This window comes from Melospiza georgiana, chromosome 5 (genome assembly GCF_028018845.1).
Source record: "Melospiza georgiana isolate bMelGeo1 chromosome 5, bMelGeo1.pri, whole genome shotgun sequence".
Classification (NCBI taxonomy): Eukaryota; Metazoa; Chordata; class Aves; order Passeriformes; family Passerellidae; genus Melospiza; species Melospiza georgiana.
Window position 1 is genome coordinate 15,911,223 of NC_080434.1, and position 72,089 is coordinate 15,983,311.

At 40.8% G+C, this 72,089-nt stretch overlaps 1 protein-coding gene across 1 annotated transcript; it reads right to left on the reverse strand.

The window, feature by feature from the left end:
* Positions 1 to 2,319: 2,319 nt before the first annotated feature.
* EMCN (endomucin) lies at positions 2,320 to 55,975 on the reverse strand. Its single transcript, XM_058024573.1, has 12 exons — positions 55,792 to 55,975; positions 39,720 to 39,779; positions 37,373 to 37,474; positions 36,862 to 36,972; positions 29,873 to 29,995; positions 23,951 to 23,983; positions 21,202 to 21,273; positions 19,589 to 19,684; positions 17,905 to 17,929; positions 16,863 to 16,924; positions 5,320 to 5,382; positions 2,320 to 4,048 (listed from the first exon to the last, which is right to left on the reverse strand). Exons 1-11 carry the CDS (start codon positions 55,973 to 55,975, stop codon positions 5,324 to 5,326), a joined length of 927 nt encoding a protein of 308 aa, XP_057880556.1. The 3' UTR covers positions 2,320 to 4,048; positions 5,320 to 5,323.
* Positions 55,976 to 72,089: the final 16,114 nt, after the last annotated feature.

The following is a 72,089-nucleotide window of genomic DNA, read 5'->3' on the forward strand; positions in this document are numbered from 1 at the left end:
GGGGCACACCATTGAGGCCGGGGAATGCTCTGCTGAGGGAGCTCCCAGGAGCACTGCAGAAATACAACAGCAAATCAATAGCCAGCACTCTGCCCAAAAATTGAAGAGAAGGCTGTGAAGGCAGTCCTGCCACCGCTGGGCACAGCAGAAAAGCCAAATTCTGGGCTGCTGACAACCAAGGAGTCTCACAGATGCTGCTGATGGCCTCCCTGTCCCGAGCCAGAGAGACTGATGTGCATTATGCCTTTCTCTAAGTCTACTGTGCACTGGTATGCAGTGAAATGATTTGCCCCTCTTCAGTGGGGTGGAGTCATTCCAAACCCACAGATGCCTCTGGGGGTTTTGGAAGGTGAAGTATCCTGACAGTGTTAGTGCTCTGCCCCTTGGAACAGCCTTGCTGGCAGGCTGTACAACTTTCCCACAACAGACAGACCAAGGAATATTTTTCATTTAAACAGCTTTCTAAGCAGTGCCCGTAAAACAATTCTGTCCACAGACAATGGAGTGTCACAGGCCAGAATGATCCCTGTGATCCAATAAGCAAAATAAACCCCCAAAAGACCAGCCCATTCATGAGCAGCCATCATGAGGCCCTCAGCCAAACTTGTGAGGATATGTAAGTACTTAGAAGGCTAATAAGCTGCTTGTGCTTGAAAAGCACTTAATGCCTACCTTTTCAGCATCTACCTTTTAGAAATAATTATTTTCAACTTTTCTATGTTGTTTTTCTCATTTCTAGACCTTTTCACTGTAAATAGTGATGAAAATATTTTTCTTTCTATGAGTCAAATAACTTACTTGATACAGCATCTTAGAGTAGAAAGCCAATTGCCAGTAGACTGTGGCACACCTTTTCCTTGTGCTGCGTTGGCTCTTTTTCTTCAGTGCCCACTTGTCTTGTTTGGGACTGTGTCCAAAATCCCAGCATGCTGCAACTGGTCACTCCCAAAATATTGCAAATCTTTGTACTGAGCAGGGTTTGACTCTGGGAAGAGCTCAGGGAAATTTTCTGTACTTGAAGACAGTGACTCGCCTTCTCAAGTTAAGCCTGAGATGAGCAGTGCTGAAAACACTTTCTCCTGGCAAACCTGGGCCCTGCACACTTTGCTGGCAGTGATTAATGATACCCCAAAGTCTTTGCCAGCCAAATATGTTCTGTAGTCTTGGATTGTAACATGTAGATCAGAATCATACACTCGACCTACAAACTTGTTTAACAAGTAACTCATGAGCTGAACTAATTTGTAAGCAGATCCAGTTTAATTACATTTCTGTGGGCATGTTCATTCCACAGCGAAGTGGATGTCATTCACTTCTTTAGCAAATTAGGACACAGAAGCTGAAGAACATTAAATTTAGATGGGATTGTCCACAGAAGATTTAGTCCAACTTTGGTGAGAAGACTTTTACAAATCTAGATTCATTTTCCTAGTATTCTTATATAGACAAATCTCCCAGTGGAGGATCAACTTAAACTTTTGGGGATTTGTGATATACTAGTGAGGAGAAAAACTCTGCTGTCTCTTTTAGACACATATTAACAGTGGAGCTGTTGAGCCAGACAACCTGAATGGATTTTTCATGTCTTTTTCACCTATTTAAGCCATTGCATGTAACTTCTCTAAATACTGAGTTCTCTCTGCAGACAGTTCAACACCTCCCATTAAAGGCAAATTCCAGTACCTTCAACTCTGCAGAAGAAAAGTGCCCTAAATATTCTTCCAAATCCTTTCTGTGCTTTACAGATATCCTTCAAGCAAATCTGTCTTCTCTCCTTCAGGTAAACATCAATTCCCTTGTGATTCTTAAGAACAGAAGTTCATATTGTCTCCCTTTACCACAAGTTTTGTCATTTTAGGGGTTAAGAGGAGCTCAGGCTCTTATTTCTGCTGTCCACTGAACTCACCTCTTTTACTTCATACACACTCAGCACAAGCCAGTCTGTTTGAGAGGTGTTTCCCAGCCTTCTGACGAGCGCTTGGTTGTCTGCCATGCCCCTTATCACAAAGAGCACAAACACCTTCCCTGTTTTGTTGTTTTTCACTTTTCCAGTATCATGATTTGCAGAGAGGCCTGTCCTCTCCCCATCACTGATTTTAATGAGGAGGAGTTTCCATTTGCCAGCTCCAGCATGCCTTCTGCAAGGTTTCATGGAGCCCCTGCCACCACCATGCCCAGAATATCTAATGTCTGCTCTCCAGGCTTGTCATAAAGGGTCCACCTCATTCTGTGAAACTGAATGTGGAGTAATGGACAATAGCTGTGCTAGACATGTGCAATGGATTGCATTTCTGCAAACAGAAAAGCATAGCTACTTAATAAAGATAATAAATTTTAATAGGCAGTAAATTTTTTTTCTTGACACAACATGGTAGTTTCTGAACAGATTTTGCACAAAGACACAAACAGGTATTTCACAATATTTCTCTGCTTATCTCTACTGTCCTTTCACTATGATACAATATACTACAAAATACCTTGGGTTTTTAATCAACATGAAAATCCACGATGACTACTTTTTTTGGAAGGAAACCTCATCAATCAGGAACCAGAATAGTTGCAGATGCCAACTAGCCTATTTTAGATGGCCTGACCTTTCCAAAGTAGGCATCCGAGACTTCTCTGCTCCCGAGGAACACAAGCTATCCAGGAATACCTGAATGAACCACGTAAGTTCAGCTGCAGCATGGACACTTGTTAGTTTCCCATCTTTTATTGAGCTTCACCAAAAGTCTCTCATGGTGCCACTAAGAAAGATTATCAGACCCACCAAGGCAGAAGTAAGAGCAACAGCCAGGCACAGGGAAATAAACACTTTTCAGATTTGTCTATAGACATGAAGTAATAAATCTGCTCAATCTCTCACCATCGTGCTAAGCAAGTTTTAATATTTCAGAGAAGGAAATTGGAGAGAAAAGTTCCTCAAAAGCATTCTATCAATAGGTATCAAAACTTAGATGATTGTCCCAGATCTCAGCCCTGCACTTAGACCACCAGTTGTCTTCCTTCCATTTCCCAATTTAAAAAAACGTAACGCTTGGAATGCTACAGTCAGTGGATTGAGACTGAGCAGATGCTCACAGTAATACAACTTTCAAACATTTATAGTTCTAGAAAGGTAGGGTACATGCAGGCAGAAGCACTACTTGATATTTTGGAACTGCCGGCTCTGTACAAATTAAGAGTGTCTGTAATTAGCACTTGAAACACTCTTTGAACTTCCAGAGTTATTCAATAACCTGCAGGAATCCCATGCATTACTCAGAACACTGGCAAGAAGGTTCATCTGTGAAATTGCTTACCTTGCTGATTCCCACTGTGTGCCCCAGGCTATATGGGAGTCATATTTGCAGCACACAATGCAATTAGCCAAGGAACAGGTGAAAACCAGCTATTGCCTGCTACATTGCAAGGATTATGTTCAGTAATTTACAGAATTTCAAAGAGCCTCAGTGCAAGGTATATTCCTCCCTTCACAGAAAAGGAGCACACACTTCAGCATCTCTGCCAAGCATCCCACCCTGTAAACATTTATGACAAGCAAAGCATGTGCTACAGTGAGGAGTCTCATGCAAATCACTGAATTAATTTTCATAGTGGCTGTCTGCCCAGTCCTGTTTCAAGGGTCAGGTCCTGTTTGTATTCTGCTACATACAACTAAAATTTCCCTAGCTATCATAAGTCCAACAAAGTATTGCTGACTAATTCCTTCCTGTGTGTGCAGAAAACATTTTTGTAGCTACTATGCAAACATCACCAAATTTTTACATCATCTTCACTCATCTCTTTACATTCTTTTCAACCTTGTTCCCTTGCTTTTACTATATGTGAAAATAATAAATATACATGGTATACCAGTTATTAAGCCATCAAAAAATTACATGTCATTCCAGAAGGGAAAGGAGATGCTTGAAATTTAGAAGTCAAAACCTGGTCATTAACACAAGTGGCCTGCTGGTAAAAAGCTTCAGCTTCTCCACATTTCCCATTGAAACACAACTTTGGTGAGATGTTCTTGCATATTGTGATAAAACAGGCTGCTTCACATCTGAAATGACAAGAGTATCTCAAGATTATTATTCCAGGTAAGGTTGTTCAGGAACATAAGAGTAAGCTAAAATGGAAGACAGAATAAATCCAGTATGGGATAGACAATAAGGATTAAATTTATTGTCCAGGCCCTTGTCCTGGGTCCACACAAAATTGAACCACCTCTGGGTTTTCAGTAATGTAGGCAAAACTCTATTCTGCTGCTCTAATTCAAGGAACAAAGGAGGTCATTTTGTCCTTACTATTGGCATCAGGAAAGCTCAGTCTCTACCTAGGGGAAAGGAGAATAGGTCAAAACCATCAAAGGTGTTCCTCACATTTCTGGCCAACCATGTATTTCTCAATGGAGACTGATGGGACCCATTCTAGCGGGACTTCATTCTTCAGTGCTGGGAGGAGTCTGGGCCTCACCAGAGCCTCTGTGAGGTCCATCCCACACATGCTGTGACACCCAGTTTCTCAGGACATCCTTGTCCCCTGCCTCCTGCTCCACCCTGGTCATACAGGGCCCTTCCACCGCTGCTTCTTTCTCCCACACTCAGCAAAGGACCACAGCTCTCCACAAATGAGAAAAGCAGCTCCATGGGAAGTGGATATTGTGGTGCCTGAGAAAGCTTCACATATGAAGGAAAATTCAGCACCCACATAAAAAACTGTGCTTCAGAGTGCTCTGATGGTCTCTGCCCTCTCACACATAAAATTACCATCCAGCACTTGCTATAATTTAACCACCTAGGATTTCAAGCCATAATAAACCACCTCAATAAAACTCCTGGCTTTTGCATGAAGTGAAAAGATTCAGATTTTTCACAGACAAAAAAAAAAAAAAAAAAAAAGGAGTAAAAAACTTGTGGGTACCAAATTTCTTTTTTTTTTTTTTTTTTTTTTTTTTAATAGGTATCTGCCCTTAAAAATCTGTTATTTCTCACATGAACAGAAAGAAAATTCACCCAGGGGTTTACATCCAGGGAATGCTGAACACTTAAAGTCACATGCTCTTCCCTATGAATATCTGTCTCTACGAGCTGGCAGCTTCTTCAGCCCCTCAGTTTGCCTGTGAATCTGGTCACCGTGGGGTGCTCCAGCTGAGCTTTGTTTAAGCCACTTTTCCTTGAGGCTGCTGCCAATTATAAAGTAATTTCTCTTTTTGGCTTGCATTTTTAACCCCTTTTTTTTTTTGTTACATGGCACAATACTGAGACTAAGAAGTATTAAAAGGATTAACAAACACTAATGTTACAGGATGAAAAACAAAGGCAATAAACTTACACATTTATTGCTGAAATGTGAAGATTTGCCGAGTTTTATTCTTCCCGTGAGATGAGTGCTCTCCTAAGAAACAGAAAATACATTTGCATCAGATAAACATGGCAAGACAGATAAATATGGAAATGAGTCTAGCAGGAACACATCAATGACCAGTGTACAAACTAACCAGTCTCCTTGTCAGATTTACTTCACAGCAAAAACTGTTCACAAAATAGATTTTTACCACTCTTCCTATTTTATAGATTATTTCCCCTGTGATTTGCTCATTAATGCTGGGCTGCTACCACAAAGTATTTTCCACGGCAGTTCTCAAGGGGGTTGAAGAGGAATAAGATTTTAATTAATTTATAGCTATGATTAGAACATTGAATTATAAAAATAAGAAGATAGAACTATACAATTAATTTTTGCCAGTAACATTGACATAAGCTCAGTTCCTCCAAAGCAGAAGGATGAACATTTAAGAACTTGACACAGTTCTCAATATTCCTTCTCTGGAGAAGCCAGAGCCACATGGAACCAGGCATGTGGAAACGGGAAACCCACATATCTCCTTCTGCCTCCCTGCTCACCTGCAGGAGACAATTTAATTTCTCATGCCCACATGAGAGGCAAGGAAATGATGTATTACATTCCAGGAGAAATGAATATGTATTAAAAACCTACAAATGATCAATGGCCTAGGGTTGCAAATTGTAATACAAATTAGGATTATGAAAAAAATCACTGATTAGGCATTTAAATAATTAGCAGACAAATTAAATAGTTGCACTTCTGAAGACAATGGAAAAGACTTATCAATAGTTTTCAGACAGTTTTTCTTCACAGCAAAAAAAGGCTCTTTAATTGAGTGCAGCTTTTCGGGGATGAGTAAAAGACTTAGTATCTGCTGAAAACTGTTAAACAATAGTGTGCTGAAATGGTGTTCACTTCCCAAGTGTTCAATTTTGGAAAAAAAAATTTCAAAATAATTTTGAAGTGTTGTTAAGATGGAGTTTCAGAAGCTCTTATGTTAAATTTCAGGTAGGGCAAACCAAAACACAAATTTTTGTTAGGAAAAAACTGGAATATCTTAACAAGACATATTTATGGTAGGTGAAACGTTTTTGCTAGATAAAAATCTTGTACTGAAAAGTTAAAATAAAATGAACCAGCTCAAATATCGCACAGTTTCATACTAGCAAAGGAGTGAGATTTTCAAGAATTCTCATTTCTTTTTTTATTTTTATTTTTCCTTCTGCATGTTTCTACTTTCCTTTTTTAATATACAGAAATAGAAGATTAAATAGGGGACAGAAGAGAGGAATTGGCAAAACTGTTTAAAAAATAAGGTGTTGGAGAAATTAATTGAGAAATATATTATGATGCAGAAGATGAAATCCAGTAGTAGTAATAAATATCAGTACTTTGTTATCAGTTCCACTCTCAGCTGGTTGTTCTGCAGACAGATTTACACGGAAGCACCCCAGGAAAATTACACGTCTAAGGGCAGGCTCCCGAGTAAGGTAGCTCCCTGGGTAACATCCCATTTGTGCCAATAGACCATGGATTAGAGCATGGAGAGGGGAGCAGCACTGGCTGCAGAAGAGAGTGCTTGAGAGGCACCTGCCAGCAGTGGTGGCCGGGCCAGAGGGCTGACTCTGCCCTTCTGAGAGCCTGAGACAGTGGCACACAGACACTCACACGCCCTATCCCGATGTCCTGGTGCTCTACCCCTTATCCCTGGACCAGGGAACTGCCCCCAGCTATTGCCTGGGGCAATGCCCCCTACAATAGCAGTGTCTGCTGAGGGATGGATGCAGGCAGGGGTGTTCTACGTTGCTTTGCTGCTGCACTTCCAAGAGGGCAAGAGCCTGCAAGCCTTGGGAAACAAAAGGAAGTTAAGGCTACTCCATGGTTGCAAAAGTGCCCGAAGATAATTGCATAGTAATATATGTAATATAGTAACAGGTCTGTAATCATTAGTGCCAGCCAACAATTCAGTGACGAAGAGATAAAGATTATACACCAGGAGTGATCACAGATGCTGTCTGTTCAAGAAATAAAAGGTGGTGGATGGGTTTAGATACAGGGCTGCAGTACACCTGGAGACTGCACAGAGAAGTGCCCAGATCAATTTTGGAGTTCAATGGTTCAGCAGTTTGATATTCTGCTAAATACCCCGTTGCAACTCAAAGGGCACACAAAGAACATTCAGGTTAGCTGCAAGTAAGAAAACATTTATATTGATCTCAAAACAGCCTTAACTGACACAAATAGATTCCAAGACTGGGATTCCAAGACCCAAACTTGTCCCCTAACCATCACCCACCAAAACAAATGGACTGAACCTTGCTTCCCATAAGGGAAATGAAAAACAAATACTTGTGTTTAGTATTTTGTTAGAACAGATGGCATTTTAGTAGATTGAAGAAATAATTTCACACTGAATTTTTTGATGACTGAGAAAATACAGGGTGTGGTGGAAGTGCTCAACCAGTCCAGATATATCACTGAAGGGGTATTGGGAATACTTAAATGTGATATAGACATTTTATTATTAAAAGGTATAAAAAGACACTTTATTATTAGAAATCTACAGTTTTTATAGAAATAATGGTAGACTTAAGACTTGATTCATCTTTAGGAATTTTGGTGAACTATGAATAGCACACTCTGGAGAACTATATTGATAAACAATGGTTACAGAAAGAGAGATAATAATTGTTTGAATTTTTTTCTTTTAAGTTTCCCACAGCTTCTAAACTTCTGGGAGAATTATTTCTCTCTCTGTTCAGAAGATATATAATTACTACCCAGATACATTACAAGGCCTTGAAGGCTGTCACAGGATCATATATCTGTTGAGTTTGCAAAAGGCCTTTAAGATCATCAAGTCCTACTGTCAACCCAGCAACATCTCCATGTTCACCACTAAACCTCGTCCTCAAGTGCCACATCCACACATTTTTCAAACACTTCCAGTAATGATGACTTTACCACTGTCCTAAGCATGCTGTTCCAATGCTTAACAACCTTTTTTGTGAAGAAGTATTCCCTAATATCAATCTAAACTCCCTTGGCACAACCTGAGGCCATCATTGAAAGAGAAAGGCTATAGTTCCACAAAATAAACCCACAAGAGCAAAATTGCTGCACAACGTCATCAGTAAAAAACTGTGATCTTATTTATTCTGGATTATGCATTTAGGGAAGGATGACACACAAACTCTAGTGTTATGCACCAGGAGATGGAAGATATCAGGAGAAACTTGAACCATCAGCTTCTCACGATATAAGTACTCAGTGTCTTGCATAAGGTATTAGTTGATCCAATCTGACAGCTGCTATGGCAATAAATTTCCAAAAGGGAATGAAATCTTGAAATTGGAGGACAGAGTTGAACAAATACTCAAGAAAGGAGATATGGTCAATAAAAAATGAAATTGAAAATCCAGAAAATCTGAAATGGAGTGACTACAACCAATTGTACTGAGATGAAATGTGATGCAGGGAAAAGGACCAAAACTTGCCCAAATTATTCCCTTTGAAATCCTTAAGATCAGGAAAGAAATGAAAACATAGACACAGAAGAGAAACAGAAGAATTGAAATTTCAAAAGAAAAAAAAAAGCGATACCAGGTGAAACCAAGGAAAGCCAATGGGATGACCTGAAGTGCAGGAATTTGGCCTGAATCTTTCCCAATCAATCCTCATTGAAATCACAAGATTTTATTCCCTTTCATGAAAGGGAAAATCAGAAAAAATCAGATTCTGGCATGGAAGTTTTAGGTGACATGAAAAGCCTGCCATTACACCCTATATTCCCTCTCTGATCTTCCAGTGTTGCATCTGTTTGTTGATTTTTGTCTGAAATTGGATTGCAAAAACCAAGGCATAGGCATCATAAAGTCTCTATTACTGTCATATAACAGACAGATCTGTAGTTAAACTGTCAGGTTTATTGCTGCAAGAGGCTGCAGATACCACAGCAAACAAGACAAATTTGTGGAATTAAAGGCCACTGAAAAGTATAAAACACCAAGGATAACTAGCTTGATTAAGGACGTCTCCAGCCACATGCTGCTGGAAGACTATGGTGCAGGACGCATTACTGGACTCCTTTTCTGTTTGTCACACTTCCTTTCACCTCATGTGATCCACCCTCTAAGAAATCCTTTTGGGCTGGATTTGAGCCTACAGAGATCCAGGGTCCCAGCAGGTACCGCTGGCTCAGCTGATGGTTCCTTGGCCTCAGTACTGAAGGAGGTGGGGCACTGACAACTTGCACAATACAGCACTGATCTTTCATACACACAGCCTCCATGTGGCACCCTTTGAACACTTCTGCCACAGCCTCAGTAGCACTGATCCTCCCAAAGAAATTGGCAGTGTGGGCACTGGGTCTGATCCAATATGCCCTGCACACTTCCTCCTCTAAAACATGGTCATGGTTCAAAAGGATAAAGATAAGGAAGACGGACAAGAAAAAAATAATTTTACTCAAAAATCCTCATCATTCAACATATTTGTTTTAAGTGCATGGAAAGTACACTTAGTACCCAGCTACTGATGGCTCTTCCAAGCTGAAAGATAATCAGAAAAGAAAGAATGCTGCAGTGAAAATGTGTTTTCTTCCTAATTAAAATTTTACTTGTGCAGTATTTGTTTTGATTTTTCACTCTCAAATATACTCATTTCCAACCATTACTGTTGCATTCTGATGCCAGTGTATGTGAATAAGTAACGGGTACAATCAGCTGAAATTACAGATTGCAATAAGATCAGTTTTGAAGCTCTGAAACAAACATTACTTTGTCTTACTGTTGTAGAAGGTTATTGTAATAATCTCATTGCAATTTTCCCTCTCCTCTTGCCCCTCCACATTTGATTCAGAATCTGAATATATTATTCAGAATACACATACACTGCAGAACACCATGACATAAAAGAGAGTATAGACTGAGTACTATGAGTACAGAACGTCTTTGACCTTGGTAAAGCCCTCTGACATTATTGGGAAAGCTGCAAGAAAAAGGATGTAAAAACAGTCTTTCATATAAAAAATAGGCTGTGCAGCATCTCAGATTACATTGTCTGAAAGAAGAAATTAGTTGTGCTCTTATTTCACTGTAATATCTGCTGCTGAGAAATTGCTTGTAAGTGGCAATCAGATTTGGAGCAAAGAATTAAAGCAAGCTTTTAAGAAAATCTGATTGCAGAAGCCTATCTTTTATAAAAGTATAAAACTACCTCTGCAGACACAGGAATCAAAATGTCTATTTTTACCAGACTGAAATAAAAGAAAGATGCTGGAGAGCAGCATTGAGTGGGAACCACTGGCTGGGTTTGGTGTGGGCCAGTGGGTCCAGCACCTGCGATGTGCTGCAGCTCCCCTGCCACACACTTCACCATTTTCCTGCAAACTGCTCCTCACCTCTGCCAGCACAACAGAAGGGTCTGAACAATCCACCATGGCAAGAGAGGGTGTGTGGAAACGTTCAGGTGAAGTACAGGAAGGCAATTCCTGCTCAACGGGCAGCAAAGGGCAGGAGATGGCTCCCTCACACAGGAGCATCTCAGAAAGCTGCAGGCTGGAAAGTCAGCAAATGCTTCACAGGGGAAAACATCACCTGACCCTCAGCAGGCTGAATGCAAGAGACTGCTTAAAAGAACCCTTGAAAATATGCACAGCTCACAAACCAAATTAGAAATACAGAGGGAAACATATGCTATTTTGACTACAGTTTGACTGTGTTTTTGACAACATTTTTGTCCAAAAGTTTCAGCTGGAAGTGTGTGCAGTCAGAACTTTGTGGTGTGAGTAAACAAAAACAGAGTCCAACCACAAGCTAAGAAAGTTTATTCTACAGTTCCTGTGAAGAAGAAACAGAACTTCAGGCTATTATACAACACAAGGTTAAAAAAATAGAGTATCAGCAAATGAGGAAGAAAAGGAGAGGGAGTGAGGTACATGGTACCTTTCTCTGTGGCAAGGGGACTGTATGAATGTGCCCCCTGTTGATGGAATGACCAAATTATCCTTTGTCTCCTTAAAAAGGAAAAAGGCCCAGAAGTTTCTCTCCTCAATTTGGTAATAAAACACCTCATAGGACCTTGGGGACTTCACCTCAAACTTAAGGATAGCCAATTGGACAGAAGCCAAAAAGTCTCGACTAGGCAATTTACTAGAAAAAGAGGACAGCAAAAGAATTAATTGCTTTTTTGAGGTGTTTTACTAAGAGCAAGAGCCTCTTGCCCTGGCTCAGTTTTTCTCTGTAAAGAGCTTTGTTATTTTGCCTTTTATTAAAACTTTTCTGTTTCAAACACTGCCACAGAAGCCGTCCTGCTGATTTTATGCCATCTGAGTCGGCTGAGCTATCTCAGGTGTGATATAGATCTCCAAGAACTTATAAGACCTGGCTTGAAGAGACCCTTATATCAGGGGACCCTTTTTTATAAAGCAGCTTCTAGGTGTTCCATGTGCAGGGAAAAAACATAAGACCCTGAAACTACATCTCAGACTAGGAAACAGAAATAATCAATATCATAACCCTATCATAACTTTAGCAGGAGCACCTGCCCTTACCACTCCTAAGCACACAACATGACAGCAGACTGCTCTTCACTGACCTACACTGCTTATCCTGCAAGGAAGTGGAAGAGGCAAAGGGATTTCCATTGACAGAGTGACTCATCTAGGGACTCAGATTCTTCACCTGCTCCTAGAGACATCCATACAGACCCTAGACATAATGAGAAAGAGGTCAAAGTCCCAATGCATGATAAGAAACCTCATGGCTCACCATGGAGTCATGCTCCCTCACAGGGGTAAATTTCCCTGGGTTGGGTCCCTAATGAGGTAAACCCCAAAGATTTCTTACCTACTTAAATGCCATGGCCCATGCCCAGACGTACTCAGCATAACAGGAAACAAGGTCTGCACCAGCTCCTGATTTGTCCCATTGTACCAAAACCACATCTATGGTTTGATGAGTGAGGCAGAACAATTAGTCTCAGCACTTGCAGGGTTGTGGAAAGCAGTGATGAAGACACTGTCATCCCACACTGTTTCAGAACACCACAGGATTTTCCATGTTCAAGCCCTAGCACTGCAGTGGGTTGTCTTGAGGCACATTCAGCTGAAGCAGCAGGTAACAGCTTTAAGGCCATCATTACTGTTGAACAGCCGCAGCTTTTGGAAGAGATGTGGACCACATGGAGAATGCAAGATTTCCTGCTTCCTCAGTTTGTGCTATCTTTGCACTGCACTGCCATCAGAGAGCACCTCTAGGTATTAACTGATCCCTTTCTTCAATGTGATTGCAATAAGTTAAAGGGGTTTCAAATGGAACAGGTTAGGTGTCTCCCAAATACCCATCCTTGCCTGATACATTTTTCCATTTCTGTTTAGTAACAACATTGAATTTTCATTTTTTTGTCCACAGTGGGTATCTCAGGAAGCCCTAATGCAGACATGTGCCACAAATCCTTCTGCAGCTACCTTCCATTTCAGGTGCCTCACCAAGGTCTGAGGTACCTCAGTTCTGACGCATTTAACACCCTTTCAGCAAATTCAGTGCAGAACAGGCAATATCTCTACAAGCCAAGTAAGTCATATCCTACCTTTTCACCTCAAAACAGCTCAGTCTGGTTATAAATCATGCTTTGTTGGATCAGCTTATGCTTAGGTGCCAGGGTTATACCTAACATATCTGAGATATTATGTCACCTGCACATCCCTATGAGACTTTACATTGAATATTGAAATGGTGTGCTTCTACTGAAAAGGCCTTTCACACATTTTACATGCTTTAGAATAGTTATTCCAGGCTAGGGCCATACAAGAAAATTCTCAAGTCAGGTATCAATGCTTCTATGACACATCATACACCTGTATGTAGTAGTCTTACCCAAATTTCTATTCACCAGCCTTTCTGTAACTGAGCAATTTTCATCCCTGAACATTTTTCATGAGTCCTAAAAAGGTGATCAATAATTTGCTGGTTTTCAGTGTAATACACAAGAACCCTTGCAGAAAAAGTTAGGTCTGTTTTCAAGACAGGCAATACTTTCACCTCATGGCTGATGGTATTGATCTCTTAGTCATCAATTAAAGCCCTTCATCTTATATTCTCAGGAAATATAACTATCACTGACAAGCTAAGTGTGCAGTTCTGTGGGCTGTGTTGAATCACAAATAAATATTTTTGCAGGTAGATTTCCTAGAACGCTGTATTGTGAAAGACCATTTATTCTCCCTAGAGGGAGCCACCCTAAATTTGCTTGTACCATCAACATGAAATGGCTGCCCAAAGTCCTGCATTTGTACATTAGTGTGAAACTTTTGAGATTATTTTTATCCTAGCTGAATTCTCAAGTAAGATTCAAGAACAGGCACTTATCTTGCATCAGGTGTTGCAGTTCACTGATAAACATGCATGAAAAATGTTCTGAGTCTAGTTTAGTTTTCTCTGGTTTTATACTTTACATCCATTCTACACCAATTGTGCCTTAGAGCTCAAGACAATTAGCAATTCCATCTTTTTAAGAAGAGTTATAAAAAATGACAATATTAAAGCTCCATTTTACCTAGTTCTCTTGATGATACTACTCCATTAAAAACATTACTTTAGTCCAGGCTTAATTGAAAACCATTCTTCTCCTGCATTTTTTCACATTAATTGTAGGTATTTGAAATAATATTCTTGATTAAATTTAATTCAGCTGTGCCTCTGAAAAAGGAGTCTTTCCTTTTTCTTTCATTTCATATTCACAACTTAATTTTAGAAGTCCTAAAATAGGATCTTTCAGGAGTCAGTGGACTGCCACGGGTCAGCCCATTCCAGCTCAAGATAGATGTCCAAGGCAGATGGGATAAACAGCCCTCTGGACACATACATCTCCTTCAACTATGTGCAGCTAGCATGGTTTTTAGACAGATAAAAGAGGGCAAGATAAAACCATAACCTTTGATCAAGATCTATGCACAACACTGATACAGGGTCTTTCTAGGTTGCTTGCTTGAACAGTTCGTAGGTCCTTAGTTGTCCTGCATATATTTTACAAAATTATACAATCTCAAAGTCTTCTGTTTGGAATGAAAAGCAAAAATGAAGGAAAAAAAATAGAATGTATATTTCTAATAAAGCTTAATTTGAATACATATCAGAGCAGAACTTCATTGTAGCTATGCTTGACCTTAGGGAGGAGCTGCTTATTGATAGTGAGGGGTGATGTAGCCCTGTCTGTGAAGTTAAGGCTACTGCTCTTTAGATCTTTCTAATTTCAGCCTTCCTACTCATTACTTTTTGTAGTTTTGTTGGTACTTACAGAGACAGCCACAACATACACTTTCTAAACAACTGGACCAAGGAAAAAGAAGAATACTTGTAAAGGAGTTTTATGCAGGACAATTGTTGTCAGTAGTTGTGAGAAGGCCCAAGAGTCAGGCAGTTCTTGTGTCTATACCATGAGAAGCATCTGCATTTATGCCTGAGCTTTTAATAAAGCAAGTAAATCTGATTCAAATGGGGAGGCATCCTCACATATTTTAAATTCCTTCATAAGAGACAAATATTTCTGGAAGAAACAGACCCCTCTGCCAGAGTGCTTTTAATTTAAGAAGTGACTCTAAAAACCTAGGCAAAAGCAGGACTTCAATTTCTGTGAAAGCATGTTTAATTTTAAACATATAACCATGTAAGAATTCAAGAGAAAATGGCAGCTAGTTTAAATATGAATTGTATTAATGAGAAGAGGGCAAGAATCTTGTCTTCTAAGTGGTTATGACTTAAACCTTCTAATTATAGCATGCACACATCATAGTTCAGTAAAAAAGAATATCAAGCATTCTCTGGATGGAAGATGTTCAGTTATCTGGTGAACCAGTAGCTGATTAACAGGCAACAGAGCTCACCTTGTGGAAAAAGGAAAAAAAAACCCCAAAACTGACCCTGTGTCTTTTCCCATTTACCCTGCTTTAAACCACAAACAATTCTGCTACTGTCAGTGAAGTCACTTTGTTTTTGAAATGGCATGAGGGCAGAATCAATCAAAAATAGTCTGTTAATTAGTTTCTAACTTCATTCAGCTTTCAAAACAAACAAACAAACAAGTGCAACTTTAAGAAAACATATACACAACTCAATACTCCAAATAAAGTCTGTTTCCAAAGACATTCTCTGTAATAAAAAAATTAAATTTCTCAAACCATGAAGCTCTGAAGTGCAGCCTCTGAAGTGCCAAAGTTTGCCTTTACCCATCAGTAGTGGGACGGAACTGATGTGTCCTGTGATGGAGCAGGCCCTTCCTGTCCCCCTCTAGCCCCCAGCTCTGTGTTAAGAGGCCATGGAGACCTTGCACAACTCTGGTTTGCTGCAAGGGCTGCCAGAGATGCCCTGTGGGTGTTTTGGATTGCACAAAACTTCTGGGAGTTGCAGAGAAGGCTAGAGACACCAAATTGTGCCTCTCCAGCAAGCAGAGGATAGTTCAGATGAAGGGCTGTATTTCAGTGGAGTTCCCAAGGATTTGGACAAAAGGAGATAGCAGCTACTGGTCAGACTAAGAAATGTCAGTAGGAGAAACAGATGGCCAAAAAGCTTAAATACCAAATAAGAGTATTATTAAAAACTAGAAAGTAAGAAGTAAGACACCTTTTCTGGAAGGACTTTTGCAGGTGAGGCGGGACCTACATGACTGAGAGAGCGTTGGGTGAAGGTGTGAAGTTTCACCATGACTACCTCTACCATGAGAGATTTAGGGGTTTTGCTTGTTTAGTCAGAATTCAATTCTGCCTCAGTCTTATTCTGCGCCACTCTGTTTTTTGCAGAACCTATAACTGCATCCATTGCTTTGCTTTAAGATTTTTCTTTCTTTTGTGTGTGTTATCAGTAACCTTTGTTCCTTTAGGCTTTATTACCACAGATTTTGTAAGAACCTTAAGCACAGGACAGAGGGATTTGCAAGGAGAGCAGGATTTTGAATGCAAAGGGTGACTGAGTATGGGGCTGACTGAACCCTGCTGACACCAACTCCAACAGAACCCTGATTACATACAGCACTGGCTCCCAAACCTTTAGATCCCTGGGATATTAGCTCAGCTGCTTGGAGCATGGTAATAATAACACCAGGGTTGTGGGTTTGATCTTCACATGGGCCATTCACTTAAGTTCACCTGAGGGTCCCTTCCAACTCAGAACATGCTGTGATTCTGATATTGCCAGTCTTCAAACTTCCTTGTACAGACAGATCTAGCTGATAAATGCCATGATCACTGTTATTCCTGAAGATCCCTAGCTAGATCACTTACCATCAATGATTTAAATAAAATATCTTCCTAAACCAGTCATACTTCTCGCTCCCAAATACTGACAGCACACACAGTACAGCTGAACAGCAGCTCTACAGGATCACAGTTTGGGGATTTGCTCTGTAGAAGAATTGTTTGCAGTGACTTTTACCTGACAGGAACTGAAGATGGGTTTGCTATTGGAAATGACATCCCAAAAACTGTTTTTCTCTGAACTCAGACAGGGAAACAGACATACAAATGAAACACTCACCAGTCTCAGAAGAAGTTGTCTTCACAGAAAGAAGTTTGACTCCTTCTTTATCTGACTGGGCCCTGTTGAAGTCAGGAAACATTTAAGCAGTCAGCACACATATTGGTCATGTCCAAACAAAACTCTAAGATTTTGGTCCTGGAGGAGGTAGCATCTACTCCAGTCTTAACTGGCTTAAATGGGCTTTGCATGGGGTCAGGTAGCAGAAAATACCATATGCCAACATCTCTGAAAATACCTTTCTCTTAAAATATGTAATAAATTAGGTTTAATTACTCCAGGTTTAATCTAGGACTTCACAGAAGAGGAGGGAAAAGGAGGAATATTTTTTTCTGTCAATGCAAACCTTTTAGCCATGTTGAATTGCAAAGGACCACTTCAGATGTCCAGGGGGTCAGGGCTACCAAGTAAACCAGCAGCCTAAACGTTGCTTTTGGTCATGCAAGCAGCCACTGCCAGGCTCAATGGCCTTTAGTTTGTACCTTCTAATGGATCTTTCTCAGTTTCCCTCTCCTTACACTCCTTAAGCCACTACTATTTCAACTATGCAAATGATCTAGTGGAAACAAGATGGGACAGAAGAACATGACATAATGGGGAACAGTGAAATATATATATAAATAATCCAGAATAAAAAGGAAACGTTAAAAAGAGAGAAAACATGAACAAAAGAAGTGGGGTGGGAAAAGATGTGGGGGTAGAGGCGAGGGATCAATGGGGGGAAAAAGAAAAAAAAAAAAAAAGAAAAAAGACTGGGAAAGTGAGTCCTGTGGCACAGCAGAAGCTGTTTATCCCCTTCAAAAGGATCAATTGCAAAACAGTTAAGAGCCATCACATTTCTATCCATGCTGAAACAGCTGCTTATCATGCATACAGGTCTACAATAACTGCAAGTGCAGCACTTTCAGGATATTTCTCTTTGGGGTGGCAACTGATTATGATATTTAAACAGAGGAAGATCAAAGAAGATCCTATGCAAAATCTGCTACATTTACAAGTGCCTTGTGATAGATCTCAAAGCAATGAAAAGGATTCAACCTACTGTTCAGCGCCATTCTCTTGTCTCTCTGGAAGAAGAAAAAAAGTTAATATCATTTTGATTGCTAGAACTCAAACCCCAAACATTTAGACATGACTATTGCAGTTGCTAGCAGAAGGCTCAGTTGTAATTTTGCAGTATTGCATTAAGTTCATAAACACAATCAACCAGCTTGAATAGTAATTGTTATTTTTCTGGTCATCTGTGGAAGTGAACTGATGTTGCTTGTACCAACACTTCTGGAAACCAGGGAGAATGACATTTGACTTGTCCAAGAGCACAACGGGAGTACATTTTTCCCTGCAGCTCCCAAATCCCTGGGTAGCTGGCACAGAGGATATGAGCATGCCATGGCTGTCAAGTACACAACAACTGAGCTAAAAGATGCAGGGTAAGGGGACTGAGGGAACAAGGGTGTTCCTGAGGCTGTACCCCCTGGGGGCACAGTCTGGCATGATGTCTGGAACAGTTTGTCATCCCCATCAATGAGGAACAGGTTTGTCTCCAAAATGAATCATATGCTAAACGTATCTTATGCTTATGTGCAAGTGTGGGCAGATGGAAGGGGCCAGGGGGTTACATCAGAGACATGGAGCCAACTCCATGGCACCAAGCACAGGGGAAGTGCACTGGATAGACCTGGGCAAATCCTACAGGAAGCATTACAGATTCTATCTATCTATTCCATCATCCAGATGAGTTTGCTAATAGAGTGATGACATTTGTGCATAGGGGAGGCTGGTAAGGAAATGTTCTCCATCTCACATCTTTATCTCCTGACTCTGAATATTCCATCATTTCCTTAGTAAGGATCACACCTTCCTCTGTTTATCTGGGGTCTGTTTTTCCATGTCATTGGCTAAATTGGTTGTGACACACTGTTTGTCTTGGTTTACAGCTTCAACACCCTGTTGTGATTTTGTATTTCCAAGGCCTGGTGATTTCACAGTTCTGCACAGGTCTCCTAACTCATGCCAGCTCACAGGGACAGAAAAACCAGAGTCTGGTTCAGATCTGGGTTTTCACTTAATGGAAATTTACACTTACCTGTGGCCTACTTGGGTGACCCTGAAACATTTGGCAAATGGACTTTGATGGAATTATAACCCATTATCTTAAGTATTTAATGGACAGCAGAGAAACAGATGCTGACTTTAGCTGCTCTGTCAAAATGACTGTTTCTGAAAATACTGTTTTCTCAGGGATTTTGCTCCATGCACATTTTACTGTAACTGGAAAATGTTACTCATGCATCATGTGACTGTGTGTATGTATGTATAAGATATATCCTTTAAAAGCCCACTGATATTTCTTTGCCTGTATCTAGAAGAAAGATAAAATAAATAAAGTGATTTTGTTGGATATCTTCAAATTTAGTTTTCACTGTCCATTTCTATCTGTTTGATTGTGTTAGCAGAAGTGTTTGTTAGCTCTTTGTAGCTGCAAAAGCATGACCAAAAAGATTTACAGCGTGATTTATTCTCAAAAAATCATTTTGGCTCACTCTGGTCTTCCTACTGATTTTGAAAATGAAGTGTTAGTTTCCCACTTCAGGCAAAACAGAAAATACAAAAAGCATTCCCATCAGACTACCACAACAGTGATGGTTAAGATAATCCAAAAGAGACCTTTTATAATAAAAAGGACATTGATTTCCCCCCTCCCGCAGAGAAAGCAAACCAAATACCTGGAGTTTTCTTCTGGCACATTTTGTACAAAGCTACCAGTGAGAAGACAGAGAGGGTAATGACTATCAGGGTGATGACAATTGGCAAGATAACATCTGCAAAAGAGGGAGAACATAATTTTGGCTGCTGCCTCTGACTTACATTGCCTCTGTGTATAGGTACTTGCACACACTAAGGTGAGAGGCACCTCCAGCTCCACTTCACCAAACACTACCCATTTCTCCAGAGAGGATAACCTACTGCTCCTGTTATTCTTCCTGCCACCACTGAGCCTCAGGCTTGGATGCTTTGTGGAGGGAAGACAGGCTTGTTCCTTCTCCCACCCTTACTCCTTCCCTGACACTCATGCTGCCCTGTGGAACTAGTTTCACCCCTTTTTCAGTAAAAGAACAAGGTTTCAGCACCTGCTCCACTGGGCCCACCTTAATTTTGAAAACTCTCATCATTCAGCCCAGTGCTGATGGCCTCCAAAGGTTTTGTGAGAAAGTTGTGTTCTAGAAATAGTTTTCAAACATGCAATTTATTTTTTCCTCTTCTTTTTTTGAAAAAAAAAAAAAAAAAAAAAGAGCAGTCTAAAATTCAGCAACTGAAGCAATTATTTTGCTTTTAACATTGTGCACCCAGAAAGACACCGAGGAATTACACAATTCAGTAACATTCCCCACAGCACTTAAAACCAGGGATAGAAAATGCAAGATCTCCTTTTAAAATGAGGACATTTCTTTCCTTTTATTATTTCCCACCATCTGTCATTTCCTGACAGGTGTTTCCCAGCCAAGAAGCAAAAAAAGGAAAGAATTATGTAATGAAGAGAAGCTTTCCCTGGGAAATATATAAGCCGAGCTTCTCCCTTTTTATCATTTCTCTGGCAGCAACTGGCCACATTCAAATTCAGCAGGCACTCTCTGCCTGCTGGCCTAAGCCCTGTGTCAGGGGGAGGCTGCATTCAATGGCTCTTGATGCAATTAATATTTAATGTTCATATAGATGCATCCTTGCATCTGTGGAACTAGAGGGAGACAGTTTACAGTGGGAAAACATCAAACATACTTTGCTTAGTCAGTACTCTGGCTTGGAAACAGCAAAGCTGCAGCACCACTCTTGCCCCAGAGATGCATAATATTAAAATGAAAGATTAAGTAGCATGCATCATGCAAATATCAAGTCCTTAAAGAGTCTGCAGAAGACTGCCTCCTAGACCTTTTTTTCCTATGACAATATGAATAATACATTCATAACATACATTCATAACAATACATTCATATAATAAGTACAACATGTACATGAGCAATTTTTTGTATGTTCCCTTAGGTCGTCTCTCACAGGGGATAACTATTTTTGGGATTTTTTTTTCAATTTCACCACTTTGAATCAGTCCTTGGGAATAATTGTGCTGCTCCACAGTGAGAGCAGTGTCAGCTGATTGAGCTCTGTTTCTCTCTGAGAGGAGTTTTATAACCAGCATTTAAATTTGGTTTGTAATAGGGCCCAAGTCTGGTAAGGCTAGAAATAAAACTGCCAGTTTCATTTGTCTGCTACTCCAATCACTCATCAAAAGCAAAACTGATCAACTGAAAACTCAAAATCTGGACAATTAAGTAAGAATACTCACTAGAATAGCTGATATTACTCCCTGTATGAGTCTGGTTTCCAGAATTGCTTTTAGGACTTTCAGAAGTTGGCTCTGCAAAAGAAATAGCGCCTTTCAGGTAAAAATGTATTGCCAGAATTCCCCAAACAACTTCCTCTTAAAAATTACCCTCACAAAACAACTTCTGTGTCCCCAGTTCTGGAGCTTCACTCGCTGCTTCACATCTATATTTCTTTTCAATAACACATGGATAACTCAGCAAGAGTGGTGGAAAAGTTTGTCTAGGTGGCTAAAGAAACACACTTTGTATGGGTGCAGATTTCCCTAAGATCCCCTGCTTGTCCACTTACAGGTTATGAGCTACAAACTTCTTCCACTTTAGGAGGTTATGGTACTGTTCAACATTACAAGAGAATTTTTAACAAGTAAATAAACAAGAAAGCAAGTGAAAATTAGACCTGTCTCCAAGAGAAGAAAGACCAAAATATTTCACTGCTAATTTTAAAAAAAGTGCTAATAGTAGATGAAGAAGTCTGAGGTGCAATATTAGTAGATAGCAAGTTTTCTTGAGTGTTGATATAGAGGAGTGTGCCTGCTCTCTGCCCCATTTGGAGACAGTAATGTTGTGAGTCTCTGGGCCATCTTTTAGGGCTAGGTTTAAAGGAATGTATTTCTACCTTCAGGTGCTAATCTGAATTTGAGTCAGGTATCAACAACACAAATTATTTATCACCTTGCTGCATACAGCCTATGAAGAAACAATCACTGAACTTCCAGAGAGAAAATGCAACCATTGGCATTTCCCTAGGTACATTATATAGCACACGGGACTGCATTCCATATTGGATGGAGGCTTGAGTGAACAAGTGCTCACTGCCTCTGAAGGAGCCACTGGCTGGACAGAGGTGATGCAAGGTCAAGCATTTCCATTGCCTGGCCAAATATCAGAAGTGGCTCTCAAACAGAGGCATCTGGGGAAGGTGATCTGTTTAAAAAGGGCCCTAGCAGAGCTTATGGCTCCATATATATGTAGTGAGAACATGGTGGCAACCATGAGGTTTTGTTGGTCAGGTACCTACTCACAATCCACACCTGAAGGATTGCGTGGTTCCTCCTCCCAAGAATGGAAGAGGGCTCAAGTTGTAGGGTGGAAGCTATGAAATTAATTAAGTCATTAAAACCAATATCCTATGGCCATTTTGAGGTCTAGAATACAATTTTGTTCTGCTAAGTCTCTGAAAGACATGTCCCTGTGTTTACAGAAACTCTTAGGTAGGCAGTACTTGTAACTCTAATCCATGGAGTTACAGTAACAAGGTTTGTTTGTCCCAACCACGTAGGAATTCCTCTTCCTTGCAAAACTGATTTTAAACTCATGCCCACTATTAAAAATATTTTGGTGGTTGCTTTCTTTCCCCCTTCCCCACTCCTCCATTTTCATTTGTCTGAACACAGACAGAAGCCTCCTGGGGAAAAATGATCACTTACTAAGTGCTTGTGTGATGCCCAAACAATACAGTCATAGCTGAGACATTCTGATGCTATAGTGCAGGAAACAATCATTGTCCAAGACTTTATCTCTGAAAAATCACTGTTTCTTTAAAGCAGAAGTTCTCTTTCCCTTGGTGCTGTCTGCTGAGGGGTGATAATGTAAGGTTGGAAGCTGAGCCATCACCAAGTGACTAAAATAATTCCTATGCATTCTTAATTCCCTGTGATTGATTCAGATTTCCCAAGGAAATACTCCTGCCTTTTTGTTACCTTATCTGGTATACTACCAATTGCCAGGGCAAGCAGGCAATTATCACAGCAATGAGTTACCCTGGATACTGACTGGAAATGTCAACAGAAACAAACTGCACTGAAAAACAGGAATGTGTGTCCCCACATTTGTGCGGGAGATGTGTGCCTCTCCTCAGGAGAAAAACTGAGGACTGAAATCCACTGTTGCTTTTTATTTTTTTTTACTTGTTTATCTGTTAATTGACCAAGATGTGAGTAATAAAGGAAATAAAAATCCACAAATTAACATTTTAACTACTTGTGACCATCAATAAGAAATATGACAGCTGAAAAGAATCATTACTGAATAAAACCAAGTAAGGAACTAAAACCTTAAGCTCATTTCCCCACTTCTTTCATTAAAGTTTCCCACAAATCAGCCCCTCCTGTCTAGTTTGTCCGGATCTGGAAGGTATTTTCCAGTTATGGAATAATCTGGGATCAGAATAAAAATGAATTGGAAAAATACATCCATCATGGTAACAGAAGGGCCACGATTTTGCAGGCAGCAGCAAGAACTGCAGGGACCAGTACAGAAGAGACTATTTCCTGATAAGCCCAGAGAAAGGAAAATAGGACAATACAGGTTCATTAGCACAGGAAACTTGCCTTACTCTGGGATTTGCTGCTTCTCGCTACAGGACAAGGAATGACAGCCACTGACAAGAACAAGCTCCTTGGTAAACACTCTATTTATAACAGCTTCCCATTGCATCATGTAATATACCAGGCCTGATTTTTTCTGTGGTCCCACTCTGTTTTCTTTCCAGTATCTGCCAGTCCAACATGGCATTCAGTTGAAATCACAGCAAATTACTCAATGCTACAAGCTGAACATCACTCTTCCTCTGGTCTGTGTTTCAGGTACATTATTCCCCTAGATCCCTCTTGCTCCCTGAACATTTCCTTTCCTGAAGCTGTCCTTCTCCCATCCCACACCAGCCTTTTTCATCACTGTGCATAGAGCAACCTCTTCTATTGCTCTTACTTGTTGAATGTGTTGGAGCGCTCACGGGAAGGCCTGCAATAAAACAGAAAGAATAGGTTTGTTAGTGTCTGCTTTAGATGTCCAGAGTCTTCACATCATGCAAACTGGCAGACTCTAGCAACATCCTCAGTAACACCCACAACAAATGCTGCCCCAGGAGTGACAAGCTTACACTGTTCCCAAGCCCAGAAAGTCTGAGCTGCAAAAGTCTCCAGCCATCCCTTACAGATGGGAGCAGAATCCAAAGTCTATGCTAGGTTGTTATTCTGCTCAAGAGAGGAAAATACTGAATTAATTGATATATTCCTTAAAAACTCCTCCTTCCAAAATTGAAAAAGTTCCTGGGAGTGAATAGCTGACATTTAACTGACAAGTAAGTGTTTTAATAAAAGAAACTAATTGAGACACATTTTCAAGAGTCACAAAACCCTTTAAAAAGGAATCTTTGTTTATTATCTTGGTGCTTTTGGCTAGCAGACTGCCAAGCAGCAGAAGCAAGAGGCACTGTTAATGAGGAAAAAATTGACCTTACGGAGCACTGGGCACAATGCTTACTGGCTCTACTGTCAGCTTCCCCCAGCTACTTCAGAAGTTTTGGGTGCACAACATTTTTTGTTGTTGTTGTTGTTGTTAGCACGCTGCTGCTCCTGCATGTCTAGACTGTAGCAGGCTTGGAAATTAGAGTGGCTGTGTCCCCTGTGTCCCAGCTGTGCCCAGGGTGGGGGATCACAGAGGCAACATCATGAAGGCTGCTGTAACTCCAGGCAGGCATTAAGCCTGTCCCCTGCCTGCCCAGGTTCCTCCTCTAAACCAGTTTCCCCTGGAAGCACAAATCCATTCTCATGCCCTCACTACACCTTCTGTGCTGTGCACAAAGACAGCTCCTACCAGCAGAGCTATAACACACATTGTTCTATTGCTGTGAACACGCTCTTTGAAAACCAGAATGCTGCTCTTGTTTTTCCTTCTCTCTACCCACAATTAAAACCATGGATCACTTCAGCCACTGGGGTGCAAATAACCACTTTTGCTAATTGTACATGTGACAAAACTTAAACTGCATTTTAATCACCAATGTTCATGAAAAGTATGTTTAGGTTGAAAAGCTAAGTACTTAAAAGTCAACATTAAGAGCTCTTCTTGAACATACTAAATATTTGTAATGCTAAGTATCCCGAATGTATACAGTTACCTCACCCTGGCTTCCTAGAATGCAGATGAGACTGTTTTCCTAAGCTTGTTGTCGTCTCATCAATCCATCTGCAAACAGCAATATCACTGTGCTCTAAGAGGATCTCTGTGATGAATCATTAGGCAATGTTTATAGCATGTTTGGGCAACATTACCAAGCAAAAGCCTTCAGGAAGTTAATAAATCACTTGTCAAAGGAGCAACACACAGTAGACAATGCAGGAGGACACACACCTGGCATTAAGGAAACATCCAAATATGATACGATTGCTTATTACCAGAATACTGCCTTTCCTTCAGCCTGTAAGGTGTGGGATGCCATGATAAAAACACCATGTGATCACACAGCATCTGGGCAAACTAGCAAACTGTAAGGCCCTGTGCGTGCATATTCTCAAAGAAAGGCAGAAGATTTTGTCAAGTCTTACAAATAGGTCACTTCTCTATGAAGTCACTTTGAACCTTGTCTCTCAAGTCTGTGGAACTTTCCTTTGAAAGAGCTCCAACATTATAGCATAATTGCACATTTTCCCTCACATTCACTCTTACAAACAAGATGAAGCATCTTGGCTCAAATTGAAACAAATAAATAAATAGTAAAAGCATACTAAGCCCAAGACTGATATCCAAGTTCACTTCAAAGAGTTAACAGCTTTTCAAACCTGAATGCTGGTGACATAAGCACAGGTGACAAGTCTATGCAAACAGGAAGGGCTGGGGGACATGTGCTTCAGTACCCACTGGCACAACCAAAAGCCATGTAGCTGTCCTGGCCAAACCTTGCCTCTTTGATAAACCCAGAGAGCAGAAATTATTCCAGGGGGGAAACATTGCAGCAGCTGCCTGCCCTCTCTTTCTAGGCCTCTATTATTTTTTAACAACTGCACACACCTACACACAATAATACTAGTAGTATCTTTCCGGAAGGTATCTCACCCAGGTTGTGCTAGAGCATGAAAAATTAAATTGGAAAAATCTCACGCCTTCCTCTCTCTCCCTGTCTCCAGCATGCAAGCAAGGCACCAGTTCACCCTCTGTTCAGAGACAGCTCAGTCCTGCCATGCAAACAAAGCTGTGCTTATCCGAGTGATTCAGCAGGTGCTTTCAGTTTGCATTTTCCAAATAACCATCCAGTGCCCTTCTTGGTGTGGGCCTCACATACTGCTGTTTCCAGAAAGAGAAGGACAGAAGGAAAAGCAGCATTTTACTTGGTAACAGTTACTGTAGCTGCTCTAGCTGCCTGTACAGAGCTTGCTACCCCCTTTGGGGCTGCAAGCAAGATGCTCTGCATAAATAATCTGGGAAGATTTCCAGATTCATCATGAAAAGTGAGGTGTGCAACACTGGCTGTGCTGGGTTCCTCCTTGTGCAGTAAGGAGGACAAGGATAAAAAATTTGGCATATGACCATGGTTTGTTTTGAAATTACCTGCCTGAGTCAGTTCAGCACTGGTGAGGAGCTCGACAGATGGAGGAAGAGACCAATAACTAAACTCTCCCCACTCTGTTCTCCAACAGCCGCTACCTAAGCAGCCTGGATACCCTGCAGTTTGCTACTTCTGTGTTTTGGAGTGCAGCCACATCCAACTGTGCTCACTGGCAAAACAAACGAATACATTTGGCTGATTACTCAGAGGGGATATACCACAAAATAAATCAAAGCAAAATTAAAAACTTGAAAAAGCCTTTCTTGCCTTGACCACACCATAGATCTGTAATAGTGTTAACTGAGGCTTTGCTATGTTTTCCATCTCCCAGAAACTTCTCGTTTTGTGTCTCTCTCTTTGTGAAGGAGCTGAAGATACAGTGGGTAATTTTTATCTAATATCACTATCCAGAGTTCCTGCAGTTTGTGTACAGATAGAGTCAAACCCTACTAGTCTTACTCATAAAAATTTTTCTTAGGGAGATGCCTCCTGTGAATCAAGTGAGTAGGATTTATAATTGGAGGAGAGCAAAAAAGATATCAATAGATGAAGCAGGTTGATTCATCTGACAGTTTATTATAATAGATCATTTAATCTTACCACCCTGCTGGGTGAACTTAGGCTCATATTGCTTTATGGATTTTTTCGTTGTTTAGATCACAGAATAAAAAGCCACAATACTTGCAGTTTCTCAGATGTATTTAGATTCTAATAACCAATTTTTAATTAATTAAACAAAAGGAGAAAATGAAATATTAGCAAGCAATCCTCTGTGGAGGTGGAGGAGGAGTGGGAGGTATATTCTGCATGACAGCCAAAGTTAAAGAAGTGCAGCATGTGTCAATGGCACGCATTTAGGTGGCTCTCTTTGCTAAAAACAGCCCTTATTGCCTCCCCTAGCCTGGGTGAGCACTACGCAGCACCTCCTCTGTGGCTGGTGCTTTCAATCTCCTTTAATACAGCAATTCTGTTCTCTGATGTTCCTACACGTTCTTTCCCAGGCTCCCCCACTCTTCTCAGTCGCTCTCCAGCTCTCTGTAGCACTCCTCCCACACCCTGATCTTTTGATATGGCTGATTGGAAATTTCTCTGCAAAATGTGCTTTCTTCTTTTTCTGCATCAAGAAAGGAAACTTTCACCAAAATGGCATTTTTTTTAAAAATGGAAAATGGTCTCAAAACTAAACATATTTAGCCAGCTGGATAATTTTGGTTGGGCATACCAAATAGAAATGTCCTGGTTTGGATCCATTTCACATTAATTTGTCTTCTCCTGAGCTCCCACGCAGAAGATGTGGCTCAGACACCTCCAGCTTGCAAGCTATTCTATCCCCCAAGGGCTGCAGCCTTGGCACACACAGCCCCCTGCTTTGGTGAACAAAAGGCACCCAGCCCCTGAATGTGAAATTCTGGAGACCCAGAAATAAATAATCTAATGGCAGTGAGAGAGGTGGCATTTCCTGTAGTCTCAGCACAGGATGAAACAACTGGCTTCACACTTGCATTGCCTTAAAGTCATTAGGGTGCAGCATATGGCTTTCCCTGGGCCTGAGCAGAGAGGAGAAGAAATCTGTTTAGAAGGAACCAAGACATTTTTCTTTAAGCTTTTAACACATACAGAGAATAAGGGAATAAGGGAGCAAGGGTGGTCTAAGGCTTAACCATTTGGAATAAGCTACCTAACACATCAGGATGAGAAATGATGATTTCTTGCATATACAACCTTCAAGAAAGAAGCCAGAGGCTGGTGCTGTGAGGAGACAGGAAAGGTGATAGTGTGGAAATCCTGGTGTGGGCAGAAGTGATTTTGAAATGGCATTTTTATGGGAACTTGGAGCATTGGCTATGCCAATGATACCTAGACTGACTGACTGCCCCTGGATAGATGGGTTCTTTCTGTCTCAGCCAGGCAATTATAGTTCCGGCATCTTGGGTAGTCTCTGAGCTCAAGAAGATTTATTGGTTTTACAGCAGAGTAAGCTGAGTAAGATGATGACTTTTGCAAACAGACCCCAGGAAGGTTGTAAAACTTCCTTGACAAATTTTAAGTGTAAAATGTAATTATATACACAGCATAGTAGGTAATTCAATACACATGATGCACAGTCAGATATGCATTACAATTTAATATTAACCTGGGGAATTTACCTGAGTGAGAGACCTTTCAATTAAAAATGTTATAATTTAATGTTTTATGGCAGTATAGCAATGATGAGGTTTCTGTACTATGCCTACATTTGCCAAAAGACATGAAACCCAACAGGAAAGTCAAGTAACCACAGGTCGCAGTATATGCATTATGGGGAATGGGCTTATTGAAATAATTGCAAGGACTTCTCTCTGAATCAGTGGCCTTGGGTTTACTTTAACTTCCTTAAAATGCTTATAATCTTTTTGCATGCTTCCAGGCATTTCAGTGCATAGTGAGCATATTGCTCCACTTTTGTATCCAATCCTCTCCTTTATGAGGAAAAATCACAGTACACACACATGCTTATCTCCCACAGACACAATCCAGAGGTTGCAAAAAGAGTCTTGTATCCTTTGGGGGATGTTAAGCACTACCATTAATAATAGGGATATGTAAACAAAGAGACTGTCCTTGTTGGATTTACACACATGTAGTTAAGAGTAAGTACTAAAGGAAGGGAAGGCCCAAGAGACCTTAAGCAAACCTGAACAGGTGGTTCTTCAAAACCTAGGGAAGTTAAGCCAGCTAGAAGTATAATAAATGATCATTCATATGACCTGGCGTCTGCATTCACCACAGCATTTCTTAGTGAATACATACACCAAAAGACACTCAGAAAAACAGTAGGACCAGACTTGAGCTGAGAAGAATTGATACATTTTTGACCTTGCATGCAACCATGCTGTACTTTGAACATCATTTAATTGGTGATACTCATAGAATTTCTCTCCAGATTTTATAACAACTGCAAAAATTATAGCTGCTTTCTCCTTTGTCTCCTCTGCCTTGCAGCCAGAGAATTTATCTTGATGACCTCCTCTGACAGCCAATGCTACACAATGACCTCACACAGCATATATGAAGATTACTATTATCATTTGTAATTTATATCCTCCTGTAATAACACCATGTATCTCAACTGAGTGTTTGGAAGTTCACCCATCACTCAACACAACTTCAAGGCTAGGTGACATGGACACAGTGTACCCTGCATGAATAAGGAGATGTGGCCCTCATTCCATTACAAAGCACAGCAAATGAAGAAAACACTCAGAATTATTTGCATCTTTTAACTGCTTGTACAGAGAAAGAAAGTGCATGTTTTCAAGACTTACCTGAGGTTCCAGAAGCAGAAGCGTTTGTTATAGGAGAGACTGTAGAAATAAAAGACTGTCCCGTAGTAGGTGCAGCACCCAAACTCTCATTTTGTGGCAATTGTGTTCCACTTGCTTGTGTAGCTGAAAATGAGAGAGATGTTCAGGGAAGAGGCACCTACACAAGCATTGTCTTAGATCCTGGAACATCCCTCAGACAAAAGCTCTGGCCATCATAGAAAAGACTAAATGTAAGAAAGCACTGCATGTTCTGGTAACTGTCTCCCAAGGAACAAACCATTCCTATGGAATTGTTACTACTGGCATAGCTGAGGCACCTTCAAAGCACATTGTAGCAAGACAAACAGCCTCATATCTGTGCCAGAAAACAACCCTTGGGACCCTAGAATAGTTATACAGTGTTGTACCAAGAGCAACATGAGCAGGAGAAGCTCAATTTACTGCCCTCTATGATTTTCCTTCATTTTAAAATCAATCCATCAATCAATCTATCAAGCTTCAGTTACAACTGCCACATAATGTGATACAGTATAAATTTTAGGGATTGCAATTAAGCATAGAATTAATTATTTCATTCTGTGCCGTTAAGCCCTAGGAAATAACATATCCCTGAATATTAATGTATGAAAAAGAAATTGTCTTTTTTCTCCTCTCACTCAGCCAACAGGAGATCAAGGCTATTGTGCCACAAGATTTGCAGCCTAAGGTGAGGCCAAGACAATGGTGCTGGACATGACCTGAGCCTGTGGAACTGAAGGTCACAGAATGACCAGAAAAAAATTGAGATATTCCAGCACTGCCCATAATTCCTACGTCTGTACTCAAACCTCAGAATAACAATAGGCAAGAGAGTGCCTACTGAATAAAACATAGAGGTGTTCAAGAGTAACTTTCTAGTTCCTGTCTGATATAAATCAGAGAGGCTACTGAGTTGTAAACTGTTTTCAGTGCTTCTTCATATGAATTTTAAACACTGGAACTAAAACAACCAAGACATGTTTCAGTCAGTGAGCAACAACACACACTTGCAATATGAAAATCTTGAAGAATGCTTTATCACACACTTTATCTAGAAACTGATTACCTATTTGGTAATCAAAGAACCCAAAGCATCTTATTCTACAACTACACACCTTTAACTTGGCCTTTCCCTTCCCCTCTTGTTCAGTTAAGTGCAGTACCTTAGAAAGGCAAGCTTCAAAAATCAGTAAGATAAGAGAGAGTGAGCCAAAGCCATTGGAGTTGGGGGATTCATACAATGTTGGAAACTGAGAAAAGCTAGGCAGCCAGGCATGGTGTCTTTTGAGGTCGAGGCATGAAAATGATGAAAAACAACTTGATCCCCCCTTTCACTGGGATTCTAGTGAGGAGAAGCAGAATTTCATGTTGGCTTCCTTCAGGAACTTCAGCATTGTACCCCTGTTAATACACAGGTCTGCCTGCAGTAGAAAGGAGTGTAAAAAGCCCCTCTACCTCATTTTATACTATGGTAGAGTGCAAGGATCTGATAATGTTAACAATTCCTACATTCTCTTCATGGAAGATTTGAATCAATCTTTAGAAGCAAACTTTTTCCATATTTGATTTTTACTGTCATGGCCTCAGACTCAAATTTTATATGTTGAATTTTATTCTGAGATCGATTTTTCAAAAAGGAAAAAAACCTCAAACTGAGGTACCTCCCTCTCCCTATAAGATGCACAGGCTTGCAGCAGTAACGGCAACCATCTTGTGGCTCCCTTGTCATAGGTTAGAAAAGGATTGCATGGGAAAATGAAAAGTAACTCAGAATAACAGTGCAGAGATACTAAAACATAAATATACTTTGTGAACACTGCAAAACAATCAGGTGTGTGGGAGAGAGGAAGAGGGAGGCAGCCAGTTACCCTGTAACCCCACAGAGGGCTGTTTTCCCATGGGGATCACTCGTTCCACGCATCCTATCAGTCCTGGCAGCAACCCAGCCTCGGGTGCTCCTCTTGTGTTTGGGAGCTGTGAGAACAGATTGTTCTCAGGAACATGGGCTGTGCGCTGGATATGCCTTGGCAGGGGATCGGGAGAGGAGGGATGATGGCATTTCCATTTTATTTTATTTTTTTAATTTAGCCTGGATATGATTCTCCCAGTGACCCAAGTAGCACCAGGTATGACTTGCACCTTTACCTAGGGCTTGGCACAAAGGTTGTTGCATTTATTTTGCCAGATTGCAGAACAGCCCCAGTCAAGGGGTAAAGTAGAGGTGCTACAGGGCAAAAATCCGTGTGCCAGTTTTCACCACTTCCAAGAGGGAAAACACGACCTGGCGGGTAAGGCTCCCTTAATTCCACTGCAAGATTAAATCCTAGCAACCCAATTCTCTGCTGACTTGTGGCTTTGAAGCAGCATCCAAACCTCACGCCCAACGCACAGCACAGGCTCTACCACCAACACATTTAGCAGATGAGACAGCTTCTGCACCAAAGCCCGTGGGAACAGGAGCATCCATACCCAGCCGCTGCTCATGTACTCAACAAAGATGAGCCTTTTCGCTAAATCCCGTAACTCGCGTCGCTGCGAGCTTTAACTGGGTCCCGGCGGCAGGAGCCAGCGGCAGCCCAGGCTGCGGTGCCCGTGCTCGGGCGGGCACAGGCGGGGGCCGGGCGGGCGCGGTGACTCAGTGCCGCCATCGCCGCTGACACATCGCTGCAGTCATGCCGCACGCCTCGCCTCCGCCAGCTGCAGCACCGATCCCTGCTGCTCCAGGGGGAGGCCTGGCCTTGCAGGAAAGCGGCACAGCGCACAAGGGCGGCGGCTGCTGCTGCTGCACAGCTCGCATCATCGGCTCATGGGTCTGCTGTTAACAGCTGATTAGGAATAAAAATGGTAAAGCTGCACAGAGTGGAAAATAGCTGTCCAAATGGGGATGATGGCTGGGCGGCAGAACTCTGGTGGTGATGCAGCTCTCCCTGCTGATATTTTGATAAGATAAATGACAGTGTGTTAACACGTATTTGGCAAAGGGATAATCAACAACAGGGAACCTGAAGCTGCCTTGCAAAGCTGCTGTCTGAGCTTCAGGAATTTCCTTACTCTCTATGCTTTGAAAACCCTTAATTTTCTTTAACTAGCTGAAATTCGACACATATCCTCACTTGATCCTAGCACGGTTTTCTGCTTAACCTACGTATAATCCACATACATTTTGGCATTTCCAGACAGTACTTTGAATTTTCTTTACAGTAAGCTGCTACCTAATTAGTTTTGACATTTTAAGATGCTTCAAGTAACCCACAAACACCCTGCATATATTCTGTGCTCTGCAAAGAATATGGACATCCTTATGTGTGTTGAAACCTTCCTTGACCAATAAATCAATCAAGGAAACATTTGAAGGGGCAAAATGAACTCCACCTAAACCATGTTAAAATACCAGCACAAAAGCTCCTTTAAATGGAAGACTAAAGCTTTTCCTTTGAGCTTGCATTTTTAGCATTAACACACATGCAGGCCTTGCCCCCATAATCAGTAGCCTGAAAAGCCATTTGCATGAATGAGTGCACAAAAGCTTTGAAAAATCCATTGTAGCAAATCCAATGACGTTTTTGCCCATTCAGAGGAATGAAAACTGGCTAGGGAGGAAACCAAACAGATCTCAGTTTTAATGTTTACATCCATAGTTGATTGCAGGTGCTTCGTGTTTTCTGGTAAGCAAAATCCCAAAGTATTTCAAAATACATACTTTAAAACTTCTCTCTGCATGAAATGTCTCGGCAGCCAGTGTTTACCTATAGCATGTGCTAACAAACCGAGGAGAATTGAGCAATGCCTGTTACAAGAACGCTTTTCTGGTAGTGTTCCTGAGGTAAAACTTACTTTTTAATTACCAATAGTTTGATTTAAAAAAAAAAAATCCTCCACTGTTTCCCTTTGTCACTTTTTAATATTTAATATACCACTGCACCATAATGTATCGTCATCCAGGAGAGTGGTGTAACTCAGAAACACAACAGTCAAAAATCCAGTCTTATTTATCACATAACACCTTGAATACTGATCTTACATAAGATGCTTGCTCCATATCCAAGGGAGGAAGAACAGAAATTTTCATTGCATTTCATTTCTTATTCTATTTGATAACTTCAGGTGTCCCAGGATATGAAATCCTGATTGCAGATGGAATTTTCTGTGGTGTGACACACTACAAATTCTTGGTTTAAGGGCCTGAACCGCACAAGTGAAGTCACTGACTAAATGTGAACTCTTGGATTTGACAACTCATATTGAAAATAAGAAGGCTAAGGAGACCAGTCTGATGTTGGCTTCTAACACAATAAACAGGGTAGGAAAGCAAGCAGGAGAGATTGTACTTGTTGCCTGCAGAGGAAAAGAACACTGAAGTCTTATAAAAAAAATAAAGGACAAAGATGTTTGCATGATTTCAGTGTATGAAGCACTGGGGGCTTTTCCTGAATCTATAATAAAAGGTGACAGCAGCCACAGAAATTGCAGCAGTGACAGAAAGCCCTGTCAAATCTCAGTTGTGTGAATGCAATCGTTTGCTGGAGCTTTTAGCAGGGATTGAAGCAGAGAAAGGGATGGTTTCCATTACAAAACTACAAAGGTGCCTGCTTTTTATTAAAAATCAGGCGTAGCAAAAGTAAATTTTGACGTGTCATAAAGGCACCACCAATTTCTGCCTCACACAACCAGTGCAGAAACAGGGAGAAATGAGTGCTAGTGAAAAAGAAAGAGAGACAGCAGCCAGCTTTTCCCTCCTGTCCATTCTGAGAGCAGGAGTGTTGCTGTGCCTGCGCTGGCTCCAGGGAGCACAGCTCTCAGGGTGTGGCAGGGAAGATGCAGGGAATGGAGCCAGGGCCACCCCCACTGCTGTGCCCGTGCTGGGCTGGGAATGCAGGGTGGCTGCAGCCAGCAGCAGGATGGTGGCCAGGGGCTCTGAGGGTTTTCTGCAAGGCTGATCACAGACACAGAGCCCCGGGGCCATGCCCTGTCCCAGCACCAACACCTTGTGCCCCATCCCGCTCCTTTCTGCTGATGCCAAGGCTAGGATTTTCTTGACATGTAGAAATGTAGACCACAATTTTATCTTAAAAAAACCCACTAAAATTGGCTTTCACATACAGACATTCCCAAGTACTACTTTTACATTAAAAGATGATACAATTTTTTTTTTTTTTTTTTTTTTTTTTTTTTTTTTTTTTTTTTTTTTAATGCAGAGCATTTCTAATGCCCTGGACATGCTGTGCCAGTTTTCTTTCTTACAAAGGGGACTGAGAGGCAGGAAAGCCCTGTTTTTAGATTAATTTACCAAGCATTTTTTTACCACAAGTCTGGGGGGGGGGGCAGGAAGGCTTAGCTAAAATGAGAGGTTTTAAAACCAAACCACAACACAAGCAGCTAGGGACTGAACTCTACCTGGTGGGAAGAGAATTCAAGAGGAATGGAAAGGAAGCTAGAAAGCTCCCTGCCCAGGCCCATCACACCTGCAGCAGCAGTTTTTCAGCACAGAGCAGTGGCTGGAGCTAAGCTGCACTGGCAGGCATGCCTTTCCTCATTAGCTTTCCTTCCCCTGCCGGGAGCTCTACCTGTCACCAAGGTTTAGTTCCAGGTGGCTGTGCTGCTCTGGTAGCCACGAGCCAGGAACCTCTGCCAAATTGAAAGGAGCAGGAATTACATCCATAATGCAATGTGCCATCCCGTGGCTTCTGACAGGCCTGCAGTGCCACAATTGCAAGTTTTAAGAGATTTTTGGGGGCTTTGGTATCACTTTGAGCAGCTTGTGCATTGGCCAGGCTGTGTGTATTCTGTGACTCATTGACAGTGGCATTTAAATGCCAAGCCAAAACCCCAAAGATTTTGGGCTGACAATCAGGCCACTCCTTACACAACACACAGCGGGAAAGCTGCATCAGTAGAAAATGAAACCATGGAGTGAAAGGGGAATAGCTCTCCAGGAAGCTTGGCAGGCTTGGGCCCATGAGGGGTGGCTTTAAAGGAAAATTTGCACAAAAAAAAAAATGCAGACTGCTTCACAGGAGTACCTTTCCAGACAAATAAACCAAGGGAAGAGAAGTCATATTCTAATAATTTGTAACAGTTCAGTATGCTGTAAACATCAATTCTGAGTACATTGGTGTACCACTGACTGCTGAGGTAATTATCTGGTGTATTTCATTTTTTTTAGCCAATTAAAAATAAAAAAAATGGAGCATTCCAAAGCTCTGGTTCATCAGAAGACTGGAGCAAACACTTACAGTGCCTATCATAGACAAGGGAGATTGAATTTTATCTTAAGCTTACTCGATTCCTTTGGGATGTTATTATACTATTTAAAATTAACCCAACTACTTGCTGGATATGTGGGCTTAATTTTTTTGTTTGGGGTTTTGTTTGGGGGTTTTGTGGGTTTTTGTTTGTGTTTGTCTGTTTTGTTTTTTTTTTTTCCTAAAATCCAATCTGATATTCCAGGCCAACACACATGCTATTCCAAAGACTTATGGGAAATAAAAGTATCTCTCTAGATTGATGCAGAGTAATTAGTACCACCTCTCTTTCAGTACTATGGCTACCAATAATATGAAACATAATAAGCATAGTGTTCTAACACATACAAAAATAAGAAACAAAGGAGTATTGTTCTGCCAGCTTTCTGATCACATAAAATTATTTTTTATTTCATACTTATTGAAAAAAAAAAAACAGAGAAGAAAGTAAAAAATTAAAACCCTTCCAAATACATCTCTCTGTTACAGGGAGATGAACACCCTGTGTAATGGCTTCAGATCACCTCCATTAAAAACTACAGATATATTATTCTTTGTGGAGGATTCCAGGACAAGTTTCATTTAAGATATATAATATGCTAGGATGAATAGCTCTGATTCCCTAAACCATCAAACAACTCTTTTTGACCTCCTTTTATTGTTTTGCAGAGTTTTACAGAAATGTAGCATAGAATGACTCAGAAATGGCTCAGTGAAATCATCACTTACTGTTTGTTGTGCTGAGACTTGTACTTGCTGTTGAAGTCACAGTTGATGGTTTTTCTGTTGTGCCTTGTGCTGCTTGTGATGTAGCATTATTAGGTGAAGAAGACGTGGGGCCTTAACACAGGAAAGACATTCCATTTATTTCCTTGAATTGGTAAACACTCATAAAATACACCTACTGCCCTGCTTGCAGACTAACTTTAAATTATTAAAAGGATATTTAATTGAAATTCAAGGTCAACAGGGGCAGGGCCCCATTGACAGCAGGGAAAGCCACTCCCTGGCCCATAGCTGGGTCATCCCACTGCAGACAAGCCTGTGACAATGCAGCTGGAAGGTGCAGCTTGGAGCAGCTTTTAAGCCTGACCAGAAGGGAGCTCCTGCACACACCTGCAAGGTTTCACCAAAGAGTACACTCCCTGTAAAACAAATTCCCAAGCCAAGAAGTACTACCTAATTAATTTCCTCAGTGACCACTAGAGCAGCATCAATTAACTCAGAGATTTTCACTTACTGCTTGTGGTGATTTCATTTGTAGTGTTGACTGCAGTTGTTGTCAGCACTGGTGCTGCTGATGTTGTTGCTTGTGAAGTTCTTGTAGTCACAGATTCCCCTTCTGCAAGAAAGGCATTCACATCATTATGGATTTATTTAATCACGCCTAAATAAACATCACATTGTTTTATCTGTGTTCTCTTACCAAGACAGTGAATTTCTGTTTAAAGCTGGCCCTCACAGAGCTTTGTAACCCACACATTTTGAAAGAGGATTCAAAGTACATGCAGTTGGTTTCAGAGGGGAGGTTTGGCCTGTGAACAACCTGCAAGTGCCTACTGAAAGGGAGCAATTGTACCTTCCAGCCAGCCCCACAGGAGAGGCACGTGATCTTTGGGGGTTATACAGAGGTGCTTGGCTTCACTTCCAAGGGAAGAAGTGAGGGGAACAGAGCCTGGAGTGGATGGATGGGTTTAGTGTGCTGCTGGACTACCCCTCTGAGCAGCACTTTGCTGCATACCTGCTGAGCAGGAGGAGGGATGTAAAATCTCCATAAAGAAGTGTGAGTGGCACACAGGAGCACAGTTTATAGATCACGGGTAGATAGCTGAAGGGGAACAAACTCCCCTTGTCTTTTGGCAATTTTTCCCTGTGTTTGAGACATGTTTGAGTCTTCTTCATTGGCCAGCTTTCCCAGACCTTCTTGCTCTGCACCCAGATTTCTGGGGAAAAAGGAGCCCCCAGCAGGCCCTCCTCTTTGGAGTTAGGACATTGTGGATGATATGAATAGTATTCTCTAGTAAATTATATTTCTTGGGGTGAACTCAGTGCCCTTTGTAAGGTGACTCCTAGTTCTGTCCTCAAGAGGAGTGAGACTTGGAGGCTAAGGGGAGGGGAAAGGGCTCCTGCAGGCAGCAGGGATCCCTTCCCAGCCACTGCTGCTATGAAGAGATGGGAGCAGAGTTGCCCAAACATCACTAATAGCAAGTTTTAAATCACCTTGTCTTGCTGTGCATGGATGGCCTACTGCAGGTCCCATGAACCTCCAGCACTGGCTCAAAGGAATGGACTTACCAAATTACAGCCAGGGAATCTGGACTAAAAAACCCTATAACCAATCAATTTATGAGTTCAGCTTTAAATTCTGTCATCTAATGCAAACAGGAAGTGCTACTGCCAGCTAAATAGGCTCAACTAGACACCTGACTACTACCTCTACCTACATACTACCTCTTCTAGCATTTTCAATGGATGATATATGTGAAAGAATAGGAATAAATCATTGCACCCCATGTAATTTTCTCTCATAAGACTCTAAGTACTCATTAGTACTTCTAAATGCAATGTTCACACTGGAACTTCTGAAATATAACTTATACATCCTTTCTCTGCTCTCAGTTTTATGGCTGTTCACCTAGAATAGCAATGCCTCAAGGAATGGGCCTCCTTGTTCCACACTCACAAATTGTTTTAATCTCATACTTGCTTTTTAATGCTTTTCTCATAGTGGCATAAATACCAACACTGCTTTCCTTTCCATGAAAAAAAACTGCAAGAAAAATTTCAGTGAAGCATTCAAAGAGTTAATTCACAGTGAGGTACATTTATGAAGTGTCTTTTAAACTGACATAAACATCAGGATTTTTGAGAACTGCATGAAAGAGCTGCAACACAATTTGAACAGGTCAAAACCTTTGCTGTAACAAACATAATATACACATATTTCACCTGGTTGCAACTTATCCACCTCCATTACTAGCACTTCAAGTGTATACTTCATCATCTCAGTGCTTTCAGCTCCACAGCAGACTCATTAGTAACCCCAGTTATCAAAAAATAGAACAATCTCTCCATGTTTTCTTCTCTCATATGTATAACTTATTAAATGCAACAGTCTTCAATATTCAGACTAATAAGGTTCACATGATTGAAATATGGTAAGTATTGATTTTTCATACATTTTCATAACAAAGCTGCAAAATAAAGAGAACTGAATGTGACAGAATCACAGACTTTTAACATGTGAAGCATGTATTTTCTCTGTTAAGTCCTCTTGAACTGGGAGTCTTGGTAATTTATGAATCTCTGATCTCACTTGAATCACTCCTTGAGAGCACAGGAACTCGGAGAACCTTTTTCACCGCAAACAAAAAGTGCAGCCTGCTCAAATTAAGTGTCTCCATACTAAGATACTTCAATCCTTTCTTTGCAACAGTGTTTCATAAGAGATTTGGGGAAATACATTGCTCTATGATTACCCTTCATGAAATAATTCACCTGGTTTCTCCCAGAAGCTGGAAAAGCTGAAAGCTAGAAAGACAACAGGATCTTCAGAACACCAGATAACAGCAAATTGGAAGTCTTACCAGCTTTTGATGCTACTGAAGAAGCGGCTGTCTTGACAGTAGGGGTTTGAATGCCATCTTCTGAAAGAAACACAGAAAGAATCATATCACTTCTGTACCTCCCAGATCTATTCGGCACTACACAGTCATAATAACAGAGAGCAGCGTGGACCTTCCTGGAAAATCCAGTTCAGATGCTTATCAGCAGAAGCAACCAAATAATATAACTCTGCTACCAACATTTTCAAGCTATAGCCTAAATCTCTTCATTTTGCCCTGACTGCTGTAATGGGAAGCATCTGCTGCTGCCTCCCACCTTGGACTGCATGCTCTTTTCCCAGACCAGTTGGGAGGAGGAAAATGGAGACAATTAAAGTGGTTTTTGCTATCTCCTCCTCTCCTTGAATACAACCACAGCTGCTCTGAGTCTTCAGGGTGGAGGATTAACTAAAATAACTGGCCACAGGGGTAAGCAGCCCTTCTCCTGCCTTGCAGTAACAAAATTGTACCGGCTCCCTGGCTAGTACAAGCACTTCAGGAGGGCTTTTCAGCATCACCCTGATGCCTAAATGTGAGAGGAAGAGGAGAATTCCCAGAACATGGCTCAAGAAGCACCACATTGGAAGACTGACTTTCCCCATTGCCCTCAACACAATGATCCAGCTGTTGGGGTTTTACTGCCATAAACGATGCCAGTCTTAAAACATTGTTAGTAGGTGGCACTTCAATATAAACAAATAAATAATCCAAAAAAGAAACTTCAACAAGAAAAATAATTTCTGTCTCTTCTTACTGTGCTGCAAGGTTGTAACATCATAACTCAAAAAGTGTTTTGGCTTCAAGCAAGATTTTCATTCTTATTGCTGTGGTGTTCATATTTTTTTTACTAAAAGAAGTTAGGGGGTGTTGAAAGGGGTGAAAAAGCTGCACTGACTCAGAAACAGGCATTTCTCCACCATTTTAGACTGCTGTGAGACAAGTATGGGTACATTTGTGGAGGAATAGATCAAGTCTGTAACTGAATGGGAGAGGAAAATGGCACAGGCTAATCCCTATGTTCTGTCAGGTTTGAAGCATCCTGTCAGGCTGCATTAGCATGCTGTAATACAGACATGCTAAACTGAGTCAGGACAGCATGTCAGTGTTCTTGTGTGACTCCATTCATGGTAATATCTGCTGGCATTCTCTCTTTTTTTGGCTACAGGGCAGAACAGTCAGTTTTGTTCCCTTTTTTCAGTGTACTGAGCTCTGATTAAAATTTCACGAGCAGCACCGGAAGCCTGCAAGAGCCACAGACCTAACCTGGAAAAAACCCCCACACAACATAATACAACTGCAGGGGCTCTGCAGAAATGTATTAAGGTCTAACCAGATGAGCCCTTACAACTCCTCTCCAAGCAGAGTGTTATCAGTGCTCTTGGCACCTGCAGGTTTCTAACGGGTCTCAGCCCCTTCCCAGTGAGCCCCACTTTCTTGGGCACCTTTTCTAGCTGTGCTGCTGCCTCCATAATGCCTTTTCAGAGCACATGCTGGCCCAGTTTGATATGGGCATATCCTATATAAAATTAAATGAGTCCCCTGTGGGCCTGCTGCTGCCCCAGCTCTACTCCCCAGAACACGTGGACACAGTCACACCTTGCACAGACTCGTGCACACTGCATTTAAAACACAGGTTTTCTTGCCACGTGGTTACCCAGTCAGAGTGATGCTTCATAGCCCACACTTGAAAAACTTGGAAAACAAATTTTATCCAGAGAGACCTAAAGGCAATCTTGTTTCCCTAAACAGCAAGCATTTTCCCATCTCTTCAATCTCATTATGTGCTGCTGACAAAGCTCCTGTAATCCCCCACACCACAAGGCCACAGCACTAGAACAGAATGTTTTTTCAACAGTGCCTACATTTCAGCTGGTTTTGTTTTAACAGATCTCAGTAGCTACCATGTCTGTAATGCCAGCTAAATGTACTAGCTGTCCAATCAGCTCGTTCCCAAACTAACTCTTTCCAAAACTCTCTCTCTAATTCAGCATGACTTTGTAGGAGGCTCATTGCAATACTTAGATTATTCATCCTTTAAAGGTGTTCCATTTAATAACCGTGTTGATAGGCCAAGGTTTCCTCAAAACTAAAAAAAAAGTGAATATAAGTCACAGTTCTATTATGATTCAGTATTTGTTGATTTTATCACAGGTTAGAGATAAACTAAGATAAATTCAATTAACAGAGTACAATAGAGTTTTATGAATTAATTGTTTTCTTAAAATGTTGAATAATTAACTATACTTTAAAATTAAGTTGAACACATCATGCAGAAATGTTTAAACCTTGACAGGATTGTGGGGGGAACTGTTTGATTAAAAGATATGATAGAACTGGTGGTTTATCATGCTCTTATTTGCAATGTTAAATTGTAACTACTGAGAATCCTATGGGGGATAAAAGCAAGCGATCAAAAAAATTATAGAGAAAATAATTTTCACCATTAGAGATGGCTGATAGACAAAGAGAGGGACAGAAATCTTCATTCTTCTGCTCATGTCAGGTTGGCTGCAGGCTCAGATGATGGACAACTAAGTAAAGTTACAATTGCCTGTTTTTTTTAGCAGATTTGAATGCAGTGATCCCTCTGATATGAGATCACATGGATGTACTCTGACATAGGAGTAGCCAAATCTACTCAGCCACTGTTTCCACACAGAAACCACTGCCGTTTGCTGGCAATAAACCCAGCTAAAGGAGGATGGGCAACCCACGACACAGCACCCTTGTGTCCAGAGAACACACGTGGAGCTAAAAGGCTCTCAGACACAACACTGTGCTGAGTGAAGGGGGGATGCTGGGGGTGGTAAGATCCAAAAAGTAAAAAAACCAAAACCCACTATGTTTTAAAGCAGATAATAAGGCAAAAAGAAATCCAGACTGGGAGAAACATAGCAAGAGAGGAAGAAGAGAAGGGCAGAAAGGTCTAGAGACAGTAAGACAGGGTCACAGGGAAAAATATGAAGGAATTAAGATCCAAGAACATGTGACACATGGCCACAAGACCAAACTGAAAAGAGAGTAACTGTTGTGTCTTGTTTGGGTTTTTTTTTCAGGTTCATAGAATTTCCATTTATTGTCTTTCCTAGGTTGGATTTAAATGACATATTTGTTCTAAAATGAAAGCATTGGTCTTCAGATTTTGAAATGGATGAACCAGAACACTGAACTTACTTTCTCCTTTTAAATTCAGAAGGAGTCCTTGAATTTAGACAGGACTGACTGATGGCCACAGTTGTCCTCAGAATGCAGCTTTTGATGTAGGCTTCAGTCTCTAAAATCTGAGTGTGGAGTACTCATAACCTTTTCTCTCTCTCTTTTTCTTATTATTGTTACCTTTACACTGGAAAGACAGACAGGTTCTGACCTCTTATTAATTGGGTGCCTGTTAGTGCTATAATCAAAACATTTAAAAAAGGGAACAATTGCATGTTGTTATATCAGTACTTCTGTTTACACCCTACAGGATACCACAGGTTATGAACCACAAAGTTTGAAACATCACATGAACGAGATAATACAAAACCAAATGCCAAAGCAAAAACATTTTTAAAGATTAATAGATAGTTCAAAATATATATTGATTATATTCATAACATGAGTTACTGAATTTAAGTGCTGTCTGGTTTGGCGTCAGTACCTAACTTTGAAAAGAAATTATTTTTATGGAAAAGTCACTCTTGTTACAGATAACATGTGGAATGGCCTGTTTGATATTTCTCTCACTCGACAGTGCACTAGATAGCCAAAACCACCTGGCTAAATCCTTTCATTCAGATGAAGTACTTGTTCCAGCTTCAGAAGCATGTGAAAAAGGATGTGGATTTCTGGAGGTGGGGGGTTAGCAGAGAATCATAAAAAACATCAGGAGTCTAGAAAAAAAAGACATCTCAGGAAGGATTGCAAAAATTACATTTGCTCAGCCTAGAGAGGGAAGGGTTAGCAGAAGGCAAAACAACAGCAGTCAGTAGGTGCAGGAGGAGCTGCAACCAAGGCAAAGGAATAAACTTATGTCCACTGCAGTTTGAATGAGAGGTAATGGACAAGGGATTTGGACTATAAACCCTGCAGGTATTTCAGTGCCTGTGTCAAACTGTTGGCATAACAGCCAGCAGCTGGTGCTTTCACCACTTTGCTGATGAGGATGTGATCTATTCCCACTCAAAACCTGACCAATGCTCTACAGGCTCCACCTGGGAGCAATTACCAAAGAGGTGTCCTGGGGAAAGCTGCACATGATAATTCCTTGCTTTAAGGTTATAAAGCAGAACCTACAGGTGTTTATATTATGTTTGTGTATTATGTATTATCATAGAATCACAGAATGGTTTGGGTTGGAAGGGATCTTAAAGATGATCTAAGTCCAGTCTCCCTGCTGTTGGCAGGGACATTTTCCACTAGACCAGTTTGCTCAGAGCTTATCCAGTCTGGTCTTGAACACTTCCAGGGAAAAAGCATCCACAGCTTCCCCAGGCAACCTGTTCCAGTACCTCACCACCCTAACTAATTCTACTCTAATTCTAGTAAAAAATGTCTTCCTAATAGCTGATCTAAACCTACTCTCTTTCAGGATGTTATGTTATGAGGTTTGTTGTGTGACCTTGGGCCTTTGCAACTACACAAAAGTTATGGAGAAGTCAAAGTTGCTTTTTTCATTTCTGTTTTTCCACACCATCAGGAATAAACAGTGATCTCTTTCTAGTCCATGATAATTCTGCCAGCCCTCGTGACCATGAAAGAGCCTCCTGTAACCACAGTTCCAGTAAAAAGAAAAAAAAACATCCTTTTTCAAGAAAGTGATAGCTGTCCTTGTAGACACTCTGGGACTGATCTGGGAACTCAGAGGTCCCAAGAAATAGCTGCTGCCTGACACCAAGTAAACAACTTGTTTACTCTTACTTTGGAGCTCTGTTGTCTGTTACCTTTTCTCTTTCATTTAATGCTGCTTCATCTCTACATTCTCTTATCTCACCTTTCCCCAGGCCCAGTATAGTCCTTGCACTTCTCCTGTTTCTGTTTTCACTACTCATTTGTCTTTCTTTCCAGTGCATGACCATTTACCCTAACTCTTGAGATAAATTTATTTTTTCTTTTGTAGTGCATTTTGTATAAAGGTTCATACATTATCCAAAGAACAAAAATACAGATACACTAATAGAAGAGGTTTAAGTGCAATTTTAACAGTGCTGTTTGGAAACATCAACTCCTTTCTTGCTATTCAAAGATCACAAATAAAAAAAAACATTGAATACTCCAGAAATAAATTTTTAGGAAAAAGGGAATAATCCCCCCCTCCAGATATTTTTTTCTGAAAAATTAATCTTATAGAAGTAGTACTGATTTTAGTATTTAATAGTTTCTAGTGTTTCATCCTTAAGGACTTGTACTTTAGATTTTCCTTCTATAGTCACATAAACTAGATTTTAAAGGGGAACCAAGGTTCTGATGTAATCCTGTGAATGGCTGAATCTGATAACAGCTGACACAGCAGATAAGTGTCTGGAAGGATATTAAATTAAACAAAGCCATTTGCAAACTTCATGAATTTGAAGCAAACTCAAAAAACCCCACAAAGTTTGTGTTTCCACATGTCTTTAGTACACTAAGCAATACCCAAAGTGTGGCATGCCTCACACACACATTCAGCTGTGCCTGTAACAGGACCTGCACACAACCACTCAGGCTGTGACAGCCCCTGGTGAAAGGAAAGCTGTGTCCCCAGTAACAGCCCCATGCTGGTCACTGCCACTTCACTATCACCAAAAGCCAGAATTGCACAGTGTTTTTCCAGCCTGGTCTCACAATGGTTTTGCACTGCTGCAAAAGGTCTTAACACAGCCTCCTGCAACATAAGGCATTTTCCACCTCAGGATTTTCTCTGCTGTGAAATTCTCACATTGGCAGCTGGAAGGACAATGCAGATCCTGAGCAGAGTTACACTGGCCATGTTTGAGGTGAATCCCTGTGAGGTGTATTTAGATACTGCAGGCAATGCTAAAACCACGAGGCAGGGAGAAAGGCCACATCCTTTTGCTGCCTGATGCCAACCAGCTGGAAGCCTGAGATTCCCGCTGCCTAGGGAGGTGGGAAACCACCTCCGGTTTGCCAAGCTGTCACCTTCCTTCCAGTCACGTCTCTCTTCAGCAACAAACTAAAAACAAACTATACAAATCCTACATGGGGAGATTTTACACTCAAGGTCAACTTTCTACTTCTTCTCTGTAGCTGCTGGTCCTGGTTTGCAGGCTGGTGTCACACGACAGTCTGCTGCACAAGAGTGGGGAAAACATACAGGCGTGAGCATGGGGAGGACACAAGGGCAGGGAGAAATTCCTGGGCCAGAGACACATAACATTCTCCCCACAAAGGGCAAAAGCACCTGAAAACAGCCAAAAGGGATGGATATTAAGGAAGGGAGAGCATAAATGTGAAGCCCCATAGCCGGAAAAGGAGACAGGGCCAGGGCTCCTCCTGCATTGCATGGGAATGGGCAGCAGCAAATGGGGCAATGTGGGATTTGGTTTCTGCAGAGGAAACATAAACTGGGTGGGCTGGAGGCAGCCAGCAGTAAGAACTGAGGGGAGGAAGGAAAGGGAGGTAGCTGCCACAATTTTTCCAGCAGGGAACAGAGAGAAGGCAGGAAATTCAGCTTTTGTGCCAGCACTGCCCCAGAGCTCCTCCTGCTCAGCCAGGCATGGGGCTAGCATCCCAACACTAAGCACTGGCAGAGAGTTCCTGGGAATCACCAACCCCCAGGCAAAAGGCTCCCACAAAGCCTGCTGACAGACCCCAGCAAACAGCTCCTGCTTAGGGACCTGCTGCACAGAGAAATATTGACGAGGCAGATGCCAAGGACCAGCCTCAGCCAGCGTGGCTGTAGGTTGGTGAGGCTCCCCTCCTCAAAACATTAATGTGAAATGTTGGATGAATGCCCTGTGTTCCTGAGTATTTGAAACAACCCAAGCACAGCATGATTTGCCTCTCTGCATGTGTGGACATGGAAATCTGGGCACTTAAATAACCAGTTTTAAGGGGCCTTTTTATTGCCTTAGAAGAAAAGCAAACTCCCTATGAAAGGCTTTTAACCACAAGTTTTCTCAGTGTGCCTTCTGCTCATGTGAAGGTTGGTGGATATCTCTATTGCTGTGTACTACAGAGGGATGAGTACATTGTTTGCACTCCATAGAATGATAAATGTGCTCAGCATGCTCATCAGCACTCCAGCCCTCCTTGAATGAAGGCTCCAAGCTCTGCTCTTCTTTTTATTTAAACATGTTAAAAGTATTTAATAGGTTTTAATTAAACCCCTTAAAGCTATTTAAATCACCCGATTGTCACCCTTTGATTATGATATATTTGTTTGTCCACATGTAAGATAAAAACTAGGAGTTTCTAAGGACTATATTATAGTACAGAAAATGAACTGCCATCCCCTCCCCTTGTGTTAGTCAAGCTAAATAAATTTGAAAAATGTCCTTAGAGGGTGCAATTTTATATAGAAAGCTTTATACATATTGTGCATTGCTGAGCAGAAGGAGAAAAATAAATAAAGGAGAGCCCTTTTCCTTGCAACAGGAAGGGATAAGTGTTGATGCAATTCACCCCCACCCAGAAGGCAGAGAGAAAATTGTAATTCTTTCAATGCTTATGCCTTAACGTGCTATTGGCAAGCCTATTTTTGTTTCCCATGAAAGAGCACGTTTGGGTAGGGCAGATACAGAACAGCCAGAGCGGAAGCTGAGCCCCGGTCAATCAGCAGCTCTCCTTTTCCATGTGCTGCAGAAGTTAGGAAAGTCATATAGCTCTGTGCTATGTTTGTGACCCAAGTGCATCTCCAGCAGCATGACTAATTGTATAATTCAGGAAAGGGTCACTGCAGTGTCTGCTATGATGTATTTATTTTTAGAACATCCGGGATCGGCCCAGACACCCATTTTAGCCACACCCGCCCATGCCATTCTGTTCCTGACAAAGCTCTGAAAGCCTCTGGAACATCAAAAAGCAGTTCCTGTCAGAAAACTCTGTGGAAACACTGTAAATTTCTTCTATAATTAATGTAATTCCATGCTCACTGGTCCATTGAGACTCTCTTCATCTTTTCCACACTGCCTGGAACAAAGGTTAAATGGTACAGAATATCCCAAAGGGAAGGCCCCAAATGGGCTTTTGCAAGCCCTGCGTGCAGCACAGTCTCACTGGAGTTACTTCATATGCAAGGATGAAGGGAACACTTTGAAAATCTCATTTCTCTAATTGGCACATACAGCTGATGAAGACCTTCTCTTGCCTGTCTCTATCTTGCCAAGCTGATTATAACTCACGTTGTTCTGAATTTCCACCAATCTTATACAACTGCTAAGGTCAGATGCAAAACTGAAAATCTTCTCACATGCTTTATGTAACGAAGTATTCCCATTTAAAAACAAAGTTACTACAAGGAGCACTTGAAACAGAGTGTCAGCACTGAGGACTCATCCTACCAAAGAGCAGTGGGAACTGCTGCATTAGCCACGCTGGCTCCCACTCAGAAAAACAGCTTCCAGGGGGAACAGAGAGGCCCACATTCAGGATTCCCAGGCCTGTCAAAATCCCAGCTCCCAGTCGGTGCACTGGGAAGCCATGGTGAGCTGGGAGCTGATCCCACCACACTGGTGAACAGCCATAGACACCCCTTGTACTTTCATTGGCAATTAGAGCAATTGTATTCCCAGGACAATTATGACTATTACATTACAATTGTAAATAAGCTGTTCCCTTCCTACACAAACCTTTCTGCTCTTCTTCAACCTTTCCTCCCATGAATGATCAATCCCCACTTTCCATTTTGCATCTGGAAACAGCAGTTCCTGCCAGCTCTTGGAAATGCAAGGCGAAAGCAAATAGGGAGGAAGAAGCAGACTGTGCACTACAAGAAAGCATCTCTAAGTCAGTAAGATAAATTGTGCACTAGTTCACCTAAATTAAAGAGCATTAAGATATGCCAGCCACATGACTCCATTAGCACTGGGGATGGCTTGCAAAAGTAGTGGAATCCTCTGGAGCCATTTGAACTAGACAGGATAAAATGTGCAGAAAACCAAAAAACCACTGTGCACTGGAAGGATTTTTTTGCCTCTAGTACATGCGCTGTGTCCTTCCCTTGCACATCTCAAGGACTGGGTTATTTGGCATAGATCTTAAGTAATTTTTTTTGTTGTTGCTGGCATGTTAGAAACTAGTGAGTTGTTGCAAGCCCAACACTTTTTAAAATACATTTGCTATCTTCTGAATAACAGCAAATATATTTATAAACTACTCTTATAAGAAAAAAAACTTCCTAAAGAGAACCTAAAATTGCTCTGCTGGAAGAGCCTTTCTGGGCAGCCTGCCCTTGGTGTAGCTACAACTTCCATGGGTTATGTGATCTGAGTCAAAACAGAGGATGTCCAGACTCCATCTGGACTCTACAGGACGTCCAGAAAGCTCCATAACTCAAAGAATTCAGTAGTTTTCACAAAGAGGTTTTAACAGTCCTTTGCAAGAATGAGTAACAACAGTGGAATTGCACACTGGTCCCAAACATTTCCTTCAACACACCACACATTTCTGACTTTATGAGCATCTGTAGGAGTTAGGGGTAGATGAGGTTCGACAACTTGGCAGGAGTTTCAGAGTGTCTAGAATTCCTGGGTAAAGAAAACCCCCAAATTATTGCTTTTGTGGACTTTGAATGGCGATGGAAGCATCAGCCATGTATCATGTCAAAAGCTGCCCCTCTCTACTGGACATGAGACCTGGAATTTGGGTGGAAAGGATTTGAATTACACATTTCTTTGCAGAGTAATCATCACCTATTTTTGTCATTTTGTATAGAAATATTGGTGATATCTTTGCTTCTATAACCTTTGAATGCTTCTATAGTCCATGCTGACATGAAGAGGAGTAATTCATCTGTCTAGGAAAGATTATTCCAGGCTATCCTCCCAATGGGATAGATAGCACCCATATTGTAATGTTTAGAAAGTTATCAACACTGTATTTAAAACAAAACCTTAGACTCAATTTTGTGCATGAGAAAAAGTAGGAAAAGTAGCAAAAAATTAAGGAATATATGGGGTTCTGATCACTTCAGGTAATTAATATGAAGTGGAAAGATGCCTCAACAAATAAGTATTTTGTAGAGGAAAGTAATGCAAATTGGCCAAGAAGGTTAGAAAATCTCCTGGCACTGTTTTCCTCAAAACAACTAAAATCCAAAGGTTTTGCCATTCTTATCAGTTGTTGCTTCAATAGCTGAATTTCTCAAGCCCAAAACCAATATTAATCTCCTGCTAAAGATTATGAAAGAAGAAATCTGCAGGAAGAACAAACATCTCATTAATATCATAATGTTAATTGATTTAACCCTAAAGTTACACTGACACTCCTCACACCAAGTAAATCACACCATCAATCACACTGAGAAATCACACCATTAAGACAAATTGAATGTGCTTTTTAGAATGATTACTTATCTTGTAGAAATCTTCAGACAGAAAGGCTAGTGTAGTGCTCCCATCCCAGCAAAAGACATAATTTTGTCAGAGTGATAAGGCAGAATGATTACAGCAGAAAATTGTGATGCAAAATTATGTGCCACTTGCTCTGTGGTTTCAGAAACCTGAGATGCATTGCTATCTACAACATGCAGGTAACACCCAGAAGCACATTACTGCCATTGCAAAAAAAAAAAAAAAAAAAAAAAAAAAAAAAAAAAAAAAAAAAAAAAAAAAGAAAGGATTCAAAATTGTTGTAAAACTACTCTACCGATCTACTGATAAACAGTATGGAATTTGCACTTGCACCAAAGGCAAGTATCCATTTTCCACATGAAAGCAGCCAGAAAATCCTTGTCCTGTTCCTAGTTTGAAACATAACCTTTGGAGCACCAGCTAGTTAGTCTGGTCTGAAAGGGGTCGTTGGCCACTCTGACTGCTGAGAAAAACAGTATATTGAAATTAATTTGGATCCTTCCAGACCAGCCTCTAGTACATGTGTGGGTGGCAGCAGAGAGCTTTCTACCCCTTCCTACAACACCCCAGCAGATGACACTTGCTGAATTTTATTCCAAGTCATCATATCAGCAAGAGATCATCAGCTCAGTCTTCTCTCATGGGGAGGTAGGACCAGAAGGCACAGTGTGGAGAGAACATCATATTAAATTCTGTCAAGCCCCTTTTCCTGTGGCAGGTAGGTCTGGCTGATACCACATGCCACTGTTAGGGCATCCAAGGATCCACTTTCACAAGAGGAGTGCCAAGGTATTGCTACATGATATGTCAGCTGCTGGAACAATGACAGTGACTTGCAGGGCTGCAAATCAGAGTTTTGACCTTTCTGTTTTAAAGGGAGACCTATTTTAATAGACAAACCCATTTTTAGAGTGCTAGTTGAAACCAAAAGTAGTTGTTTGTCTTCCAAAGGAGCCAGGCATTTAATTCTTCACTTGTATTTGGAAATAACACCTGCTACACACAAATCAAACTTTGTCTCTCTGTTTATAGAATTGCACAATAAACCCATTAATGAGTCTTCCTTGAGCTGCTGCAGCAAAAATTACAAACAACATCACCTTCTCCCCCCACCCCCTTTCATAAGGGCCATAAATAAAAATTATGGTTTTCCATGAGATTTTACTAATTTTACATGTTGAAGTTAGTCTGGCTATCAAATAGTATCAGTTAAATGTACTCCCATCTCAAGGTTAAGAGATTCTTAAAGATTATTTTCAATTTTTACTTTTGCAGTACAAATTATAGTACCAAAAACCAAAAAAATGTTCAAGTACTTCAGCAGGTTTTTCCACACAGGACTCAGATGTATAAACAATTTGAGTCCAAATTTGAGGTACTTTCCTAATTAGGAAAAAAAACCCCACAAAACCAAACCAAACCAAACCTCAGCAGATCTTTTTTTCCTAATTTATAAACTAGTGAAGATTAATAAGAACTCTAGTTTTGAACACAGATAAAAAGAGTCAGCTCAAGAAAAGATAAAACATTCTGGTAAATTTTCAGAAAAGACAATAAATTTTTGGGCATGTTATACAGCATTATGTTTTCCCAGGTTTGGAACTGAATGCTGTAGGCAACTTGCCCTTCATACTCAATCTCCATTTATTTTGGCTGTAAATCATAACCAAGCAGGTATCAAGCCATCTGCTTCTATCCTCAGTAAATGCACTAAACTTGCTTTCAGGTTTGGGAATACAACATGCAGTTTCCTTCTGTCCAGGAAGGAAACTCCATTAGTCAAAAGCTGCCCCAAAATGCAAAGGATCTAATGAATGAAAGGAATGTGGCAGCAGGGGAAAAAAAAGAACAAAAAAATCTGCACAGGGATAAAAATTCAATATTCCATTAAAGGCTATCATAAGTTCCAGCGCTATAATTTGATTTTTCACAAAACTAATCTTGACAAACTGCTGGAAACAGTGAAAGCACCAAATACATTTTTTTTTCCCACAACAGGCAAATTCTCAAGACATCCAAACTTTTGGTTCCAGCAAGTTAAAGATGTAAGAAAGTAATATCTAAACCCCATTCACATTTCTCAAATTTTCAGAAATGAGAAAATGATCCAACTTTGGCTGTCTGTGCCTTGCTAGTTTTCCAGAGAACAAACATGAATAATAACCCAGAGTGAGGTGAGACCATTTTCAAAAGCTTTCACTGCTCAAAACAGTTTAGTTAGTATTAATTTTAAAAATTAATTTTTAAAATACTTGAGGGCTTGTGAGCAGAGAGCACAGAAGCTGGAAAAGGAAAAGGCTATCTATCTCCTCTAATTTACATCAACAAGAGCAACATTCAGACGGCTGCAAATGTGTGTAGTAACTACAGGAGCCCTGGCTCAGTGGAACTTTTCTCAAGCTATCAGCTTGGGAGTCAGGATTAATCACCTGTGCTATAGGTTTGGGATGCTACACAGCATCCCCATAGTGAGGAAAGGGGCTGGGAAACTCATATTTTAGGGCTGATCCACACTGAAACAGAGCAGCTCCAAATTACTTCAGGGGCATTTGGACCAAACTCTCAATGCCAAGATTTGCTCCTCCCTTTCAAAAAAAGAACTCCCTTGTTTCTTTGTGATGCCATCAACACTGACACAGCACTTGGATAATGCTACTTCTGGCTGTCAACAGGGGTCAACAATCTGGTGTTAACACCCCAGCCCTGGACATGTCCAACACAGGGTGATTCATTCCAGCCCCTCTGCTCGGATGCACTACCTGGACACGTCCAGCCCGATGCCAGGAGGAGCACAGCCCTCTGTCCTCTGCCACCACTTCTGCAGGACACCAGCCTGGGTGCCTGGGTGAGAGGGATGCAGTGCTGTGCTACCAGCACTGTGGGGAGGATGTTTGCTTTGCTGTGCTGTGCAGCCACGCCACGCTGTATTCCAAGACCAAGGCACAAGAAAATGCAACATCTAAACACTTACATTATAAGCACATGCTAAGGCTTCTCCTCTCATCTTTTAGAAGGAAACAAGTTCACCTTTACGCATTTTTAAAGTAATTACATCCTACAGCAGATTCAAGAGCATTCATATTTGATTACTATAATTTGACATTGTTTTTTTGACACATTCCAGTGCTGCCTGTTTAAAGCTGAAAATGCTATGAACCAACCTAGAAAAATGCTAGAAAGCATTTTTATTTGAGCTACATTTTGGAACAGGTAAGAATAAAGAGCAATATGCCAGGAGAACTGAACATCTTGAGATGAGCATGCTCCTATTTTAAGCATGCCATTTAACTCCCAGAGGGTTGAGAAAAGTCTAGGTAGGAAGAACAAGTTGTCAGGAGGCTATCAGCCTCCACATCTGTACTTAACTGAGCCTGTAGTAATGTGCTGACAGAAGGCAGACTCCGCTGAAACATTATGGGCATTTGAGGATGAAAGATCCCAGGACAAGTTAGAAAACTGCAAAGAAAAGCACTATGAGCATACAGCTGAAGAAAAAGCATGAAATTTGGAAGCCCCACAGAAGATCAGGTATATTCTTTACTAACCACAGTGGAAATGTCCTATGTATGATATACAAAAAGTACACAGACAAACACCTTGTGTGCAGCAAATGAAAAAGTTGGAAGCCCGCACATTTGTCTTGGTGAGCTTTGAAAGCAAACTACTCCAAAACCTGGGGAAGGGAGTATTAAAACACTGGGATGAGATTTGGCCTTCTCTAAAAATCATATTATATATAAAAACTATATTATTTTTTATCATTTAATAATACTAAACAGCTGGAGAAAAGTCTTGTTGCTGTCTCCAATGCTCAAAAAAGGGAGACTGGCATGAGTCTCCTCACCATCACTTCCCAGCTTCAGATTACAAGATTCTGCTGTTATAGCCCAGATGACCAGAGCACTTTGGAGATCACAAAAAGTGGAAATCCAAATAATCTGGTCCAGCTTTGCACAACAGACAATAAAACCACTTCTGTCTTAACAGGTTGGTGCATGTGGCTGCCAGAAGCAAGCTTGACCAGAGCGTCTAACTTTATTTCACAAGGTAGAAAAAAACATACTCCAAATTTCCCCATAAATTTTCTTAATTTTCTAGCATGAATTTACCAATAGAATTTCACTACCATATCTACCCTGCAATTAAGTGTTAAAAATACTTTTTTTCCTGTTTTACAGAACCAAAATTGTTCAGAACAAATGTATCATATATAAAATCTGCTTATTCATTGTCATAATTTTTGCCATGTTCATATCATGCAGAGGAGGAAAAATCCTTTTTTAAGAAAGGACTGTACAAAATTAGCAGGATTCCTCCCACCTTTGCATGTTGCTTTCTGGTAAGCTTTATGGACTGTTGTGTTAAACATGCTCTTTTTGATGCAACTCCACTTTACTTTTCAGAAATTGTGAAATTAAAGCTTTGACAATGACAGGAAGACTATTTTTACAAGGAGTAGCAGACAGAGAATAAATAGCACCTCAAGACAGACTTTTGGGGCTTGTACTTAACATAACTTTAAAAGCAGTTCTTTCTGTGGCACAGGTTTATTTTTAATCTCCTTTATTGATCTGTTTTCCTAACAGCAATGAGCCCAAGCAATAGAATAAGATACACCACAAAATACTAGATTTCAACATATAACCTGAACAAAAGTTGATTAACTTCATTTAGATCAGGTAATCTAGTGTTATCAAATTTTAATTCTGGTTAATAGATCCTTTTCAGGAAATGTATAGGCATTTGTGGAAGCTGTAGCCCAGAGAGATGGGAAATGAAAGTACAGATAAAAGGCAGATTTTACTTCAAATGTATCTATCTTTTGGCAAAGGTGATGATAGACTCTGGCCCTTGTTGCAGGTTCTTTCACCCTTTCAGGTTTTACTAGTTAATTCCATTTTAAAAGCAAGATCTTTTAAGCTGAAGAATAATGAAAACATCAGTTCAGTGACCACCTGAACACCAAAGTTGTATTAAATCTGTGCATTTAAGAATCATATCTAAAAGATACTGTGCCCTGTAACCAATGTGACCCCTAGGCTTGCACCCCTCATTATCCGACACTTGACAGATGTTTTAAGTCCCTATATCTTTGGGGCCAAAACTAAAATAATTTCTTAAAGACATTCTTGGCCAAACCTATGGCTGGTATAGTGCAAGGGAAATCTATCAGGATGGATCTAACTTGCAAGCGCAAAAATTGCAACATCTTTCAGGCATTTCAATTGTCCCCTTAAAGCCATCTTTGCAAAAAATGCTTTAACATGTAGAAGAAAAACAGAACTGCAAACTTTTGTAAATACACCTCTGCTTTTGACTCCTCTCAGATTTAGGAGCTCCATGACACCTAGAAAGAAAACTGTCACAAAAATACAATGGCAGGAAAGTTTTTCACAGAGCACATATAACTCAGCTGCCAGTTAGTACCTTCTCCTCCAACACACAGTCTTTCAATCACTGCAGTAGAAATGAAGAAAAAGCACACACCGACTGACAGCTCAGCTTTTGTTCACAAACCACTTGAGAGATGTGACAAGTCTATCCAAAAAAGCCAAAGAACTTACCTCCCACAGTGCAAACACAGAGTACAGCAAGGAAAAAGAAGGCAGTCCCCAGGAGCTTCATGCTTGCTGGTAGCGCTGTCAGCTCTCCCTTGTGCAGCTGGGCAGGGAGTGCTCTCACTCTGAGGCAGGCCTTAATTACTCCATGGAAAAAGGTGTGTGGTGACTGTGCCTGGTCACTGCCCATTCCTGCTTATTTTGGGGACTTTGATAAAGAACAGGAGGAAACACAACATACTCCCTCTGGGAGTTCAGTACAGAGGAGATTTATTGTTTCAGTCCTTACAGGAACTCCTTTTCTTTGGCAGTGAACCATGTTTTTGTTAATACATTATTTTGTTCTTCTTCAGTCATGAGGTCAGGAAGGTTTCTGAACAGAGGCAAATCTTTCCTTAGGATATATTATACATCACCAGCTTTCATACTGGAGCTTGGGACACTTTTAAAGCACATGTTTGCGAGCAGTGAGTGAGCCCAGGTAGAGGGGGATAACACAGCCAGGAACAGAGGAGCAAAACAAGCAACAAGAGCCACCCTCAGGTGTCTCTTTTCTGGGCTGTTAAAGTGGCCCTGCTGAAAATCACAGCTGCTTCATGTTAAAGGCAGAGAGTCTCCCTGAGAGAGCTGCCATCCTGCAACCAACAGGATGCAAGGGCCACCAGAATAGGGAGAGGAAGTGGCCCCAACAAGGTGCCCCAGCAGTGAGAGGCTTTGGGCTGTGCAGAGTTAGAGCTGGGGTGGGAGGTTTTCTTTACATGAAAATGGGTACTTTTTTTTTTTTTTTTTTTTTTTTTTTTTTTTTTTTTTTACTTTGAGAAGTTGCATCTAGCCTTGACTGTATCTGCTCCATTAGTAATGGAAAGGATTTTTTAATTCTTCTGTTTAGGTACTTGGTGTGCCATGGGATGGGAGTACAGACCCCCAAAGCAAGCCTCTTACCTGAGCTGTCTAATCAACCAGCACAGATTCTCTCTCTTCTCCTCCTCAGGACTGAGTGCAAAATTTTGGTATCCCCCCTTCTTACAGCAATTTCTTCAATGTCTGTGGAAGAAATCTTAGCAAAACTTTAGAGCTGAAGGCTATCAAAACATGATCTTGTAATAGTTCTGTGCTCTGCCCCTTAGAGATTCAATGCAGCTGAAGGCAATTAATCATAAACCTTCAACTACAATGAGAATAAAGTGCAGTATGTTTGCTCTTCTCCCTCTTTGTCAGCTCTCAGGAAAAACTGGAAAAATTGACCTCATAAACAGCCTGACTGATTAAATATCCAACTCTACTTATTTCAGTAATTAACAACTTTTTTCTTTGTGACAGGTTCTAGCTATAAGGGGAAATTTTGGAATGGCTTCACATGCAGGAACTTCCAATAGCTAACCCACAGTGCTTCCGGCCACAGTGCTGCTTTATCCATGGGATGAGGAAAATGGTAGCAGCTCGGCATTATGTGTGGAATCACAGAATTGTTTAGGCTGGAAAAGACCTTTGAGATCATTGCACTCAACCGCTGACCCAACACTGTCAAGGCCACCACTAAACCCTGTCCCAAGGTGCCACATCTACACATCTTTTAAATATCTCCAGGAATGATGAATCAACTGCTTTCCTGGGCACCCTTTTCCAATGGCTGACAACCCTTTCTGTGATGAAATCTTTCTTATATCCAGCCTGAACCTCCCCTGGTGCAACTTGAGGCCACTTCCTCTTGTCCTACTGCTTGTTAACTGGGAGAAGACTGACACAACTTTTGTTTAAATAAATTACATTGCTACATCTTAAGACTCTGACACATCCTCTGCAGGTGACAGAAGCTGGTGCTCAACAGAAATCTGATGGCAGGCAATGAATTTCTGGCACTTCATTTGGACAAACTTGGGTATTTGCACCCATGAGAGATGCAAACATGTAAGTTCTCCATAGCTGGACTGTGTTCTCAGCATTATTGAAAAGGATCCCACAGAAATAAAAACTTGACTCACAAAGTGGTGGGCCACACAATGACTTTTGCCAGGTTCATCAGAGCTTATGCAAGGGAGTTGCACCAGTGCTCTGTTTTTATGCTCATTTTCTGCTGACGTAGGACTAAAAGTTAGAATGGCCTAGGAAAGCAATAACTGCTGCAGCAGAGAGCCTTCAATAAAGATGACAAATCTGAACACAGAGAGTGAATTCACCCCAGGTTAGTACTGTTCCTAATGTAATAAGAGTGACTCGAACCTTTTATTGCTACCACCTGAAATGTTAATGCAGAAGAAGGATACAGAAAGGGATATTATTTTATTGACTGAAATGAAATCTCTGCAAGATCTAGGAGGCATGAAGGTATGAGGACAGAATCCTTTCCTTGGGTTTTGAGACCCAGAGAAACTGTCTGAATGCCTAAATGAGTAATGGTTTGCTGTTTATCTGAATAACAGCTCCCCAAGGAGTTGCTGCAGCTTAAGATGGGGATGGTGGTGGTTCCTTGCAACTCATTGAAGGCAGGCATATTGTAGGTACAAGTGTGGAAAAGCCTCCTCAGCCTCACACAGGGGATTGAGAGGGAAAGAAAGAGAAAGAGCCAAGTGTCTTTGCCTTACACCACACCATGCACCTCAGGTTCTATGTCAGAAAGCCCTAACACAAATTTCTGCTCCCCGGAACATCATGAGAACAATGTCCCTCTCAGATGCTCATGTCAATTTCAAAGGCAGCACCTTCTGCTAGATCAAACTTGGGCAGCAGCAGGAGCATGCATGTAAGAAATAATAGGAACAGAAGAGGGATGGCTCAAATAACTCACTGAAAGAAAAATTCTGGCTAAATCTGAGTTGCAGCTTCTGGCTTGGATTGTCTGAGCTGCAGAAGAGATTCTCACAACTCTTGTCAATGGAAACAGTTTTTTTTCTTTAAGAAGAAATAATTTAAGGTTTCAAAAGCTTCTAGAGATCTTTGCAGCAAAAGAGTATTCTTCTATGTGTTCACTGAAAAGAATTCTTTTTTCCCTTCCTATCAGCAAATAAGTTTTCTTCTATTGAATAAATGTTTTTCTTTCTTTCCTCAAACTGCGAAACTTAGCTTCAGCGCCAACGTGTTCTTTGTTTCACAGAGAAATTTGGTCATTGGTACTCCTGCCAACTGTGGTGTTCCTGCCAGTGCTGGGATATCTGGAGTTTCACTTCAGGCCCCAGAACAAGTGATTGTGTGACTCAGTTTCTACATCTTTTCATGTAAGATTTTAGCCCTCCTAGTTGCAGAAGAAAACTTGAAACATGACCAAAGAGCACTCTAGAGAATGAAAGGACTCTCTGTTTTAAAATACCATTATTTTGTAGTCCAATTAGGGTTGGGGTAGCATGAGTTATACATTCATTTTTGCCAGTGTGGTATTTCATTATTAAAGGGAAATCATTTACAGCCACAGTGGATTTGCAGTTACAGCTTTATTGGTCTCTGGCTGTATTTATATATCCTTTCTTAGTTCACATTGCTTGGAGCATAACACTGCCTTTTCATGCACAGTTTTCCTATGAGGTTCAAATAATCCCCTTCAGATTTAGAGAATGTAAAAATTTTACATATTGTTCAATATCCTTGAAGCACCACTGCATAAAACAGGTAATAACGTGGACAGCAAAGTGCTACCTTGCTGTGGGCTGCTGACAATTTCCAGTGTGGGTGTGAAGAGTCAATTTGTCAAAGTCTTTACAAAAGCAAAAGTAAAAAGGTACAAAAAATACAGCCTTTGGTGTTTTACTAAAGTGAAGAAACAACCACACTAAGTTTTTCAGCCTTTCCCACTGATGGTTGCTATCCTTTCCATTGATGGTTATTTTAACTCTTATAGCAGAATGATATAAAAACAGCAAACTAACCTCAAACTCTATTGTTTTGATCCATCTGTATTTTAGCAAACACACCCAAAGCAATATTGGGCGTGTTTGCTAAAATACAGATATTTGCTAAAACCAGAAATTACCTATGACTTACCTTATATATTTCATTATACTTACTTCTATAAACAGGGTAAATTTGCATTGAAAAATGCAGTTGTAACAGTGCAGGAATATTTTGTTTCATTATGCTTTCTCTTCTTTTAAAAATTGTTTTTAAAAGTACTTGGGTTTTGCCTATTACATATAGTAAAATTTTTACATGAAAGTAGAACTTCAAAGAAGTTGAATTTAGCAGTAGAAAACCAAGATATTTTAATGCTATGTATAGAAGTTTCTCTAAAAATTCATGCTATTGGGCCATATTAAAATGTAGATATTTTGTTCTGAACTTATTAATGGAAACACTGGAATATTTAATGTACTAGAAATGTCAGTATCCAAATCCTGCTGCATAAAATAATATTAAAAATATTAAATACTAGGCTCATAAATGTATTCAGGTGCTTTAAAACCCAAGCTAGCCACCTTTTCTTTGTAGGATGGAACTGCTTCAATCTCAGTGACTTGATTTAGAGACAGCTGCTAATGTAAAAATTCCGCTAAATCTCTAAGTGCCTTTATGTAGGCAACTAAAGACATAAACACATTTAGCCTGTTGGCTTTTTTTTTGTTTTTTACAGAACATGTTTTCAAGGCCAATAGAACTACTGCATCTCTGACTCTCAGAGGATTGTTTATTTGCTCTACCAACAGACTCCGTAACAATATCCATTACCAGAGAACGTGTTTTTCCTGCTCTTTCCTACTCCATGTCTTTCCCACTCTTACACACCTGGAACCCTACTGATTCACCATGGGGACTCAAGACATGCTTGAAGGATCTGGATGAATGGTTATTCACTTTCAGCAGGTATAACTCAGGCCCATATTTGTAGAAATGGAGTTGCAATGTGCAGCTTAACAGCCAAGGTCTTTCCAAGGGCACCATCCAAGGTCCATTCTTTCACTGTTGGTGAGCTACTGGTGGGTAGATATTTGATTTTGTTAGTCAGAGGGAAGCTTAAGCAGAACTACTGTGGCTGAGAGAAGGAAGTTATGAAGGGAAACGTTACTGCAGTCCTAAGTCATATTTCATGCTTAGATATGGGCAGTCAGAAGAGCTGGAAGAGAGAGACCATAAAAAGTTGTTCTAGGGATATGAAAAACAGTGGGTTTGCAAAATTAGAGCAAGGAACTCCATGCCATGTAAAGCCTCACACGGAATGTGTTTATAGGATCTGCATCCTGTCCTGAGCTAATGAAATGGGAAACAGTGAGTCAGTCTCAGTTTCTCATGTTATTCGAAGCACATGGAGTGATTATTATGGCTGGCTGTCTCAGAAGAAACAAAACACAAATCTGTGTTTGAACCATGCCTTAATTTTCCAAAAGGATGGACAAAACCAACTGCTATCTATCCAGAGAGATATCTCATCTTTATTGTGATAAACTGCAATGAGCTCATTCTTCTTGAGCCTGGTAAAAAAACAGGAGGTAGCATGAGACTGCAGTGGACCCCAGAAATGAAAAACAAGATGTGTTTTCTGTTCCAATAGTACTTGTCATTTTTACTGTGTAAGATGTTGTTAGACATTAAGCTGCTGAGCTGAGTTTCTGTGGTTTCTCCTTTCCATTTGGTTTCCTCTACACAAGCAATGGAAAAATGTATCAGATTTCTTGGCAGTCTTATGAGGGGATACTCTGTGCATTGGTCTCTCTAAGCTACAGTTTCTAACAGTGTCAGCTTTGTTTTTAGGCCACTAACATCAGAAACATCTTAGAACATTATAAAATATCTGATTATAAAGAGCCTATTGTACTTAAATACAAGCATTTATAGCTTTCCTAGCAGCCAACACTGTTATTGTGCTAGTATCCCAGCATGTATTATAAACCTAAATTTTCATCCACTCATTAAAGGAGTCACTGATAAAAATGTGTCCAGATTCCTCATTGCTCAGTTTTGTTCCTGTTCATAAACGTTGTGGGATATGGAGGGCTTGGGCTGCTTAGAAGACCCTGGGAGCTTCTGAGCTGCAGGTCATGGGGCTGTAAAAGGGAGAGTTACAGGAGATTTGGCAGCTGCACAGAATTTAATGTTGGGCAGATAGAGAGTATGCAGGAACAGCTGGGCCAGAACGCTCATTTCCTGCATCTCTTATTCCATCAAAAAAGTGAGGTAAAGGGATGTTTCATAATGAACAGCTTCTTCTGGAGCTTACAGCAAGAAGCCAGAATTCACATATCATGAATCTGAGACTAAGTTATACTCCAAAGCAATATCTATCAGACATTTTTTTGAACAGAGCCTCTCAAACTAAGACAGCTCTTCTCTGCTTGGCATTTTTCCTTGTGCAATTTTTTTGGTTTGTTTGCAGCTACCTACAATCTCCTGCAATCCAACTGACAGCATTGATGGGCTTGAACTCTTTGTGGCTTAACCTCCTTATCCAGAACAGCTATTACTGCTGCTCCTCTGTGTCTGGCTTCCCAAGCCTTCATTCCTTTGGTGTATTTCAGACTTCCTGTTGTCGCTATCAGAATGAGTCCTGCTGGCAAGCACTTTTTGACACATGCAAAATACAATGCGTGCCTGGTCTGATAAGGAAACAACGTTGCCAAGAAAAGTAGGTAAAATCCCTGTGCCAAAATATACCCCCAGCATTCCAGCTTCCTAGAAGACTGCCTATCTGCCCCTTCACAGATAGCAAACATTTTCCTGTTCTCTGCATTTCTAGTTTCCAATTTATTCAGCAATCCATTTGGGAATAAATGCTTTCCACAGCATTTAAGAGTTAGGCAGTAAGTAGCCAACTGAAAATAAAAGCATCTTGGGCACCTGCTAGAAGCAGGTCTTTTAAATCATCTACAAATAGCTGGAAAACACACAAAAATATTTCACACTTCCATGCTTTTGGAAATTTCTTATATTGCTGGGCGGTTTGTCATCAGGAATGCACTGACTGACATTCATCTGTGCTTACACTCATCTAAACTTTTGTTCCAGACAGCTGGGATAAAATTATTACTTTTTTAAGGGAAAAAACCCTACACCAAACAATAGAAAAAATGAACTACCAGCATTTTGTGCTTGCACATACTACACTTCAGGCTGACCAGTAGCAATGAAAACTGCCTGTAGTACTAAAAGCTGTTAATAAACCACTATATATTATGCCAATCACTTTTTAAAATTAACTTTATGGTATACACTGGCAGATATTTGGAGTTATAAAACTATGCTCAGCGACATTAACACCATGGAGTCTTTGCAGCAGCAGCACCCTCAATTTGACATTCAAAAGTGCTGATTTACAGTCAAGACCTATACAAATTAGTTTGGGGTACCACGAGAAGATGGCTAGGCAAAGAATAGTTTTTAGAAATTGCTTCTCTCCTGCATCTCTCCATGAAGAACAGGACCACATACAACCTACAAGTTACACTCCAGCAGATTAAGATAATTTATTTTTCTTCACAGCTGGATTAGATTAGGAGACTGTTAATTCCTATGGCCCATCTAGAATGCAAAACCCCAGTGACTTCTGGTAAAACAGGAGTTACATACACAAGTTCAGCACTTAGGACACTGAAGTTAATCCTTAACTTTCATTTTTGTTCAGTGCTGGGAGTAGCAAGTGGACAGTAATTACTTCTGCAGACAGTTATTTTTGTTCCTTGAGGGATGGGCAAAGAAAGGAGGAACAATGTCAAGGCTGTGACAGTGCTATTCACACAGCCATCATTCCAGGCTGAGTACCCTCATCACGTTAATGAAGGAAGTAAGCACTCAATAAAAGCACAGCATATTGTTTTTATCTGACTTTCTACTGTCTGAATAGTTTGGCTGAAGATGGAGAACTGCCATCACTGGGAGCATGTAAAAGCAGCTTAAGTGTCTATCTGAGATAAAGGACCATGGTTTCAAGCAGAAATCTGACCTGTATTTCTGTAGAGCCCTTGCTATTCTCAGAGTCTTGAGGTAGAATCTCAGTCTGGAAAATGTATCATTTATCAATTTAGTAATCCACTACTCATTTAACTTCTGTCATCACCCACAGATAGACAGAGCCATTTTCAACCTGCATGTGCAGACCATAGCTGGGGATCCTGGGGGTGAGTCCATCAGAGTAACAAGACGAAGTGCAAAGTCTACCTTTGGCCGCTCTAGGTGTCAATTCTTCAACACAGACTGTCAAACCCATGTGTTAGCAAAAGATGGGTAGAAATAGCCCAGACCTGTGACATGACATCCTGTATTGTCCCATTTACTGAAGTGGACATAATGACTGCACAAAACTCCTCCTCTGCAGAAGCATTACTGTACTGACAGAAAGTTCACTTTTGCAGAGTACCTTCATCTGCATTAGGAGAACTGTAAAGTATTGGCACTTGTTCAGTATTCCTTGAAGAAACCTATGATTTTTATTTCATTTAATTGGTATAACCATTTTCTGTCATCCTCACTGCACAACAGAGCTTTATGAGAAGCGACTGTTTCAACCTAGCTTAGAGCTGCTGGAAATCACTATATAATCACTATATAACCTGATACTTGGATCAGCTTGCAGCTAGGGCTGTATCAGCTCAGTACCTGAAAGCAAAAAAAGCATTGGAAAGTACATATGTTATAGAAGTAATATCTAGACATTAGAACTGCTCCAGCAGAACACCAATGAGCAAGGGGCAAGAGGAGCAACGCCTCAGTGCAGGCACAGCCATCCCCTGCTCTGTGGTTTCTCTACTTTGATTGAGTACATCTTTATAGCAATCATACCTTCCTTTTGTTTGTTGGGGGGTTTTTGGTTTGGTTTTTTTTTTTTTGGTTTTTTTTTTTTGGGGGGGGGGTGGGTGAGTTGGTTTTGTTTTTTTGTTTTTTTCTTTTGTTTGTTTTGTTTTGTTTTTTTTTTATGGGGAAGGGGAAAGGAGAGCTCCTGCACTTCAGTCTCTTGGTAGCAACTGGTGTTTTAGAGGTAGTTTCATTTCCCTGGGCTCCTGTTGTTTGGCTGGGAGGCCCTGGGCTGAGTCACTGAGCCATCCACCACAAAACAACAGAAGAGTGACAAAATTCTTCAAGAACAGCAGTGTCTGGGAGGTGTCTCCATCCAGGCTAGACTGCTGGTTGCTGACAACTCTTGCAACTGCATTAGAATTATGCTTCTTTCAGACCATATTTTTATTTTATTCCTTCTTGCAAAATTGAATGTTTTCACAAATCTTTCAAACAGTAGAGCTGACGGAATACTATTTATCAAGCTTAAAATTTAGTGAGTTTTTCTACATTTTGCTAAAAGATCTGTTTGATAAAGAATTGCTTAAATATTTGATCATCTTCACAGCTGGTGAAGATATGTGCTTTCAGTGCATGTTTTGGGGTGTAAATAGCAGTAGTTGCTGAGGAATTTAACTGAAAATAATGTTTCCTGGTGCCCAGCCATACCAGATCTGTGCTCAAGCCAGGCCAGATCTGCTCTCCAAATAAAGTTAATGGAAATTCAACAGATTCTTCCAGACCAGTCTAACTGTACTCCTAGTGAAGTCAATGAAAAAAATCCAGAACCATCCTTTCAACAATGTTGGTGAGCAGCAATAGGACTGATTACTTTGGAAAAATTTTCTCATACCTATTCAATATTTACTTCAATGACAGGTTAACAAATCCATATTCTGAGTGCCCTAATCATTACTCCTATTAAATTAATCTGGACATCTTAATACTGAAAGTTACACATTCAAGTGTTCATAGAAACAGGCCCTGGAAAAGGAACAGTGCCATGCAAACAGCAGTCCTGCATTTCTATTCTCTGCAAATCTCCAGAATCCTACTCCAGTCTCATATTGCTTTCCCATACATGTTACTAGGTTGGCCTCACTCAGGGTGGGGATTATATGGAATAGGGATAATCTTTATTTCCATTGGGCATTAGCCCAGTTTATGTGACAGAAGGGAACCTGCAAGTTAGAAACAATACCAACAACAAGGAATTTTCTATCACATCAGATCTAAGGCTGAGGTTTTTGTGAACTCCATGAACCACTAGCCTGTGACATTCACTGAGCATGAAAACAAGCAAGCATATGCAATTCTAAGTATTAGGGCATGGAACGAGAAGCATACATCCCATTCCCTTGGAAAGGTGAGGCAGATGTGATCTATACCTCAATAAAGCACCTGATAGTGCCCTTCTGCAGCTCAGCTGCTCCTTGTGCAGGAATCAGCTCTCTCTCATAACCACATGTGACCTTGCTAACGTGACCTGCAGATACCTGAGTGCCCAGCTGTAACCAAACATACCCCCTTGCACACAGACTTGCCATGGTAATAAAGAAAGCCCTCTAAGGTGGCCAGTTCTCCTGGTTTCTATACCTCCCATAACAACATGGAGCTAAAAGCTTGGCTGAACACCTCTTTTTCCTTGCTTTGACTTTTGCAGGACTTCTAACATTTTGTTTCACAGTTTTCAACAGTTTTGACATGCTTTCCATTTCCCTGTAACAAATGTTACTTCTGTTGGCCTTTACCCGCTGTTGCACCCCTATACATTCTTCTCCCCTTTGCACCTGCATTGAAAATAAGCAATATTTTTCCATGTTTATACAACAGGCAATACAGTTCATACTTAGCTGGAGTGGGTTCTGGCCATATGGCTGACCAACACAACTAAGGTCTCCCTAGCCAAATTATCCTCTTGGACATCATGAAAATATGATAAATAATTGGCAAGGATAGAAAAAATGAAGATAGAGCTCATACTTCTGCAGCTGGCTGATATTCCTGCTTAAGTTACTAAGGAGAATTATATCAGATGTGCAAAAGCTGGGGCTACTTTACTGCTAGCATCCTTCTTCAGTTAATGCAGTTTTCACTTTTTGCCAAATGCATTTCCTTGGTCTGTAAAGCAGGGAGAACTGCTGGCAGACTCCAGTCAGTAATTCTGAAATCCTGTAATAGTTAGTGATGGTCTTTGGGATAGCTTTGGACAAATGTATTGCCAACACTATCTATTAATACAAGACATTAAGAGAAGTTTCTTATATTTGGAAAAAAACTTCATAGAAATAAAAATGCATAAATCAGGAATGAGCTAAAACTCAGTGTCAGCATGCTCCAAAAATGAGGGTCTAATGTTAGGCTCCTAAATCCTTCTTAGCCACCAGGATTAGTAGCTTGATCTTTGCTACTGGTAATTGCCCAGCAGGTTCTGAGAAAGTTGCTCATTTAGGCACCTAAATGTCAGCTTTAGGAACCTAATTTCAGCTTCTAAAATAAGAGCATCAGGATTTTCAGTTACTATCAGAGTTTTGCTTTCAGGTCAAACACAAAATCAGAAGGGCTATAATCTTCTACTTCCACTTCAGACACAACTCCAAATGTCACCACTGCCATAATACCCTGTAGGTGCATGAGAGGAATGATGGCAGAGCCCATGGAGGATCACTGAGCTCCAGAATAACTCTGGTGGCCACAGCCTTGCTTCCCTTCCTCCTGGCTTCTTGTGAATGCTCTCTTGCTGCATTTGCCCCAGCTGCTTCCTTCCTTTCCTCTCGTTATCTGTGCAAAAGGCACTCATGGCTTATCTGTCTGCCAGGGCTCCAGCAGGGCTCCACAGGCTCTCACATCGCTTCCAGGCCAGGCAGGGGCACCATTCCCACCTTCTGCCAGACAAGGCACCCCTGAGGGCCCAGGGAACTCCTACACTCCATCAGCTGGAATGATATGCCTTTTTCTGCTGAAGAAGTGGATTTGCCTCTGCTATGCAGCTGGTAACAGGATGCTCTACAAGGAATTGGAAGGGAAAAAAACCCCAAAATAAGCTATTTTAATTGGCTACTTTTAAAGAGGTTCTGTATTCCTTCTCAAGACCCTCCAGAACACAAAAAGCTTAACTCCAGAGTATGCTTGAAATCAAAACCCAGGCTAAACTTAAGCAGAAGCTAAAGCCAAACCAGAAGCACAAATCAAAACCAAATGTGTTGCTCTATTCCTAGAAAGTTCTCTTTTCCAATAAAAATGTAGTTACGCTCTTATTTTGTCAGGTCTCGCCTATACACAAAGCTGTAACCATTTTACTAAGCTCTTTTAGAAACTGACTTTTATTTTAATTAGTACAGCCCTTTTTTGTTCTTTTGGTTATCCTCAGAACACCTTGCACTGATTTGTCTTAATTTATTCCTTACAGACCAGGGCAGCTTTTGTCTCTGACGTCCTCAGAGTGCACATAGTACACGTTTTCTGTCTGGAATTTTTTTAGTGAGTACATTTGAATAATTTTACATAGAGCAAAAATCTTTCTGAACTCCTTAATTGAATTTAGTGTAAGATGAATTAACAAAAGTCATCCTCTGCAGGGCTGCAACGCAGACTGTAAGATTATAGTGTTGACTGGTCATATACAAGTAGGGAATTAATCCAAAAAGGCACTAAAAATAGCATGAAGAAGAAGCTTTTTAAAAACTGTAGCCACCTTAATCAGTGTGTAGAGCAAGGTGGCAAGTGTTTTTTACTGACAGGACTGAGAAAACAAAAGTCAGAAAGGCAAGCCATGTGAATTTGATGAGTTTACACCTTTAAATATTCCCTGGATAAAAGAAGAAAACATTTTTGCAGGAGAACCTTTTACAGGATCACCAACCTTGTAAAATGACTTTGGGTTTATCTTCTAGAACTGCTTACCCTCTGAAAAAGGGCAGAAAGCAGGGTGAAAAGTTAAATAAGGATGGATAGGACAAGGTGGGATGGCTTAAAAATAAAAGAGGGTAGGTTTAGATTTTATATTAGAAAGAAATTCTTTACTGTGGGGGTGGTGAGACATTGGAACAGAGTTGCCCAAAAAAGTTGTGGAATCCCCATCCCTGGGAGGGGTTTAAGGCCAGGCTGGATGGAGATTTGAACAACCTGGTCTAGTGGAAGGTGTCCCTGCCCATGGGGATGGGGTGTTGGGGCTGGATGATCTTTGAGATGACTTCTAACCCAAACCATTCCATGACTGTGACAGTGGGAGATAACATTTAGTGAACAATTGCACTGCCCTGTTGAAGCTGCACTTTCAAGCGCTCACCCAGGCACAGCTGCTTCAAGGATTTAAGTGCACACTTGGGCTCAAGTACAATGTCAAGAAACTTTGCAGACCAATTTTCCAGGGCTTCCACTTTGGAGCATTGCCATGTGTGCAAGACTCAGATCATTAATTCAGGAATGCCTAAATCCTAGCTTTATTTTCATCATTGTTGATGGTAAAATAAAGTGAGTAAACTGATAAGAACTGTTCAGTGGTAGATATCTGCAGTAACAGAAATGCAGGATTGGATTTGCTCTTTCCTAATGTGTCTGATTTGGTTGTGATTGAAGAGTAATTCAGTATTGCAGCAAAGGAAGCTATGAGAGCAAACATTATTACAATTATGAAAATATCCCACCTATGATTTGCTTAAAGCATAGCCCCACAGTAATTAACAGGGCCCTATGCATTTTCAGCTCTATCATTAGTCAAAGGCTTAACAAAATCTCTCTAAGGAAAAGAAAGCAGGAAGGGCTGTGCACAGATTCCTGGTGATTCATTGACTTCCTTCCTTCCATTCCCAGCTACTGTTTTACTGGACAAGTCTGCACACTAACCAGTGTGGTGCTGCACTAAGTATTGCCCAGTGCAAGAGAGAGCCACCAGCTCCTCACTTGCCTTCCATGGGAGAGCAGTGGCAGCACCAGCACTGTCCCACAAACGCCCCCAGGGTCTCCAGGTGACCCACTGGGCTCTCTGAGGAACAATTCTGACTTCCAGGGGTACCCTGCAGTCCCCTTTAGTGAACCCTGCAGCAGGCAAGCACGCCTGTGCCCACCAGCATTGTCCTGCTTTTGTGGCCTGGCAGACATCTCCATCCCGTGTGCCTGAGAAACAAGGGGATTGATCACCAGCTCACACTATCTCCCACAAAAGCAAGTTGTAAAATAAGAAAAATATAAATTTTAAATAAATGTGAAGGTGTTTTCTTCCCTCAGCTGTCATGCAGGATTTCTGCAAGGCATCTCTTTGCTGCACTGATTCAGATAAATGTGCTATAACACTCCCACAGAGACCTGGCTATTTCAGTGAGATCAGAGATATCTGGTAGGGTGTTACTATGTACAAGTATTAGCTCTGAAGTCCTGGTTTTTTCTTCAAACTAAAAATAAAAATATAAGTAATTTAGTCCAGGGGATCTCAAATCTGTGGCATGGCTTAAATGAGCTTGTGATATCTGCAGGGGTGGAAAGGTCCTGCAATAAACTGATTTCTCCAACTGTACACCAACACTTCTTAAAAAACACCCCAAAAAACAGACAAGGTTTTATTTGCCTATTTCATGACCATGAAACACACCAGGATCCTCATGCCCCAGCTCAATGGCTGCTGGATAGTCCAGCTGTGTGCAGGGAATTAAATTTGAGTTTTGAACCTGTGTTTTTGGAATTCCTTGATTTTTATAGTATAACCTCAACAAAGAAGGTTAGGAGCCTTTCAAGGTGGCTGGAATAACTTTTATCAAGCTTTTCATACAGTAAGCTCTAACTAGCAGTATGTTTTTATTACTGGTCAGACTAATAGCAGTAATTACACATATCACTGCAGTCAACCATAGCGAATAGAAATGCTAACCTTCTTTAATTTTTTTTTTCCATTAGGAATTGACATTGGGGAAGGACTTCCACTGGACTAGGGATTGTAAGTGGGCCTTGATTTAGGTTATGTTCTCTCTATAAAGCATTTCCCTGACCCGCCAGTGTGAAAATCCAACTGACTTGAGAAGGAAATCCCTGTTGAAAAGGCCACCCTTAGTCTTCTTTTTATCTTCAAAGAACCCATGTAAGATCAGTGGGACTATTTCAACAGGAAGTTTTAACATAAAAATGCTAAAAGCAGCTCCTCGGTTTCACTGAATTGATGTTTCAACTTGTCATTCCTCATTTATCTTGACTCTTTTCTTGTAGCAATTTTTGCACAAAACAAATAGACTAAACATAATTTATGTGTTACAAACTGAGTGGCATAATTCCCCACTTTCTAAAGTCAATTGGAGTTTTCTCAGCAATCTGGAAAGAGGCAAAACCTGATCTCTCATGGCTGTAACTCCTGCCTTATTAAGAGCTATGGCAAAACAGCTACAGATTTTAATGGAAGCTAGAGCTGCTATTAGGTTCCTACATCCCCTATTTGCATTGCAAGAATGATTCAACTGCTCTATTTTCCCCTCCTCTCTTGAGCAGGATTTCATCACCTGTTCTTGTCCGGACTTTTCCCTCTATCAAAGTTCTGTATATTCAATTTCAGAGTCCTGTCGCCAAGTTTGCAGTGGCATAATGCCACCCTATCTTCGAAAGGACTTGGCTCAGCTCCCAGCAAAATCAGTAAAATCATTTCCATTTCATCCTGCAAGCTGAATCAGACACAAGTTTGTAACTCTGAGCTTTCCTCCACGGCCCCTCTGCTCTTTAGCCTTGAATTCCCACAGGCTCTCAGGAATTTGCTCTGCTTTTCCTTCCAAAGCTTTCAAAACAAAACTGATAAAGTGATTTTTCTCTCTGCACCTCTTCAAGGTTCTTTAGACAGAGCAACCAAAGGGTGAATGAGAAAAAAATATTTTGCATAACATTCTGCAAACAGAAGTCTCAGGAATGATGTTGTGAGTAAGACGGAACTGCTAAGCCAGGATACATGAGTGGTGCCCCTGGTCCTCTGTAATTCTGTGGATTTCAGATCACACAAAACTGACAAGCATTATTTCCTCATATTTTCCTCCAAATCAATATCCTGGATAATGAATTAGCTATGCATGAGAGGGTGTTTTCATGGCTGTGAAAGTTAAAGAGCAGCTATAGCCCCAGCCAGAACAGGAGGGTAGGACACAAGGAAGAGCCATTTACCCCTGTATTTTACACAACAGCTACAGGACAGTGGAGCCACTGCCAAGATTCACAACTTGGGAATGGCTTGCTGTGCATCAAAGATCCAGCAGAGCAGCAGGGTTTAAGACAACACTACTGGAGCTGTTGAAGGGGGCACGCAGACCCTACTGCGCTGCATAACTTCATGTGCTGAAATTCCTCACTTATGGGAAGGAATGCCTTGCTCTACTCTTCTGTCAGACTGACACAACCAGCCTCTGAAAACTTGTTCAACAAACCAGAAGCAGCACTGTCTATCCCTACAGGTGCAAGTTGTGAGTCACACCTTAGTTCTCACTCATGTTCAAATCCAGCTGTCTTTTCTCACTGCAAGTGGTTCAGGATATTATAACACATGTAGAGAGGATGTGCATCACTGTTGTAATAATGTTAATTTATTTTTAATTAAACTAATTTTAAATACAAAATATGGTAATTTTTTTCAGTTTCAAAGGCAATTTTTAAAA

Coding starts and splice junctions, on each gene's coding strand:
- EMCN (XM_058024573.1), bottom strand. CDS start 55,975: ATGGGCAGTGACCAGGCACAGTCACCACACACCTTTTTCCATGGAGTA. Junction 37,475..39,719: donor TTCAGTAGCATCAAAAGCTG/GTAAGACTTCCA, acceptor CCTTTCTTGCAG/AAGGGGAATCTGTGACTACA. Junction 36,973..37,372: donor AAATGAAATCACCACAAGCA/GTAAGTGAAAAT, acceptor TCCTGTGTTAAG/GCCCCACGTCTTCTTCACCT.